The following is a 59573-nucleotide window of genomic DNA, read 5'->3' on the forward strand; positions in this document are numbered from 1 at the left end:
TCATTCATTGTGTTTGTGACAGAAAAATACAGATTTCTGTTTAATTGAGATTAGGTTTAGATTTTCTCTTTATTGAATGCACGGGAATTCTTTCTTCAAGAAAATCTAACCAATTTCGGCCTAAACATGAATTTCTTTTTCCCATCAGTCTGGTAGTTCCATTTAAAGTACCATGATCCTTCACTCAACAAAATAATTTTCTTCCTATATCATTCCACCATAACCTTCCTTCACAAATTTCAAACAAACACCACAAATTTCCAATTAGCCATAGTAGATTTTCTGATCTGCATATTCACATAAATCTGATTCTTTCATCTTCAACCAGCCTCAACTCCGAGAAACCTTTCTTCGCTCATTATATACCCTCACCCACAGCATTAAAATTCACCAATTTCTTCTCCATACTTCAACTTACAACAATGTTCTTGATCAGTTTCCTACTGCAGAATCTACCAATACAATTTCTGCAGAATCTATCAAGTAGAAAATTTCGGCCATCGCTAGAAAACTTAGACATAAATATAAACACATCCAACCTTGTCTCAAACATCAAGACTTTATTTCAATCTGTCATATGCTTTCCACTCTTGAAAAAGAAGAAAATGCATGGTTGTTGCTCTATTGGTTTTTTTTTTTTTTTTTTTGGGTTGACTATGGAGAACATTTTTAGTTGACGTGTTTTCCACCGTACCAAACACTCTCAATATGCGGAAAACGTTTTTCCTTCAAAACAAATGGAGTATAAAATTTGATTTATTACCTCACTCCCTCATCTATATTTTGGAGAAAAAAGTTTTGCTTAACCTATTTCCTTTTTTAGGTAGTACGTAGTGGCTAGTAATTAGTTCTATATATAGGCTCTCAAATTTTTGCTTTCATAGTGACTTAGTTGGGAGAGACACAAATCTCTTAGATTATCGTAGTACCCATTGCATAATAATTTATGTCAGTTCAAATTTCTGAGTGTTGTTACTAACATGTCGGATTTCCTTACGTCATTCTTTTTAGATAATGCTTCAATTAGTTGATAAACAATCGATTGATAAGATGGATTCCTTTGAATAAAACATGAGCAAATCTATATCATTTAGATTTGTTTTATATTACTTTTGCACAAATATACATAATTTCTTCAATATGGTTGATTCATGTTGTCATTAATATATGTGGTTTTTCTTTTTCTTAGAAAAGTCCACGTCTAGTTAACTATAGTGAAATAAGCAGCCAATTCTTGTGAAAATATTGGACCATTACCTCTGAAACACGATCTTTGGGAAAACATCAGACCATGGCCAAGAGGCAAGATTTAAAAACATTAAAATAAAATAAATAATTAAAACATTAAAAAAATTTGAGAGAAAAATTATTATTATAGTTGATGATGTTTGAAAAATCAGTAGGTTGAATACTCTGGGTTTCAACGGTGGTTGGATGGCCTGGCAAGGAAGTAATGAACTATTGAAGGTGATCGGGGTGAACCATCTAAGGACCCTCTGATGGTTAAGTCAGATATCTCTCTCTATCTTAGGTATTCTAAGTGTTGGAATATTGAAAATGTACCTTGGGCTGATGGAGTTAAGTTCCTTTTATAGAGAGCTTTTAGTAAGTCTACTTGTTTGGATCCACTATCATCATGGGAGATATGTGGGGTTAGTGGAGAAAATGAAGCGGATTTTGGGAAAACATTCCCATGTATCAAAATGGTAGAACGTGATCCGATTATTGGGCATTTGTAGAAAATCTTTCTGAAATTTACTAAGTGTGGAGTGGTCATTCATGCTCTCTTTTGACATGGACGACCAAGCTAGTTTGGATGTTCACTAAAACCTCTGGATGAAGCTTATTCACTTCCAGTGATACTTTTTACTTGATTTCTTTACTCGTGAATTGACTTAGGCGTGGTCTAGACATGGACGACCACATGGACAAAATGAGTTTGATTCAACTCACCATCAATAATAATATAAATAAACAATTAGTATATGTCAGTATATTTGTCATACATGTAACAAGCTAACAAATGTAAATTTTACTAATCTATTTTTTCATAATCTCAATTAACTACAAATATATATATATATATATATATATATATAGAGAGAGAGAGAGAGAGAGAGAGAGAGAGAGAGAGAGAGAGAGAGAGAGAGAGAGAGAGAGAGAGAGAGAGAGAGAGAGATTAAATTCTATAAGGATGAGGTGTAAAACCCATGTTTTACACCATCCAATAAGTAATTGCCAAATCAGCATTTTACTTAAAATTCAATACATCCTACCACATATAATAACATCTTAATAAATTCTTAATTTGGTTGGATTTATATATGGGTATTAGAATTGATTGAGTATAATTGTGTTTATTCTTAAATATGTGATAAGATAATGTGGCATGTTGGGATTGGAGGGGTAAAATATGAGTTTTACACCATTTCCTTATAGAATTTAATCTCATATATATATTATCATTAAAATAAAGAAAACAAAATAATCATTGTATAGTTAATAACAATCAATATTTTTTTAGTATCATAATTTTTCATTCATTCATCTTTTTCATGCATTAAAAATTTATGATGAATTTAAGTTTATAAAAATTTATGATTAAAATAAAGAAAACAAAATAATCATTGTATAGTTAATATCAGTCTTTTTTTTTTTTTTTTTTGCTTTTAGTATTATAATTTTTAATTCATTCATCTTTTTCCGTGCACTAAAAATTTATAATGAATTTGAGTTTACTAAATACCTAGAGATTTTTCCGTTTAAAATAAGAGAGAACATAGAAGAAGCAAGAAAGAAAAAAAAAACTATGTCTGTTTAAATTTAAAAATGATAAGAGATAAGGACGGAAATATGGCCTTTCTGTTTAAATTTCAAAAATAATAAGAGATAAGGAGATTACAAGAAAAGGAAAATAGAGTGTGTTTAGTGATGAGTAGAAAAATTATAAGAGATGAGTAGAAAAATATGATACATCTATTTAAATTTCAAAAAAGATAAGAAATAAGGAGATGATAAACTGCTGAGAATGTAGGTTTAGTGAAAGATTTTATCTAAATTGTGAACTCTTATTTTACAATATCTCATACAACCATCCATAGTTCTTTGAGAAGTGCTCTGTCCACAACACTTTTATAACAAACTAGTCTCTGAGCACACGCACTCAAAAGCTCTTCTACTTTTTAGACAAAATTTAATAATTTGCATCAATTATAATTTAGGATCATTACACATTTCAATCACAAAAAGCCTAAGTGTGTGATGAGAAAATTATTTCACCCACAAATGCATTATAATGAAAAATGTAAAAAGTGTCTATAAATGTATTCTTATATTGATGGCTAAGAATAAAAAATTAACCAATGTTTCATTTTCCTTCTATCATGCAATCAAAACACAAAGTAGTATATGTCAAGGCTAAAAAAAAATATCAACCCAACTTAACCCACAAAAATATTGAGTTAAGTAAACCCATTATTAATCCACAAAAATATTGAGTTAAGTAAATTTTGTCAAGTTGATTTCATTTTTCTTTTCTCATGCAGTCAAAACACATATCATATGCAGAAGTAGTATATGTCAAGGCTAAAAACAAAACAAACAAACAAAAAATTCAACCTAACCTTACTCATCAATCCACAAAAAATTATTTTAGTAAATTTTGTCAAGTTGATTTCATTGTTATTTTTTCATACAATCAAAACACATATCATTTGCAGTAGTAGTATATGTCAAGGCTAAAAACAAAACAAAAATCAACCTAACATAAAAAATAAAAAAATAATAAAAAATGATTTAAGTAAGTTTTGTCAAGTTGATGAGTTGGATGCAATGGAAAAAGTTAAAACAACATGAATTCTCAATAAATTAGTTAGGGTCAATAATACATAGCCTTTTATATTTGAAGTCATATTTTGAATTTGCTTCTTTAATTCATCCATATGTATGTTACTTCTATTTCAATAAAATAAAATAAAAAACAAGATAAAATGTATGGAGAAGTAGAGTACCAAAAATGGAGTTGGTAGAACTCCTAGCAACTTGGTTCTTGGCAGCATCACCTATCAAGCGCTCATTGTCAGTGAAGGCAACATGGGAAGGCATCATTCTCTTGCCCTGCTGATTGGTTATTATCTCCACACGATCACATTGCCACACTGCCACGCATTAGTACGTCGTCCCGAGATCTATACCGATTGCATGACCCTCTTTTTCACCAGCCATTCTTATTTCTAATACGAACATCACACACACTTTGTCTCAATTGTCACTAAAAGAGATATAGATGCAGAAGAACAGTTATGTCTTTTTTTTTCTTTTTTTGATAAGAATGGTTTGTGTTTTTGGTAAGTAGTAGAATTAACATGGTCTTATATGTAGGGTCCGTTTGGATAGAACTTATTGCTGAAAATTGAAAACTGAAAACACTGTAGCAAAATAATTTTTAAATGGGTAAAAAACACTGTTCATGCCAAAAGTTACTGTTCATTGGCCTAAAATCACTGTTCATGGCCAATGAACAGTAACAAACATGCGTAAAAAAAAAAAAGAAAAAAAAAAAGAAAACTGGACGTGGACGCAGAAAAGTGCTATCCAAACGCCCTCGTAGTGTTTTTAGGAACTATCCCCACTTCCTAAAAAAGAGTAAAAAAAAAACTATCTTCCACTAACCCTGCAGTTACTTAATTACCTATTTTTTGAAAAAAATCTTCCTATAGTTACTAAAACACAACCCCACTACCTTAAAATTAAGCAATGATTTAAAGTTTTAACCCACCTCTTTGGTCCAACAAAGAAAGCTAAGGCCTTGTTTGGATTTAGCCAAACTCAGTTAACAAAACTGAGTTTTGTTAACTCATTACCCAAAAAGCGTGAGCCCCACATCGCTGAAGTCTGTTTGAATGATTTATGAAACACTTAATTCAGTTAAACTATCTCAATTTTTTGGAACATGAGTTAAGAAATCCGGAAACAAGAAAAGCTTGTTTTCAAGTGAATGAAATATGAGTTTTGTGGCAATATTGTAATTTCATTCACTATATAGGACCCATTGCTCAGTGTCTTGTCTAATCACCAGCTCCCTTTCTTTCTTTTTTTTGTTCTTTTTCTTTCTTTTTTCCTTCTTCTCTTCACGTCTGCTCCTCTGTTTCTTCTTTTCTTTCTTTCTTCTTCTCTTCAAGCCTGATTCGCTCTTTCTTTCTTCCAAACCCACAACAACACCACATGGTGAAACAAGCTCCAACCTCCGTTCTTGCACACCCTTCCCGACCCTTGAAGCTCCAGCTCCGGCCTCTAAGCATCTTCAACTCCGCCGCTTCATCAGCTCTGCCGCTCCAATCCTCTACAAGGCACAGCCGCTCCTAGTAAACACAACCTCATTCCTCTTCATCTTCACTGGATCTGCCCTCCACGCCTAGCTCTAATTCCTTCGATCACTCCCAGCTCTGCCAATCAGCTCCACGCCCAGCTCCAACAAAGCTCCATTCACCGATTCCATTTTCCAGTGAGACCCAAACGCTCCCCCTCCATTACAATCTAACAAACCCACATTACATCTCTTTACTAAACAGCCCCAAAATTCAAAACACATACTAAAATCAAAACCCAATGAAAAAAATAATGAAAACCCAGCAGCGCCGTCCACACAGCACCGATCAGCACCTTCAGCCCGAGACCCACACAGCTCCATTCACCGATTTTTGTTTTCAGTGAGACCTAAAGCGCCAGCCGCACAGCGCCGATCAGCACCTTCAGCCCGAGAGAGTTCTCAGTGTGTGATGGTGGCTGTTTGGGCTCAGTTTCAGGGGCAGAGGCGTTGCGGCGAACGAAGCTCAGGTTGATGGAGATCTTCGAGGTGTAGCAGCGCTTGGATGATGCGTTTTGGTTTTGGGGTTTGACTGTTGAGAGGTGCAGACAACAGAGGAGTTGGGGAGAACAGAGAGAAAAGCTTATGAGATTTTTTGTGGGAGGGGTGTGAAGTGGAGAAAGGTATTACACGTGGCTATTTACTTGGCCGTTGTAGAGGAGAGCAGTGCTATGTGGGACTTAGATAGTTACATAAAGTTGAGTTAAATTTGAGATTTAAATTGAGTTAATTGCTGCCAAACAAGTATAGTGGTGAGTTTTGGGTTTTTTGAGTGACGAATGATGAGTGATGAGTGATGTGTGACGAAAATTGAGTGAAAAGTAATAGATGATAAAAAAAAAAAAAAAAAAACCAAACAGGGCCTAATACTCTAAATTTAGACTCTTTATAATTATTTTCTAATAAGTTATTGCAAGTTTATCCATTTTCAATTGGTAAAATTTATCTATCAAATTCTAATCCGATTAAAAATAAAAAAAAAACCATATACACCATGCCCATCAAAATTTTCATACGTAAAAGTTCCAAATTTATTACGTACGCCATTTGTGGGTAACATTGAGTTTTTATTTTTTGAGAGAGGTAAAGGTGGTAAGATTGAATAAATGGTTGGCTGAATGTTCCGAATTATATGTGGGTTTTTTTTTTTCCCTCTTCAGAAGATGGGGTAGTCCAAATTGGGATTGTGGAAAGGTTTTTTTTTTTTTTTTTATTACTTGTGGAATTATTTTTTGATGGAAATAGTGGGTTGTTGGGGGTGTTACAATCCTATTTTATAAGTAATGTTTTTGCAAGAGTTAAAAGACGTAGTTTTACCGAATTATTTTTTAGTTGTGTCTACTTAAATCTAGGAAAATATGGGTATTTTAGAAACTTAGAGTCCGTTTGGATAGAACTTATTGCTGAAAATTGAAAACTGAAAACACTGTAGCAAAATAATTTTTTAATGTGTAAACAAATATTGTTCACTCTTTTTTTTACTGTTTATATGCCTTGGTGCACTGTTCATGGGACATGAACAGTGCACCAAGCGCTGGTCTTCAAAAAAAAAAAAAAAAAATGCAAACGTAGCCCAGAAAACGGGGATCCAAACGGGCAATTAGAATCCGTTTGGATAGAATTTATTTTGCTGAAATTGAAAACACTGTAGCAAAATAATTTTTAAATGTGTGAATAGTACTGTGGGACCCATTTTTAATGAAAAAGTTGCTGAAAAGTGAAATTTGTGGGACCTATGAACAGTGCATTTGTGCACTGTTCATGACTGAATAGTCAAATCTTGCGGCTGGGTTTTTTAAAAAAAAAAAAAAAAAAAAAGGAAGCAAAACGCGGACATGGGACGCAGACGTGGGATCCAAACGCCCTCTTAAAAAAAAAATTTAGTCCAAACAAAGAAAGTCTTTTAAATAGTAGTATAAATTATAAGTGGTAAGTGGTTCTAATTAAAAATCAACAATTTAAATTATTTTTTTACTAACTAATAACCAACTGCCACTTAAAATTTATTACAAAAGAGTATTGTGAAAATATTGTAACATAGCATTTCTCTGTATCTTCACCCAACACAAACTAGAAAACACAAAACTGAAGTGAAAAACACTAACCAAACAGGCCCGCAGTTGAATACTGTTTTATGTTTTTGAATTTTGAAAAAATAAAATGGAACCCATCACTTGCTTGGCTGCCAAACAAGTGCACCTGTTTTCTGTTTTCTGTTTTCTGTTTTACTCCTTATAAATCACCCAAATCAAAGCAAAAAGGTTTTTAGCCTCTCTTTCTCTCTTTATCTCAAACACGCCATAAAATTTGATAAAATTATTGGTGGTTTGATTTTTTTTTTCTTTTTTCTTTTGTCTTTCTTTGTAAGATATAGCAGGGTCATTGGTGGATCTGCAGTGATTTCTGAACTTCAAGCCGTACAAGGTGATAATGGGTATTGGGTTTCCGGGTTTTCTGTCTTAAATCTGACATTATATTTATAGGTTTCATTTCCTCATATCCATAGAAACAGGGTAAACAGACATGAATCCCCGTCTGGGTTTAACATTGTTGTAGTTAATTTGTTTGTTCTGTCGTGAAACCTGAAATTATGATGATCTTAGATCACATTGTGAAACCTTAAATGTATGTCAATGCATGCACCAAACTGAAATAAGAGATTCACAAATATTTAGTTGTGGGTTTCAAGAGAACAAACTCAATTGTAACAGCCACATTAAATTAACGTTACCTTGGTGGAGACATAGAAGTGAGCTTTTTTAAAGCAGATGGGTAGTTATGTCAGATTGAGACGTGTATTATGGTGGATGGGATAAAGCTTGACTTGCAATTGAAGCTGTAGATTGGGTAGTGTGATTGAATCTCATATTCAATGGGAATTTTTACATTTTAGTAATGCTATTGATGCTTGGATGAACGAAGAAATAGATTTATAATGGCAAGTAAAGGACGATGTTGTATTAGCTATAACTTATAAGTAACATTTTCTTGTGCAAGTGGATTGGATAACTTGTATTATGGTCGATGAAGTGTGTGTATGCTTGGAATAAATGCTGAATATAATTGGTTCATTATTATGTATGGTTTCAGGTCATATGCATGCAACAATGTGATCACCATCTTATTATTTTGCCATTCTATGTATCTTGGGTTCTATATTGCATATTGTTCTGTTGAGGCTAATGTGAATGATCTTCGATAGATGGCACATGAATTGAATGAGGCGGAAGACCTCAAACTATGGCCTCCTGCGATTGAAAAGTTGTTTATAGATATTATGGTCGAAGAACAAGCGAAAGGGAACATGAAAACTGGTGTTTTTAAGAAGAGAACCTGGACAAAAATTCGAAATGAACTCAATGCACAAGCTAATCGGTGCTTTGGCATGCAACAACTTGAGACAATATTTAATAGGCTCTGAACAAAACACGAGACCATTTATCAAGATTTACGGAATACTGGAATGGGTTGGGATTTTAAGACAAACACAGTAACTCGAATTGTAGATTGGGTAGAATTGTCTTCATTGCAATGGCAGATAAAAGGAAGAAAGCATGGATGGAGTATATTGCAAAAGGAATCTGATTGACCAATGGTTGTCCTTTCATTTATGTGTCATAGCTAACTATTATGATTTGGCTACACTATCTGACGAAAGTGAGGAAGTATTTGATAGTTGAAACCTTTTGAGATATTTGTATGCTTCACTTTGTTATGTATAGAGAGGGCGTTTGGATAGCACTTTTCTGCGTCCACGACCAGTTGTTTTTTTTTTTTTTTCAACGCGTGTTTGTTACTGTTCATTGGTCATGAACAGTGATTTTAGGCCAATGAACAGTAACTTCTGGAATGAACAGTGTTTTTTACCCATTTAAAAATTATTTTGCTACAGTGTTTTCAGTTTTCAGTTTTCAACAATAAGTTCTATCCAAACGGACTCAGAGTCACTATGACAAAAGGTTAATGCGTACTAGTATTTTGTCTATGAGTGATTATATGAACGAAGTACTATTTGGAAATCTAGCGTGGTGTTATGACATGTTTCGAATGGACGTATATGTTTTTCGTCACTTATGTGTTGAATTGAAAAGGTATCAATTGATGCCCTTTCTGCCTCTTGTGGACCTTCACAATCGCCTCCAACTCCATTGTCGACCCCGTGTTTTTAAGGCCTGTCTGAGGTTTTCCGACTCTTGAACTTGGGTTTTGCAAACTTCCACCTCTTGCATCTAAATTCACATAATATTATCAACGTCATCATTACCACCACCTTCTTCAAAGTAGAAGTCATTCTCGACAACACATTCTTTATATAGATATTATTTGACAATTGAGGGAGTGGGCCCAGTGGGGATTTTAACACTAAATGTTTTTGTTAAAAATACCAGGATTTTGGCAACAAGATAATTCTTATGGGAAATCCTCACCAACCCTATGCCAATAAATCTATAATTCCCTTTCTCACTTCATTCAATTGGCTATAAATAAATTTCGTTAAAAAAATATGGCTTTAAATGATATTTCCCTTTCTTATGGGAAACTCTGTCTAATATATATTTTGCTTATAACAGAAATAGGGATTTAAGTGCAGGTTCTCTTTTACGAGAGAATCAGTATTTTGAGTCACAAAACTCTTGACTTGTTAGCTTTTGGCATGTAAATCTAATATATTCCTCCAACTGTTTTTATAATCAAACAAAAATTATCAAATGCCACAATTAACATATATTTTACTACACTGTTTGCTCATAATCTACTTCAATGCAGAAATATGAGCCCATATGCATGAATAAGAAGAGTGTATACTCATCCTCTAAGAGCTACTACACGGCAATGCAATGATGTAATCAAAATTAAGGGTCTGTTTGGTTGGTTAGTTTGAGTAATGTTGTTTGAGTGTTTTTCATATATGTGTAGAAAAAAATGTGTTGAAATGTGTGTAATGTTATTTAAAATATGTGAAAATGTATTAGAACTTATCTACCAAACACCCCATAAGTATCACTAGAGAAGAAAGGAAATTATGTATAATTTCTGTTGTAGTGATGTGATTTCAATGATTTGCTGGTTCAATTTTTCTCTGTAGTACTTTACGTTTGAGTAAGGAAACTCTTTTATGATTAGTTATAAATGTTTGGCTTTTCAAGTGGAAAATCAAAAATATGTTGAGCATAAGCAAAGCAATTTCTGCGTTTCATGCCTCTGCCATTGTGCCTAGCTATATTTTTTTACATTTAAAAGAGGAGAATCGTTACCTGAGCATGCGGAACAAGGTACAGGTGAAATAAAACAAGCCATCAAATTATTTAAAGCAGCATCTATTTATAAGACTCAATTTCCTATGCCTATACTATTTTCTCTGTTAGAAGTAGTGGTTAAATGATTAAATTTACTATATCCTAACAGCTTAAACTTTTGGGACAATCGGTAATTTAACATGGTATTAGAGCATGAGATCCTAAGTTCGATCATTGTCTCCTCCACTCTACCTCCCATTTAAATTCCCATGTGTTGGATTTCACCTATTAAAAGGTAGTTTTAGCCCACACGTGCTGCTTTTGGAACAATCGATAATTTAACATTCTCACTTCTCCTTTCTCTCTATTAGGACACGAGCAGGAGAGTTACACAAGTTATAATTTTGTACAGAGAAGCTGAACACGGTTGAACCACACTAATCTGATTCGTGTTATCTAACAGCATCCATAAAAGATTTGCTATGACTTCCAAAAACAACATTGCTTAGTCCCAGGTCTTTAGCAAACTGAGTCGAGCAAGACTAGAAAGTTGTTGAAGAAATAGAAAATTCCTGTTAAAATCGTAGTGTTTTTGGGAACAAAACCATGGTAACTTTTACATAAGAAGACTTTGATGTTTGACACGAGCTTTGAACCCCATAAAGATTAAAGCAGACCGATAATTGAAATTTAGTTTGGACCCCGAAGTCACCCCCTCCACCTATTGCCTTTTGTTTGTATTAGGATTCTCTGCATTTGAAACTGATTTCATGGTTCAGATGTAAAAAGTAAAGGGACTCTCTAAATAAAACTCTGGTTTTATTGAAGCGTACTGAGCAATACAACCGAGTCTTTTGGCTAAAAATTATAAAAAACGGAGTTTATTATTGTTATAGGTACTGTTCAAAGTTATTTAGCAAAATAAGGAGAGAGATTGAATTTCGGCAACGATATTGCCGAAATTGCAAGAAAAAGTAGAATGTGTCAGGGGAGAGAGGAAAATTGAATTTCGGTAATGACATTACCGAAATTCTTGTCCTGCCCTTACTTGCGAGCCTGCCCGTGAAGTGCCCAAAATGCTGAAATGAAAAACCAATTGTGGCAATGGCATTGCCGAAAATGGGAGGAAAAAAAAAAATTTTGTGGCAACCAAGTTGCCGAAAATGGAGAGGGGAAAAAAATTCTACATCCACAACATTTTTCACAACAAATTACATGTAGTTAGTTGTTATTGGTTCAAATTTGAACCTAACACTAAGATAAATTTTTTGCTCCAATAATAACAATAAGTAACAACTTGTTGTTTATGATTTGTTGTAAAAATATTGTGAAAATGTTGTGAACGTATCATTTCTAAAAAAAATTGTGGTGCCGAAATAGAATGAAAAGAAAAAAAAAAAAAAAAAAAGTGGCAATGTGGCAATGGCATTGCCGAAATAGAGGGAAAATTTTTTTTCCCTCTATTTCGGCAATGGCATTGCCACATTGCCACTTTTTTTTTTTTTTTTTTCTTTTCCTTCTATTTCGGCTCCACGATTTTTTTTGAAATGATACATCTACAATATTTTTACAACAAATCATAAATGGCAAGTTATTACTTATTGTTATTATTGGGGCAAAAAATTTATCTTAGTGTTAGGTTCAAATTTGAACCAATAGCAACTAACCACCTGTAATTTATTGAGGACGTAGCATCTTTTTTTTTTTTTTTTCCCTCCATTTTCGGCAACTTGGTTGCCACAATTCTTTTTTTTTTTTTTTTTCTCCCATTTTCAACAATGCCATTGCCACAATTGGTTTTCCATTTCAGTATTTTGGGCACTTCACGGGCAGGCAGGGCAGGACAAGAATTTCGGTAATGTCATTACCGAAATTCAATTTTCTCTCTCCCCTGACACATTCTACTTTTTCTTGCAATTTCGGCAATACAGTTGCCGAAATTCAGTCTCTCTCCTCATTTTGCCAAATAACTTTGAACAGTACCTATAACAATAATAAACTTCGTTTTTTGCAATTTTTAGCCAAAAGACTCCAATACAACCACACAACACAACAAAATACAATTGTCTAACTATTTATATACAGTAGCTATCTGAAATAAGACTAATTCCCACTTTTGAAGGGAAAGTGGTTACAAAGCTTATACTACATCTACCTAGGATTACAAACATTTATATCACAGCCCTATCTTTCCAATCCACGTGGTAGCAACTCATCATAACTATGTATAAACAAGTCATGATAAGGTATAGCTCTATTGTCTCCATCAAGTAGCCCAAGTCCACTATCTCATGCTTTGTCCTTGGTGCCGTGGTCTTGCTTCTCACCGTGCTGCTGTCAAGTCTGCACTTATCTTCCACAGCACTAGCATCAGTCCTACCATCGGCAGCATTGAAACTGATATTATCAAGTTTAACAAGATTAAATATAACAAATTTAAAGGTGTATTCAATGTCATCTCATTTAAATGTGTCCCTTTATAAATGGTTGAATTCAAAAAATTAAAAATTTTATAATTGGTATCTGTTTTCCACAGTCCACTGGGAAATCAATTAATTCCTTCACATAAGCAAATCTATTCAACAAGTGCCAACAACATTGCTTCGCCAGCGAGGCTTAATTGAACAGCTTGAAGTCTTGGAAACCTTAACCATCATTTCTTTGCCTTGGAAAACAGGTAACAGGAAATATTTCCAAATTAACTCACCAAAGAAATAATTGTGTCATGAACAATAAACCTAACACACTCAGAAAAATTAAATTTAAGGCAGTATCCCACACGCAAAAATGCATGTTTTGTCAAGATTATAGGTTAATTTTCCACAACACAGGAACTTTTTATGAGGTTGACAAGAGTTGCTAAGAAGCATAAGCTATAACCAATGGCAAAAGAAAGTATAGCAATCATGAATTTTTTTTGCCATGGCTAGTACTTTTATTATAGTCATTGTTTGTTCTCATTAATTTGCTCCCAGAGGACTTAGCAAAATGTCGACGATGACCACCACCGCCACCAAATCCCCTCGAAGAGCCTTTCATTCAGCCACCATATACTCCTATAGGTATGCCCAAACACCACCATACACGCACACCCAAACACCCACACGGCCACACCCACCAACCATAACACTGATATCTTTTTCCACCCCACGTCCTTGTAATTAAGTACAAGTCGGCATTACCACTAGCTCCTCTAACATGAGGAATCCACGCCACCACCACCGGGCCAATAAACTTTCACTACAATTTTTTCTTTTTTGCTTCATTCAATTGGCCTTGAATTAGTCTAATATATTTTTGTTTACATTAATGAGGGAAGGGGATTCAAACTCAAATCTTCCTACGAGGAAAATTGGGTGGTACCACCAAACCACAAAGTTCTTTGTGTTAAATCTTGACCTTTAAATCTAATATATATATATATATATGTGACTTCAACCATTTATGTAATCAAACACAATAATAGAATGCCACAATGAACATATATTTTACTACACAATTTGCCCAACAATGTTGTGTAGAGCGTACCCGTGGAAGGAGGAGCACGAGGAGGGGAATGATGAATTGCATACCTATAATACACTCAGAAAATGGACAAGGCAGTATCCCTCTGCCACACACGAAAATGCATATTTTGTCAAGATTGAGATTGACTAGGTTTCCAAGCACAAGGTTAATTTTCCACACGACAGAGAATATTCTTAGGGTTGACCTGAGTTGCTTAGGAGGATGAGCAATAACGAATGGCAAAATGAAATTTATAATGGCTGTTGTTAGCATTGAAATTTCCTTAATGACATCATTATTTATTTATAACTAGCCGTAGACTCACGCATTGAGCATGATAATTTTTTTTTAGTGAGATTTCATCAAAGTTATTTTTTGCAATTTGAACTAATTTAATGAAGAGTAATGTATTTCATAATCATATTTTTATTTATTATAGGAACAATCACAAATATAATATATATATATATATATATATAATTTTTGTCATATCAAAATAAAAGCAATACAATTTTTCTTAAGAATTCAAAAGGCAAGTTAGTAAAAATATTCATTTTTTAATAAATTTTATTATAAAATTTGTGAATTATTAAAAAGAATATAAAATTTGGAAATTATTCTTTTAGTTTAAAACAATTTCTCTCAACCCCTATTTTTTCTTCCCTACAATCCAAAACACTGAAAAATGTAAACTAAAAAAATAATAAAACTTAACAATGATTAATTTGACCAATTAGGAAAACAATTTGTCTACCCAAAAAGATTATCAAATAAATAATTATTAGAAAAATCTTAGAATTAAGTTTCTGTACATGCATTTTTATAAAATAATAATGATGAAAATACAATTGCAAAAGATAAAATATGTCACTCATCCAATTATTTTCTTTTGTCTGAATAAGTGTCACCCATCCAATTATTAAGGGTACTTTGTCCACTCAAAAGGATTAAAAAAAGACCTAGTAAAGTTTCATAGTTTAACATCTAAATTGATCACTATAAAAAAATCAAATTTTAACTTGCAAAACAACTAATTACTAACCCAAATCAAATCAAACTAATAGATTAAAAAAAAGAACATTGTGATCGAGCTTGAAATACCAAAATACCTAAATAAGCATAAAAGTCTATACAAATTTACCAAAAAGAGAATCTAATGTGACAATTAAATTAACAATAACAAAAGAACCATTAGTAGAAAAAAAGGTGGTTGAAATAATTTTTTAAAAAAATTCACCAATAAATGAAAAACGAAATTGGAGAAAGAGAATGAGTATGGACCTTTTTTGTCGTGGACAACTTGTAAGTGATAGGGGAGAGATGTAAAAATGAAATAAGAAGAAATTTATATGAATATTAAGATGGAGGAGGAAGGGTGGAAGTAGATGAAAGGTTGAATATAATGAAACTATAGAATTTAAGAAGATATGAAGGAAAAAATTTAGAAATTTATAAAGGGAATCAAATGAAAAATTTTAAAGACAATGATTGGAAGGGATGAAAGATTGAACTAAAAAGACAATTGTTGAAGAAGAAAAATAATTTATGTGTAAAGTCAATAATTTATTTATATATTTTTTTCTAAAAAAATTAGGAATAAAAATAAATAAGAAAAATAATGATTATGTTGCTAATTTGGCTATGAGGTGACGCAACATAAATTTAGCAACAATAAATGTTATGCGCTAACTTTTATATATATATTATTTAGTTATAAACATCTAAATTATAGATAAATACATAAAGACAAAGTTATATGTAATATTAATACCACTTAAGATGAATGTGTAAAATTAATAATCTATTTATATATTTTTTTCTAAAAAATTAGGAATAAAAATAAATAAGAAAAAAATGATTATGTTGCTAATGACATGGCAATGAGGTGACGCAACTGGAGTTTAGTAACTATAATTGTTATATTTCAGTTTTTAAATATATATATATATATATATATATATATATATATATATATATATATATAAATGGATGTTTTAATTAGTGGATGAACAATCAATTCATATGATGAGTTCTTATGAATAAAATATGAGCAATATTATTTGAGTTATATATATCTCTATAAAAAATGCTAAAACCACATACTGTTTTATAAACAGCTAATGTGCAATGAGTGGTTATTGGTAAGTAAAAATATAATGTTAGTGTTGGGTCTAAATAAGAACTAGTAATCCTATCAAAATAATAATAATAATAATAATAATAATAATAATAATAATAAAAAGAACTAGTAATAATTTGTCACATTAACAGTTTATAAAAATGTTATAAAATAATTTGTATCTATAACATAGTTTTGAAACCCAGACCGGACAGTACGGTCCGACCGGGAAAATCTCGAACCGCTCACTTTTGCGGTTCTTTTAGCATCAAGAATCGTTCATGGGAAAAAAGCAGGGACTCGTGCGAACCGTGATCAGACCACGCGGTTCTAAGAGTCGTGAACGATTCTCGTAGTTCTCATAGGTCCCTTTAAAAAAAAATCAAAACCTTAAACGGCACCATACCGGGGTATAAACTATTTTTGGTCGGAAAAAAAAATATCCAAACAGAAAACGTAAAAAGAAATCAGAAAACGGAGGATCTGACCCAGAAAACGTCTGATCTATGTTTCAGTCTCTTTGCTTCACTCTCAAAAAACATCTCACATAATCCAAACACAAAACAAAATCCAATTCTTACAATAAAGTTGAATCAGAACAAGCAAATAAGGAAAAAAAAAAAAAAACAAAGAAGAAGAAAAAGAAGAAGAAGCCGATCTGACCCAAACTGTGGTAGGGAGGAGGCCGAGCGGCGGTGGGGCGGCGGACAAGGTAGTGCGCATGGGAAACACCGATCTCCATCGGCTTCAGCAACCTCGATTTCCACCAGATTCGGCGACCTCAATCTCCACCGGCTTCGGCGACCTCGATCTCCTCCGATCTCCACCGGTGCTTCAGATTCTCTCTCTCTCTCTCTCTCTGATATGAATAGTGAATACTGAGAGTAATGAGTAAGTATATCAGCATATGATAAATGTGAAGGTTGAGTAATAAATTGGGAATGAAAAATGTGAGGTGGAGGTTATCCTTATCTATTAGTTTTTTTTTTTTTTTTTTACGTGTGTTTTTTTATTATTATTCAAATGTGTGGTATTTAATATTAAGAAATGGAAATAATGAAATACTACTACAATATTTTCATAATAAATTTTAAATAATAGATTGTTATTAGCTAATATTGGTGAGTAAAAAATAATTTTAGTAGTGAGTTCAAATTAGAACTAGTAACAACTTTCCACATAAGATTTTGATGTGATTCTTGTGAAAATATTATGAAAAATATTGTGTATATAACATAACAATTTTTTCTTCATCTGCTTTTGTTTGTATTGCTTTTTTATCTCTTCCTTTAATTTCATTCACTTTTGTTTCTAGTGCTTTTTTAAGTTTGTGAATGTGAGCTAGACAGCTGGTCACGTGGACATTAGAAAGTGGAAATTAGAAAGACAATCTGATGCTTTTTATTTTATTTTATTTTTTATAAAAAATGGTTATTATTATTATTGGATAGATATTTCATATTTGGGTTTGAAATGGATATATTAGACATAGCTAAAATATGGATTTATAGTTTTAAGTAGACTATTTTAGTTAATTTTTCTATTTTTTACTAATTTAATATTTTTATATATATTTAAAATAATTATTAAATTAATTATGATGTCATTACGGTTTGACCGGGTTCGATCTCAGTTCGACCTCAAAAACCTTAAACCTTTTTCTTTTACGGTTCAATGAACGGTCCGGGTCTGAAAACCATAGTCTATAACGCATTACTCTATTTTGTCATTAATTTGGTTAATTTCATTTGCCCTGCTGACCACTTGCACTGAAATGCGACGTTAGTGAAGAAAACATACCACTTGCTCTGAAGTGCGATGAAAGACTTTTGTCTTACAGGACAGTAAAATACCACTTACTGGCAAGGAAGCATTTCCATGAAACTCTTAAAAAAAATAATTGTCATACTGTCATGAACAATATAAACCTAACACGCTCAGGAAAATGAATAGACAATAGACGCAAAAATGCATATATGTTTTTTCCAAATTGATCAAAGTTTCCACACGCGAAAGGAAAATTTTCCACACCACACGAAATATATTTATGGGGTGACAAAAGTTAGAAGGATAAGCTATTACCAATGGCGAAAGACAGTGTAGCTTTCATGACTTTCATTGTCATTGCCATTTCTTTTATAGTGATTGTTAGTCTCAGTAGTTCGCTCCCAGACTCCTTAACAAAAAAAGTAGTAAGACCACCACCATATTTCCGTGTAATTCCAGAACCGGTGGATCCACAAGGTAGGAAAATCGTATCACCACCACCATCGCCGTACACTGCTCCTCGTCAACATCAAAGTGACACTACTACGGCAAGTAAAAACGTCCACAAAGATTTACAAACTCCTCAAATTTTTCCACCACCGCCTCCTTCTGAGTACTATTCGGCCTCGCCAATGCCTTCTTATGAGAAGTCGATATCACCACCACCAAGCGAATAAATTTATACTACATTTTTGCTTCATTGAATTGGCCATCAACAGAATTATAATAAGTGAGCAGAAGAGATTCAAATCAAAATTTCCTTTATGGAAGAACTACACAATGTAACCAAGGATGGAACAAGGATTGAAACTTAAGCGGGGCAAAGTGATTTTCAGAAATTAGCTAGGACATCAATATTAGAGGTTTTCAAATAGTGTAGTTGACTTTCTCGTAATCTACCTATCAAATAAAAGTCATTAATAATAAAGATTTATATCTTTGTAGCTCAATTTGTATTTTTTAATGTTTTAAATGAAGAAGTCCTTGATTCAAATCTCTCATCCCTTATTGTAATTACTAAATTATCAAACGATATTATAAAAAATTTATATTGATTTATCTAGGTTTTAGAAATATGACCATGCAAAGAATTGAAAAAACAAGTGGTTCTAGGTTCTTTGATCTCACTAGGTTAAATTGATTATTTATTTTTTCCACATTATAATTTTCATATAAAAAAGTCAATTCTTGACTTTTTCACATTATTCTATACCTAACAGGCTAATACCTCTATAATGCTATACTTCAAAATTAAAACTCATGTTAACCACTAAATTCTTTCTAAAAAAATGTTGACCACTAAATTATTAAGAGCAATTACCAATTAACAAGAGATATTAACATTCTAGTTAAAATAAAGACATTAAGGGGGGTGTTTGGCAACTTTGTTTAAACACATTTTTACACATTTTAAACAACATTACACACTTTTTTACCCGTACGTTTATCAAAAACACCCTAACAACATAATTTAAACTACTCTCCCAAATACCCCTAATATTTTCTTTTCTCAGAGAAGATAAAAATTCACTAATATTTATTGTGAGATAGAAAAAAGAGGTGAAAATAGATAACATATGGCTTGGGTTCTCCACGTTGTACTTTCTTGGTTTAAGAGATTGTACAAATATTGCAAATCAATAAATTCTATCATTATTTATTTATTTATTTAAATAGAAAGCAAGAAACACAGCTTGAGTTTAAACGTAGGTCTGTCTCTGAGTGTAACTAAGTTACAAAGCTCTTAAATTTATGACTCTTTTTTGTTAACATAATGTATTTCTCAAACCATTTATATCAAACAAAATTATCAAATGCTATAAAACATATATAATGTAGTACTAACTCATAATTTATTCAAGAGTAGTGTTTATACTGCACTTGGAAATCGTGACTTCATCGATTTCAGTTGTTTTTTTGGGCTTGTAAATTTTGTGCAATTATCAACCTTCTACTTAGTCATGGTAAAACTGGTCAAAAATTTTTTGACCCAACCTGACCCGAAAAATATCCGACTCGAATTCGATTTTTTTTACCTGAAGCAAAAATGAGTTGACTCATGACCTGACATGTGTTTTTTGCGAGTTAATCCTATCTAACCTACCACCCGACCTGTGACCCAAACCTTTTTTTTAAAACTTTTTTTGGGTAAAAAATAATAAAAATTAAGACAATATTGGTTTAATTATTTATTGTGAGTTTTAAGGAAACAATTGAAATATTTACATAACTGCATGCAAATGAATTGAAAGATGAACAGTTGAGCATTTTGTAATGAGTAAAGATTTTTAGATATTAAATAGCAAAGAACATGCCAAGATAATCTAGTTAGAGTAGAGTTCAAAACATAGATTTAAAATTGTAGATGTGTGAGAAACATTCATAAATGTGAAAATAGTAAAACCAAAGTATCAAATTAACATAAATTATGAATGCTTAAACCTATTTTTCAAAAATTTATGTCCAAAATAAACGGATTTTCAAAATAAATTATAATATTTCTTGAAGTGTGTGTTGCTTAACAATGATATGATATTCATAAAAGAGACCATGTATAAATAAGTGAAAAATCAAACTTTAATGTATATTCTCAAATTGAAATAGAGTATCAAACACAATTGATAATAGATTATAAAATTAATTTTCAAGATTGCAAATTTCTTATATGTTTTTATTCTTTGTCAAATGAGTTATTCAATAAGTCATTTGTAATTTTGTTTTATATTTTGGGATGTTGATATTATGTAGAAATAAAACTTGTGTATTTTTTTTACTTATCTTTGTGTTATTTTGTTTTAGTTAGCAATGTTGGAATTTATATAATTTTAAAATTATTGAATAAGTATTAATAAGTTTAATTGAGTTCATTCTTGATATAAAGATAAATTTAAAGTAATGCACTTTACATCAGGTAATTTGTTGCATGACTTTCCAAATGTCAAATGCATGCTATTTTCTTTATAAATAAAATAAAATAAAAAAATAAATGTGAAAAATACGAGTTAACTAAACCCGCAACTCGATTAACCTGAACCCGTTTTTAACCCTCTTAAAATGATTCGTTTTTTACCCGCAACCCAATTGACCCGACCCACTCATTTTGCCATGTCTGCTTTTGCTCTTGGCCTCAATTCAACGTCACTACAACTTCATGATCACTCTACAACCTCCTAACTTCAAGTTACCTAGCAACAAAAAAAAAAGAAAAGAAGTCAGCCTCGCTAGCACCTTATAAGAAATATACACTACCACCAGCAGGCCAATTCCCTTCATTAAAAATTGGCCTGGTGGTGGTGGTGGTGGTGTAGATTTAAGTTTAATATATCTTGCATGGCTCATTGTTATTATAGACACATTTTTGCACACATATTATTTTTTAAATTCAAGACACATTTTCTGATCAAAATCTGAATTGTGTGTGTGATAGACATTGCTCATACATCTTTGCTTATATCAAGTAATGAATTACTGGATGCACAAAGTGACATGGCAGCATTATGTGATGTGGCACGCATGTGTTTGAAGTCTCATAGGGTGCCCGAGAAGCATAGTGATTAGTGAAGCCAAGAGTGGCCGAGTAGTATGTGCAACCGTCAAATTTTGCTGGGAAAAATTTTATAGGTGTGCTAAATTTAGGAAGTTCATTGTTGTAAGCCATTTGCTTAAATTTTGGCACGTGTTAATGTGTAACTGTAGTCTTAATATTTTTGAGTCTTAGAGAGATGGTGCTTGTAATTCATTCATTCATTGTGACAGAAAAATTCAGATTTCTCCGTGAGATTCAAATAGAGGTTTATATTTACTTCTTATTTAATGCATGGGAATTCTTTCTCTTGCATCGACCATTTGGTATCAAAGCATAAAATTTTGATAAAAGATCCATTGGGTTGAAGGGATTTTTTCACCAAGAAAATCTAACCAAATTCGGCACAACATGAATTTCTTTTTTGCATCATTTAGATACCTTCAATCATCCACATAATACTCCTTTATCATTAGGCCAATCAAGAAACCATAAGTTCATAGCCTTCCTTCACAAATCCCAAACAAGCACCATGAATTTCCACTCGGCCATATACAGTAGATTCTCCGATCTGTATATCCACATAAATCTGATTCTTTCATCTTTAACCAGCTTTAACTCCAACTCCAAGAAAACCTTATCCTTCTCTCATTACCCTAACCTATAGCGTTAAGATTCACCTACTATCTGTTGGGTGCGAAGCACCGTGTGGGTCCAGCCCACATTCCTTGTCAGGAGCTCATTTAATGAGCATGTCACTCTTGTCTTCCATGACTTGTGAGAAATCTGACATCTCTAAATGAGAAGTGATCTAAAGCCCGTTAGACACGCTGAAGAGAAAAGAAAAGAAAGAAGCAAAGGCCATTCGACCAAAGGGAGAGCCGAAGAAAAAAAGAAACTAGCTGAAGTAAAGTCGAGGGAAGTGAGTTGTATTTATTGTGATTTTGTTAGGTTCTAAGTACTTAAGAACTAATGTATTAGAACTCTAATATGTATTGTTGGTAAACCATAATCAAAACAGGTGTCTACTTATGTTTTAGACTTGCTCAAAGTATATGATTTATGTAAAGTTGGAATCGAGTTAACTGCAGAAGTTACTGTGCATTTCTGCCTGACTCGATCGATCGAGAATTATACTCGACCGATCGAAAGTCGTGCAGATTGTTTTTTCTGCAGATTTTCCAACTTATCCCTAAGCCCATATGACGTGTAAGATTTTATGTTTTGCCCTAGGTATAAAAGGCAAACCCTAGTCACGTTTTTTATGTTGCTCATATTGCTGTTTGTGTGAATCTCTTGTGAGATTAGAGACGTGCTTGTCTTCACACAAGCTTGGGATTATCAAGAAGGAGATTTCTTCGAGAACTTGATGATTGTTCAATTGCTGCCATAAGAGCTTAAAGATACACAGGCGAGGGTGCTTGTACTTGTTGAAGAATCCAAGAAAGAAGGAGTTCGTGGTCTCGGAGTTTGCACGTGGTCGTGTCAGTAAGTTCTACTGGTGGGTAGCAATAGGATGTTAGTGGTCTAAGTCGCTATTGTACAATTTCGATTATTTCATAATGGATTCAGGTTTACCTTGAGGATAGCCAGATTAAATCTTCCCTAAGTTTTTTTTACCGGTTTGGTTTTCCTAGGTCATTATATCTTTGTGTTTTTATATTCCGCACTTTACATTGATATGATTATATGATTGTGTTAACCTAGATCTGGAATTTGGACTAAGTAATAACTTGGCTTGTTAACTAGGTTAATCCAATTGTATGTTAAAGGGGTCTAAATAAACTCTACAAGTGGTATCAGAGCGGGTAGCTCTTTTGTTTTAGATTTTTTGATCTAAGAGCTGATCCTTGATCCCTGTTATCATGGATAATTTGAAGTGTCTTTCTGCTCATGTTTTTTATGATTTGAATAAAAATGACACTGTTGTTTCTGTTGATTTTATTGATGCCTGTGAAACTTTCCGTAAGAAATTATTGAAATCTTTGAAAATTGCTAAGAAATTCAAGGAAGAGTTAAAATTGGCTAATCTTGAAAAAGAGGAATTGATTGTTAGATTAGATGAATCTAATAAAAAGAATGAATTTTTGAGAAATCGAATTTCCTCTCAAGATGAGAAGATGAAAAACTTGGAACAAGAGTTAGTTGAATCTAAATCTAAAATTGAAAATTTGACTAGTACCAAGCTTGCTGTTGATAACAGAAGTGTTTCTGTTTCTCTTAAGTATAAAACTGAGAAAGTTTATATCCCTCCTTTCAAGAGGAATAATAAAGAAAATGTTTATTTTGCTAGGTTAGACAAAGGTAAAAGTTCTGATGTAGACGCTGAAGTTTCTAAGCTTATGACTAAACCTACTGTTAGAGAGCATAATAAATCTGTTTTTGTACCTACTTGTCACCATTGTGGTGTTATTGGTCATATTAGACCAAATTGTTATTTGTTGAGGCAAAAACCAAAATCTGAGACTAGATTTGCTGTTAGGAATACTAATGTTCCTAAATTTATTTCTGTTTGTCACTTTTGTGGTGTTCCGGTCACATTCGTCCTAATTGTCATAAATTAAAATTTAAACATTCAGTGTTTCAATCTAGGATATGTGATGATATTTCTACTGCCATAAGTCCATATAAATTGTTTCATATGCTTTTGAAAAATTTAAGCTTGTTGGCTTGTGAAAGGAAATTGCAGGATTTTAGTCTTTCTCAGAAGATTGGTGTAATCCCTCAAATACACTCTGCTTCTCATGGATTTTTACCTACAAAGCTGAAGACTCATGCTATATGGGTGAGAAAAGATTCTCTAAGGTGAGTGTTGCTGACTTGTCCTTGAGTTAATTCTTTCAAATTAATTATGGACATGTTTTCTTTTAGTTTTTGGTTGTTTTATTTTCTTAGGTTGTTTTAATTATTCAAAAATCCAAAAATATTGAAAAATTTCAAAAAGACAAAAATATTTATTTTGAGTCTTGTTTTTATTTTTCTTGAGGATTACATGATTTATGATATCTCTCTCTTGATTTAAAACATGCTTGACATTGTGGAGAAACTTGAATAGTATGTTTTATATAAGCGCTAACTATTTTTGATTTTATGTGAGTATGTACTAATTAGTACATGTACTCAAGGGTTAATTAAGAAATTGATATTTCTTGCTTGTGTACCCTCTATGATTAGTTAAGCACTGTCATGCATTGCACTTGCATTGTTCATTTAGTATAATGTATGTTTTTAGTTTTGGTCATAAATTTTTTAAACCAAAAAGATTTTTATTTCTTTTGTATTATACATCATGGATGTGTAATTGAGGTTGGCTATAGTATTTTTACATAATTTGTTTATGTACCTTGTTTAGCTTGGATGAGCTTTTTTATTGCACTTTACTAGTTTGAGCTTTGTAGTGCATGTTGTGTGGGAAGATGTTTATAATTCTTGATCACTTTGTCTTGATCTTGAAGTCACTCATGCATCGCGCCTTGTACTACTAGCTTTCTTGGGGTGTTATGGTGAAGTCTGTGGCACCCCAATCACAGTAATTATGGCTCAATCCAACATTTCCTAGTGGGGGCGCCCCTATGGTCACGCCCCTATGGTCACACCCAAGGGGGTGAGTCACACATGGTCCCCCCCCCCCCTTTTGATTATAAAAAAAATGCTCTCATTTCTAAGTGGAGTTAAGATGTATGGTATTTAAATATCAAATAAATATCACTTGTTTCCCGTCTAATTAAAAATGTGAGAGAATTGGAAGATTCAATTAAAAAAGATTCTGATATCATCATGAAAGGTGAAAAAAAGTGCTATATGAGTGATTTTTCACCACTCTTTTATTTTTTTGGTAAAAGGTATTGCAAATCCTAGAGAGATAACCGACTCCATACACATACAAGCACATTTTCTTTCCTTTTGAATAAACAAGACAATTTTAAAATAAAAATCATTCAACAATTGTCCTCCACTCTTCAATTTTAATCAAATTATGGCAAATGGTGTAGTTCTAAAAGAATTGCAAATGACCTTGGAAATCTGTTAATAGATAACAATGCATCTTGATTAATGAACAATTCAACTAACACATTGTCGATGATGTTTTTGCGACAAGGGCAAAAAATGCAAGATTAGCACAAATCTTCCCTTGGGTTCTTTAGAAATTTTTATTTGTGGAGAATTAGGCCCAAAATTCCAAATTTATAATGAAAAAAACGTTAATCGTTCTTTAACAGGAGAGAAATCAAAATGTCATAACTAAAATACAAGAAAATGCAAATAAAGTACACAAGTCTGAAACTTTGACTTACAGTCAACGAGAAGAGAAAATTGAGAGAGGTTGTGAGGAATAGAGGGAGGTTTCCCTGCACCCATATTTCCACCCCTAAGTTTTAGAATTGTAAGAATGTTGGCTGGCTAAATGAGTTTTTGCTTTAAAGTTTCAGCTATGTGGGTAAAACGTGGTTGGTCCCTTTCGAATTTGATTGGGGCCTTTTGTATTGAGTTTTGGGTGCTCTAAGTGACTGATTTTTTGTCAATAAAAGAAGTTTTGAACCCCAAGGTCTCAATCAAAGAGGCTATTGAGATTAGCTTTAATTGGGTAAAAAGGTTGGCTTTCCTTTTGCATAATTTGGTAAATGAAGTGGCCTAAATTCATGGGCTGATGTTTCCTAGACATGGCAAATCCTTGGAGTCTACATTCGATTGTTGTAGTAGACAAGGCTAGCCATTTAGGTTCAACTATGTCTTTTAGGCAAAAAAAGTGTAGAGCATAAAAGTTATGCCACAGTCAGCCAAATCATAAAAACTCTTTTGGGGTGAAAATTTCGGGTAAAAGACCTCCTCCATGAGCTTAGGGTGCTACTAGTGTCCCTTGCCCACTTTGTAGCACTCATGCTAAGCTCATACAAAGGGCCAAAAAAAACCGATCCATGCCCTCCAAAACCACACTGCCTCAATTTCCTCAATATATAACATGGACTTGGGTCATGTTTAAAAGAATAAAATATAATATACACATGAATTAAGCCCACAATGAGATTAGGTTCAATTGAATCAGAATGTGTCATGAAAGTGGGTATCATCACACATTGGAAGTGTTTCACATGCAAAAATCTTTGGCCATTGTAAAACTTCTTAAAAGGATTTTTTTTTTATAAATATTTTGCAATTGCCAAAAATAACTAAAATCATGACTTTAATCACAATTTCAAACTTAATAACGTGACCACGGTCACAATTTAACACTGTCCATTGTCATTTTTTTTTTTTTTTGGCTAAAATGAAAATTTCACTCTCCAAATTTGACTAATATTTATTTTAGTCTTCTAATTTTACTTTTGTACAATTAAATCTTTTAAATTTTAAATTTATTCAATTCAAGCTTTTTGTCCAATTCCGTTAAAAATTTGTAGTGAAGTATGCAATTAACTATAAAAATAAAATTCTCACTTAAAAATTCTAAAAAATATTTTTCTTAATTTTATACTCCTTCATCCCACTTTGTTTGTCCTGTTTGAAAAGTCAAATTTTTTAAGGAAACATCATTTATTGTCTTGTTTGCCTTATAAAAATGTATAAATTTACAAAATTACCCTTAAATATATTTATCAACTTTTTTTAAAAAAAAAGTTATTCTTAATGAGGCAACTAAAAAGGTGCCCTAATTAGATTGATTTTTTATAAATATTAGTTAGTTTTCTTTTCAAATATTTTTGAAAATAAAGTAGGGGTATAATAGGAACATTAGTAAACTAATTTATTTTTAGAAACATGATAATATTTTAGGACATCCCATAATGGAATAGAGGACAAACAAAGTGGGACGAAGTGAATAATTTTTTTTCATGTGAGAAAACTATTTTTTATGTGAAAATTTTAAGGAAATTGGAAAAAAGACTTAAATTGAATAAATTTGAAAATTGGAGGACTTAATTGGACTTAGAATGTGCAATTTGCATTCTAGCTTCTTCTTTTTTCCAACTCCACCCATTGTAATTTTTATCTATCTTATCTTTTTAAATCTAATAAACCCTTTTTTTAAGAAGAAAAACCACATACTTTTATAAAAAAGAAATCAGCCAAAGTCGGCTAAAAATACACCAATAAAGCATGGAGAAACATCCTCCATCCACACAGGAAAATCACTAATAGGCCTCACATGTTTAACTAGATTATAAGTTACAAAATTACCTAATTTGTGAGTATGAGAGACGGGGATAAAACAAAAGGCATCCAAAAAAAAAACTATCCAAAATTTTTTTTTTTAAGAAACAAAAAAAAATGCTATGTCCACAACATTTTAACAAAAAATCTCATGTGGTAGATTGTAATTGGTTGTTATGAGTGAGGGAAAAAATAATTTAAGTTGTAGATTCAAATTAGAAGTAATAACACTTTAGCACCTATAATTTGTTCTGAAACTGTTGTAAAAATGTAAAAAAAAAAAAAAAAAAGTAAAAGTAAAAGTAAAAGGAAAAAATCCAATATAAGAAATAAGAATTAGCTCTTCCGAAACTCTTAGGCGGTTCTGTAACACAATTTTCGACCCTAATAAGCCGCTTATATATTCGGGCAGAACAGAAGGTTAGGGTTTCGACTCTCGAAACTTGTATCTGGATCCAACATCCATCTTCGCCACGAATTTGTTTTCCGATAATTCCTGCAAAACTTTTATCTGGTAATTCCATTTTTCCACTTTTGAAAGATTTTTAGCTTTCAATTTTCGTCTATTCATTGTTTGCGTGTGCTTATTTTTCTCTTTCATTCAAGTCTCTTTTAAACTCGATCGCTTATATTTGTAATGCATAAGGTTTTTTAAGAACTTGTAGTCACTCATAGTACCTTTTGATCACGCACGTAGTTTGTGAATGAATTCTTATATGCTAGGGTTTTGAAGCTCTTTTTTTTATTATTGATTTATTATATATTGTTTGTTTGTTTTGTGAATTCACAGGAGAAAAGCAATGGATGAGAGCAAGCATAAGGAAAGAAATAGGGAAAACAAGAAGAGGGAACGTGAGAGAGAAGAGAAGCAGCACAATGATGAAAAGAACCCCAGAATGATTCCGAAAAGAAAGGAGAATAACCTGACCCGTGAAGACGCCGAGTTAAAGGATGAGGAGGAGCAGCGGAGATTGGGTGAGGAGATACAAAGCGGAGGAGGAGAGCGCAGGAGTTGCTGGAGTACTTCATGAGAAAAAATGAAGAAGCTAACCTGGTCATGAACTATGGTGTTGAGGAGCTGGAGATAAATGATTTCCCCCAGAATGCTCGATGGAGGCTTACCCGGAAGGAAACTTTGGTCCTGATTTCGGAGTGGACTGGAGCTGCTATTGGTACCAGGGGCCAGTATTTCGCACCAGGTCGGATCCCAGGACCTGGAGAACGCAAGCTTTACTTGTTCATTGAAGGCCCTAATGAACAATCTGTCAAGAGAGCTAAATCAGAATTAAAACGAGTTTTGGAAGACATCATGAAGCAGGCATTATAAAGTGCATCCCATCCAGGTAGATACCAAGTCTTATAAGTGGAAGAATTTGATTTCAATTCATACCTGCAGCCATTATTGGCATAACATTATTACCTGCTAATTCTGTTGGATTTAAGTTGAGACCCCAACTTTGGTTATTATATGCTTCTTGGTTAATTTATGTGTTGGATAAATTTCTGTTAACTATAGTTTTTTACTTACACAAGGGGAAGAGTTGCCATTTTGAGCTAGCTCTTTTTTTCTTTATAGGTAAAATTAATTTTACTGAAACGAGACTACCTACTGAAAATGGTCACGAAGTAGCCTAGAGAATTACAAATGGAAAACTATCTACACATGGATTGAATCTATGAAAGAATGAATAGAGTTACTATCTCTGAGATCTGACACAAAGAACCTCTCATAAAGAGAACTAACAAAGGATTCTTGCAATTGTGTTGATCTGCACTCCATGTCTTCAAAGGTACGTTGATTTCTTTCCCTTACTCTGCCACTCACACACTAAGTCAAGAACCTTCTCTGGTAGTACCTAGTAAACCCCAAACATCATGAATATCAAACTCCACAACTCAGAGGCCACACTACAATGAATCAAGAGGTTATTTATGCTCTCTCCACTACAACAGCACATACAACACCAACTCACCATTGTGTAACCCCTCTTGGTGAGGTTCTCGCAGATAAGAATTCCCCCCTAGCTGCTGTCCACACACACACACACAAAAAAAAACAAAAAAAGAAAAACCCTTCCTAGGAGCCTTGGTTCTCCCAATGGCTTTCCAATGGAAGGAAATAGACTGTGAGCCCCCATAAAAACTCATTAAATGATCGAACAGTGAAATCTTCACTATTTAATTTCCATCTCATCCTATCACTCCCCTCTCTAGTGAGCTATGAGAACCTAGTAGATGGAAAAACGAAGCCACTCTCAATCTCCCAATCATGAAAATTTCTTATTGGCTTGGAAGTTATGGCATTTAAAATAAATAAATAAATAAAAATCATTACTAGTGGCTTGGGACTTTTGTTTTGTGAGTAGTGCAAGAATAAGCTCTTACAAATTATCACTTCCCATGCAAAACAAAGTAAATAAAAAGCACAAAAGTTCGAAGTAGAGTAGTTTGCTCTAGCCATGAGCTGAACGAGCACACCCACAAGGTAACAGATTCTCAACATAAAACAACGTTGTGTGTATCTGTTCCCCATTTTCTATATCAATTGACTTTTTTTAGGTGCGCTTGGATTAACGTTTTGTTAATCCCCTAAAAGGGGCAAAAGTATGGCTGTATGTAGAAAAAAAGTAAGGCTTAAGGCTTTAAAAAATTGTGTACAAACAAATAAGGTAATATTCTAAAAGAAAAAAAGCCAATCCAAACAATTGTTAATATGATTCCAACCCAAAACTGACGCCACATGAGTAATTGACAATTTTATCTGCAACTGATCGAGTGCTATTTCCATGGAAGACTTCTATGTTATTAAACAAAAAACATGGTCCTTTAGGTTCTTCAGGTTTCTTGTATTAAAAAGAAGAAGGCTTTGGTTTCAGAGATCATATTCATGTTCTTTCCTTCTGCTATCTAACTATCAAGAAATTTGAAATTTATACTATAGTTGTTTTCTGCTTGGGAACTCATTCATCTATTATCGACCATATATGGGATTGGTCCATGCATGTCCACATAATACTTTACTGTTAGTTATGTGATTGCAGTTGTTTTCAGGCTTGACTTACATGCATCAATTTGCAACAAGATAATTATAAAATTATGGATGTTGTCATGTTATCTTCACTTTTATTATCCTTATAATATATGTATCTAGTCACATAGAATGAAATATAGCTGCATATTTTCATAGAGGATGATTACATCCATCTAATATTGTTTATTTACTCATTCATTTGTTGCCCATTAGATTAGATCATGAATCTAAAGAAGGAAAATTGGAAATCAGAGGAGGAATAAAATATTCAAATTTCAATCAGATGTAGTCTTCAAAATGTAGTATATAGAGGATAATGAAGAGTCCTTAATTACTTTAGGTGGCAAAGTATTTTATTTCTATTGCTATGGCATTGTATTGCTGTCTATAATGTCAATGCACAAGCAATTATGGTATACTTTTGGATGGTTTATGTATGAGAAACTGGAACCAATTTATAGATGGATAACCAAGCAACTCAGACTGAGAATGTACAAGTAGTAATTTGGCAATAGTAAAATGTTGATGTTTCAGTAATTTAAGTACTAAAGCAAGAAAACAAATTCTTCACCAGGATTCATTGGTATATTTTGTTTTTCACGTGTTACTTTTCTCCTCTGCAAAAATCACTTAGTCTTACATCTTCCTTTGCCTGTCATGCACTTAAGGCTCCCTTCTGCAGCAAAAGGTCAATTTTAATTTTTTGCTACAAAATTGTAATTTGAAGATCTTATTGCTAGAATAGTTCGCCTTTTGGTGGTAATACAGAAATAATACAATGTCTTTCTTGATTTTTATTTCTTGGCATTGACATCTTGGGTAAGTTTGTAAGATCCGACTCCTATAGAGTTGAGAGGACTAGAAATTACGTGGAGTATTACTTACAACCCAAAATGGAGGATAATCGTGGGGTGAAACTAAGGAACCACAGTAAGCGTTCCGATCGAGTATTAATATTAGTGGATTGAGCTCTTTGAATCCAATTTCGCAAGATTAAAATGACATACTTCCTAGGATTCTGATCAACTAGGAGGGTTGATCAAAGGCATTCCAAAGATTAAATTAATTTTTGTGTTTCTAAGCTTGGAATAATAATATAGGAAGAATTTGCTGCTTATATGAGGATACATCTCTCTTTTTGAATTGTGGTGATCAGTCCTATGGCATTTGTCCAAGACTCCAAGGCTATAGTTGGGGATCTGCCACTTTGCTTTAAAATTAAAAGGAGTAGAATTTGGTCAAGGTATTAAATGCCCATTTGACGGGTTAGAAATGTTTTTCCATGCTTATATTGAATTCTGAAGGAGCTCAGTAACCAAGCTATATATGGGAGCTTTTTGGTCCGAGGATGGGTACTCCACTACTCCCCCAAGTCTAGAGACTGGTTACTCTTGTTTGAAGAACGCCTCTGAGTATGTGGCAGCTTTAGGCTTTAAAAGGTCCTAGGCTTACCCCTTTAATAATTTACATTGATTAAGTTAAATATTACTATAAGTCTAAAGCTATTTCTAATGTCACAACATTTAAAATTTAAATGATACAAAACTATATACATTGTTAAATAGTAATTAAATACAAGAAATAAAATCATATTCCTGAAATTTAAAAGCTTCACCCTCATAAATTACTTACACCATATGCATGATACCTAGCTAAAAGGGGTTTGCTCTGTGCTCTCCCATTTGGGAGAGGGCAGGAGATCCTCGGGGGCTTAGTCCCTTTATAGGGGTAATCATACAGACCAACCCAAAGGGTTGTAAACGGTTTCAATTGGTTGGGTCGATCAAAATCAAGTGCAGAGGATATGGTTTATTCAAATGGTCAGTCAGGTTTATGTGTATAATAAAATTTTGCTCGAAAACCTGATCATCCAACCGATATTATACCCACATATCTCCCTATATTTTAGAGGTGTTGCATTTTGATTTGGTGCTTGGAATTTTATCTTGATCCATCCATATGTAGCTTTCCCATCTTCCCTTATCAAATAAAGCTTATCTTTTCTTTTTTCTTTTTTCTTTTTCTTTTTTTTGACTTGTCTCTTAATCCTTTAATTCCCTAGACTATCAAATAAATAAATGGGTATCATGAATAATCTGGGAAACATGAACATGCCAAATTGGGTAATAGGGCGGTTTGGTTAGGCATTCTAGGAGTTTAAGAATGTGTTTTTAAAATCCAAAACTCTGTTTCGCAACAACTCTTCATAATTTTATTATTATTATTATAAATGGGGTCAAGTTTAAATCCAGTGTTTAGTGTTACTGAACTCATTAAAATGATAACATGTGTCCACTTTTGAACACGTGTCACCATCTGACCGGGTCTAGTGCACTGAATACATTGAACCTAAACCAAGTCCTTATAAATGTGTCCATGTTGAATGAAGATACTACGCCAACACGCTTGCATGCTTGTTCCGTACGTGTGTGGAAAAAAAAATTAATGGGGACACAACCCCTGAGCACGGTTACAACACAACTATATGTCCCAAAAATTAACATAAAAATGCTTGAACCTGGTGCGATCTCCCTCTCTTGTGTTCTCTTCAGCACTGAGATAGTCTCACTCTCACTCTCTCATTGTTTCCCTTCTTTCTTTCTTTTTTCTTTTTTTTTTTTCTTTTTTCTTGGCTAGGGAATGATTATTGACTTTTGCTTCTATATTTGTTTGTTTGTTGTTTTATTTGTTGTAATATACAAATATAACCATATTGTGCAGATCATTTACTTGCATTATTTCAATTTATTAAATTGAATTATTTGAACTCTTTTTATTTTTTTTACTTTTAACATCATTTAATGGGTATAAATATTAAATATACTATTTTTGCAATCTATTATTTGCTTGTTGATGCTTATCTTTAAATTTTAAGATGAAGTCCCCCCCCCCCCCACCCTCTATTTGTTTTTTTTTTGAGACGAGCAGTTCTTTCTAATTGAATCCTCTAATTTGGTAATCCTTTCTAATTTACTCCCCTAATTGTCTCACATTTTTAAGCCGATGTAAGACATGTAACATTTAAATGCCACACGCCTTATATGTGGTAAAATTTTGGAGATAATTAGAAAATTTAATGGGAGGGGTTTGTGTGGTTTAAGGTCTATGAGTGTATTATATATTCATGACACCCATTTACTTCTTTATAGAGTAAGATGGAAGTTAATGTCTCTCATTACCAGTTTACCAGGTATATGACATGGTTTGGTGTTGTCAAACAAAATAGGATAGAGCCGCATTTGGATAATTAGGGCCTGGGTCGATTGGGACTGAGCTAACAGCTTTTGATTCAATCTAATTGTATCACCCCCCATATCTGATACAATGATTTATCTTTATGTTTTCACTGTCTCTAATCTGGATATGAAAGAACGTACCCTTTTTTAAAAATCACATCCCTCATGAAACACTGTGCAAATCAATGGTTGAGCTTGCCTTGTTACGGTCCGCCTGGAAATACTTTCATTACAAATTGGCGCGTGACTCCTTGAATATTTTAGTCACTGTTAAGCATGTTAATATGCGGAGATTTGCTTAAATGAATTTTGTGTCTGATAACATATTTCTATGGCAAAGTTTTATTTCACCTGCACCTTGTTTCACATGCTGATCAGGTAACGATTTTCCTCTTTCAATGTCAAAAAACAAGTGAGGGTAAAGAAAAAAAAAAAAGAAAGGAGAGCACTTTGATATGCGATTCTTTTTATTTTTGAAAGGGAAAATGGCAGAGGCATGAAACGGCTTTGTTAAATATAAACCGATCATTAAAAAATCTTCCTAACTCTATTTAAAAAGAAGCGCAAAGAAATAGAGAGAAAAATTGAACCATGGCACCCCAATCCCATAAGATAATTGAAAATCACACGACTACATCAGAAAGCATACATAATTTACAACACAAAGCGTACTTTTGATTACATTATTGGATTTCCACATAACTCTTGATAGATTTAGAGGATGATGATGAACAGTTGAACACTCTTCTTTATTTATGCATATGGGCTTTTAATCCTTCATCAAGTAAAGAAAATGTGCAAATTTTGTAGAAATGAAGCCAAAAAAGTGTAGTATAAATTTAGTAACTCGGTGGTGGTGATGACGAAGTAGGAGTTGATGGTGTAAACACAAATTTCTCAATTGAAGAAAAATCAAACAAATTGAAAAAAAATGAGTTCTACAAATATATTTTTTGTATTAATCAAGTAATCAAGTAATGAGTTCAATCTCAATTTTGACAAATGCTCCTCTGATTCTATCTTCTTTATGGTCTTGACTCAAACGCGAAACTTTCTTCAATTTGGTTGAAAGATGGATCAAATGGTCTTCACAACGAATCTCTGGCTTTAAGCTTGTTAGAGATTTGTTGTCCTTCAAGTTCTTCAAGCCCTTCGAATGTTCTTCAAGTTCTTCAAATGTTCTTCAAGTTCTTCAAAGATGCTTCAAGTTCTTCAAGGATTCTTGAGACAGAATTTCTCCAAAGCTTGGGCCTCTTCAAAACTTCCTTTAAAATGAGAGGGGATGTCCTCTATTTATAGTGATTTTAGAGGATAAGCTCCACTTTAAGTTGATATGCTTGAAAGTATGTAATAGACTTTTGATTGGCCCAAATTCTTCTTAGAGATAATTATCTCTATTTATCTATATCATATTTTGATAAAGATAATAATCAACAAAGATAAATCATTATCTCTATTTAGTTTATTTTAATAAAGATAATTATCCATAAATTTTGAATAGGAAGTTTATCTTTATCTTGTGGGCCAAATGACATGTGGCAAATTTTGATATGCCAGTGTGATGTCAATTTGGATGACACATGTCATTATCTAATTTAATTAATTTAATGACATTAATTTGGAATTTGCCACTAAATTTTAATGTGGCATTTTATAATTGGCTTAAAATTTTGCCTCTTACAAATGCCCCCTCGAGACTTGGTCATTTTCACAATTTTGAACGTGGGAAGTGATCAAGTCTCGACAAATTTCACGCTTTGATGCAACTAATTTCAGCGCCTTTCATATATACATATTTTTTTTCTTTGCCCCATATCACAATGATCCTACTGTTGGTCCACTGCCCAAGTAGAGATTGTCTAATGTGATAGTAGCCACGTTCAAATCCAATGGCCAAAGTATACCAAGACTCAAAAGAGTTCGAATGTTACTCATTTATAGAGTTCCAATAGAACTAAATTTCAGATAAGTATATGACTTAAAAGAGTCCTAATGCATGCAAAACTCCACCATGCAAGAATCCACGTTTTTTTTTTTTTTTCTAGTCCAAGTTGAAGAAGAATTCCCTTATATCATGACTTAAAAGAGTCCTAATGCATGCAAAACTCCACCATGCAAGAATCCACATTTCTTTTTTTTCTAGTCCAAGTTGAAGAAGAATTCCCTTATATCATGACTTAAAAGAGTCCTAATGCATGCAAAACTCCACCATGCAAGAATCCACGTTTTTTTTTTTTTTTTTCTAGTCCAAGTTGAAGAAGAATTCTCTTATATCATGACTTAAAAGAGTCCTAACGCATGCAAAACTCCACCATGCAAGAATCCACGTTTCTTTTTTCCTAGTCCGAGTTGAAGAAGAATTCCCTTCCTATGAAAAGATAATCTCAAGAAGGAATTGGTTTCCTAGCTAAAGTGGTCTTAGATTAGATAGGTTGGAATTAAACAAATAACCTGAGACTTCTTGATATCAGTGTCCCAACTATATAAGGACTGAAATTCCATCATTTGGATAAGCCCAAACTTGCTTATTTAATTGCAATGATGATTTTTTTTTTTTTTTTTTGCACTTTCTTAAGCGTAACAGACAGGAGTTAGTGTCTGTTGCAACTTAAAATTGTTTTTTTTTTTTAGAATTTAATTCCCAACAGATTAACGGGATTCACACTGCTTTATCCATTCCATCAGGTACAAGAATTCTTCTTTATTTTGACTTCTTTTCCTGGCCAATTCAGTCTTGACTGGATGAGTTTTAATTGCAGTTAAACTCTATCTGACCAGCACTATAAAAGGCCAGCTCCAGCCGCACATAATTCACAATTTTTTTTTTCATAGTGTGTAAGCTCAGAAATCTCAAAAACAATTCTTGGAGAAGGCATAAGATTTTTTTTTTTTTTTTTCTTCTTTCTCAGTCAAGTAACTAGGTATACTCTCCTCTTCTTATAATTTTTTCTAAACTAATATCACATATGTATGATATTTAGTTCGATAAATTCAATGTACACTAGTTTCTTCATATAATCTTCACTACTTGACGATTTTCTTTGCATGCAGCGGATCCATCTTTAAGGATTTGGCGTTAAGTTTTGCAAGAGTTCAATCACACAAACCTTAGGAGGTACATTCTTGATCAAAGCTTTTCACTTGTGCATGTCCCTTTTTTTTTTGTGTTGTTTCACCTCCGTTTAGGATAGGCAATATGATGACTTAGTGGCACTACAAAGAACTTGCAAGAGTTTATTTTGTTCCTCAAGCCAAGTAGCTACCAAGACAACAACCTCGACGAAAATCTTGACAACGAAGTCTATCTGTGATGCGAAGACTTCCTTGCAGACAATCTTGACAACGAAGTCTATCTGTGATATGAAGACTTCCTTGCAGACGAAGACAACAACGAAGTCTATCTGTGATACGAAGACTTCCTTGCGGACGAAGACAACAACGAAGTCTATCTGTGATACGAAGACTTCCTTGCGGACGAAGACAACAACGAAGTCTATCTGTGATACGAAGACTTCCTTGCAGACGAAGACAATCTTGACAACGAAGTCTATCTGTGATACGAAGACTTCCTTGAAGATGAAGATTGCATTGAAGAAGAAGGCTACTTTGAGGATGAAAATTGTCTGTGCCAGGATGTGTGTCCATTGATATCTTGCAGTGGAGCAATACTTGCATATGAAGATATAATAACTTTGCTTCTTTTTTTCTTTTTCTTTTTTTTTCTTTTTTTTTTTTATTGCATGTCCATGCCCCCTTTTCTTTAACCTTCTTTGCACAGTAGTTTATATTCTTTTGTACACATTTTTTTTTTTTTTAGGTTCGCCCTTTCATCATGGTGCTCTTCAAGGACTTCTCTTCATCCGGAAAGAAGTATCTCGTTGTTACTAAAGAATCGAATGACACTAAGGAAGTAGACATATCAATGCTCGTTGAAAGGCCGATTATTGGTCGATTTGCGGAAAGGTGGCCTGAACTTAAAGACTCAAGAGACATTGTGGAGTGGACCTATGATGTCTCTCGGAATTCTGATTCCCCCTCTAAAGCGTGGTCTTTACATAGCTCTCTTCACAAGAACACTGCAGAGTCTCGTTATCTAGTGACTCTTGGCCGTCGTATAATTTCAGGCGGAACACGTTGGGGCACTCTTTTCAAGATCAATGGAGAGTGGAATTACATACCTCTATATTGGGAATGGCTCGAAGATGTTCTTTTTAGAAGCAAGAAGACTCTTGACAAGGCCCATATTTATGACGCAGTTTCAGCATCTTTGTACACATATGATCGAAATGCTGATGTAATGCGAGCATTTTGCGAAGGATGGTGTCCACAAACCAACACCCTCCACACATCACTTGGTGAGATGTCTATCTCACATTGGGATTTGTATCGACTTGGCGAGCTTCCTATCTTTGGTCGTCTTTACGATGAAGCCATCCCTTGCCGCGAGGAATTGACAGGAAGTGACGAGGTAGAGAGGTTCATCCCAAAGAGTTGTGAGCACCTATTCGCGGCCTTTCATCTTCTTAATTCTAAAAAGGAAGGAGAAGACCCGCGTGTTTCGGCGAGCGATTGGGTTAACTTTTGGTGTAGATATGGAATGAAATATTCAAAACCACCAAGTCGAAGGACAAAGAGGTTAAGTCGTGCAATCAAGACTCATAATCCTAATGGTTCGCTTAATAAAATTCAAGGTTGGTCCAAATGTGGGAAAAAACCTTTTATTGAACTCAAGATTGAGGATGGGCTATGGGAAGAGACCTACTTAGCTGCATTACTTTCTTGTTGGCTTTGCACCTTTGTTTTTCCAAGTGAAGATCCCAATACAATTCGCCCTGGAACCTTCAAGATTGCAAGCTTCATGGCAACAGGTCGCCCTTTTTGTCTAGCAATACCAGTTATAGTTAGTCTCTACCGAGGACTAAACAAGATTGCTCATTCTTCTCCAATGATTAGTCGTTCAGGTGCCTGCTTCCCTATTCATTATATTTATGGCTGGCTAGGTCTTTATTTTAGGACTCATTATGAGATTGATGTCCCAGGACCCAAGATGGTTGTATATTCTGGGGAAGGAGGGGCCAAACACTTTGATGAACACGAAGCAAGGAAGTTGATACAAGGTACTTCTATGCAATGGGACGCAAATTTGTATGTCAGGAATAGGGAGGAGACTTTTCTTGATGATGGAGGACTTTCTTGTAATTCATCGTCATATTTTATAAGTATTCGTTCTTCTTACTTGTCTATGCGTCAAGAGGGTCATCTCATAGTGGAACCTAATAGTCCTTTTCGGTTTAGCCGTCAATTTGGACTTTGCCAAGACATTCCAGGTACCATTAAAGAGGACATTCGTCAAGGAACTTTGGATAAAATTGTGGAGTTTTGGAGATTATGTACTCTCTACAAGACTGGTTGCAAAGCATTCTTTCCAGTGCCTCCTACCCCAACTAATTTCAAACTTCATAATACAAGTGGCTACAAAAAGTGGTGGAATCATATTCATGGGAAGTATCTTGATGATGGTGTAAATATTTTGATTGCAAGTGCACATCCTCCTCCTTCCAAGAGTAAGGTAGTTCAACCTATCAATGTCAAGAGCAACAATAATAAGGATATTCGATTACCCAAAGTTCATGTGGCAAACACCATCTCAAAACCTGTGAACCACCATATTCAGCCCAAGGAGTCTCAAGGTGTCACAACTAAATTGAAGAAGCCTCCTCCAAGGGCCCCATCTGTTGAAAGATCCTTAGAAGTGCATGATGCATTTGAGGGAGGAGCAAATCCAGTCCTTGAAGAAATGAATGATGATAATGATAGTGATCATCATTGGAATCGGACTAAAAAGCCCAAATTGACAATACCTATCAACCCAAATTCCCTTAGAGGCATCACAAGTGCTCCTGAAAACCTTGAGGGTGCAAAGGATCAGGTCTTTTTTTTTTTTTTAGAAGAAACTTTCCTTTTGTTTATGCAAAGTATATCTTACATGAACAATGTGTATTTGATTGCAGTCTGGTCAACAAGTTTTGAACATGGAGGTTGACAATGAGGCGGCTTTTGAGAATAACTCCAATCCACAATCTCTTGCTATATCACCAAGAAACAAAGTTCAGGTATTCATGATTAGTCTTTGACTCTTCTTCTTGCTTCTCTTCTTTTTTTTTTTTTTTTTAAGTTACTCCTTATGAACTATGTATTATTATTATTATTTTTTTTTTTTTAGTCCGATCAACGAACCTTGCCATTGGACATTGATAATGATGTGGCCTCAAATGATAGTGAAAGTTCAATTTTCGGTCCACGGTCATCTACTGCATTGCCAAGGAGCATAGAAGAGGTGGCTAATACCGATTCTAGGAAGAATGTTACAAGATCTCCTCAAAGAACTAAGTCTTGTGCCCTTGAAGTTTCTGAATATAATCCTAATGATGAAATTTTGAAGCGCCGCATTGATCTTGCATTGAATCTTTGGAAAAGTCTTCAACAAAAGATTGTTAGAACTCCATTTAACAAGACATATTTACTCCTTGATGGGGCTAACAAGATTTTTGAGGCCATAACAACCAATCAAGCTATTGATCCTTCACCATTAGAAACATTGGTTGCAGAATATTTCGATAAGGCCAATACTTTTACATCTCTACAGTCTTCCTTTTCCTCATGTATGACGCCCGAGCAGCGTGACAAAAAGTTGACAGAATATAAAGTTCAACTTGATGATCAGCTAAAGGTAGAGGGTGAATTATTAGCACATGGTGAGGCACTTAAGGATGGATTAGTGAACACTGATTCTATAATAGCCGAGCTTCAAGAAGAACTGAAATTCACCCATAAGCAAGAACTTGAAGCTTTCGCCCTTGAAAATGATGAAAAGCTGTCAAGCCAAAAAGTAATTGTTTCAAACATTCGAGAAGAGATTTCTTCCGTAGAGACTTCTCATACTTTAAGCAATGCAGACACTGAATCCTTGGAGTTGTTAGAACACGAATTAAGGACCGCCCGTGATGAATTAGAGAATTACAATTGGAAATATTGACTTGTAATAGATAATCATTATAACCATCTTCTTCTTTTCTTTTTTCCTTCTTCTTTTTTTTTTTTTTGTGAACAATAAAGGAATTCCATCATGTCAATTTTTTTAATGGATTGTTTATTTCTCTAGCTCTTGCTTCAATGATTGTTAAAAGTTTTTTTTTTTTGGACATGTGACTGAACTTAGCATAGAATACCAAGTTGCCTACGTACCCCTTGAGGGGGATCAAGTCATTACGTAGTTCAAGGAGGGTTTTTTTTTTTTTTTTGGACATGTGACTGAACTTAGCATAGAATGCCAAGCTGCCTACGTACCCCTTGAGGGGGATCAAGTCATTACGTAGTTCAAGGAGGTTTTTTTTTTTTTTGTTGGGTGAACACCTTCAAGAGTAATGGAAAAACATCATGTACCCTTTGAGTGTTGAGGTAGGCAGTTTAGGCTCCTACCAAGGAGTGCTTCAATCTTTAGGCATAATAACGTTTCAAGAATTTGCCGTTGATAGGACCAATTCTTAAACCATCTTCAGCAACCAACTTGTATGCTCCATTTGTATAGGCTTCTTGAACAACATATGGTCCATCTCATTTTGAAACAAACTTGTTCTTAGTGCGATGGGTGATAATGATGGGTCTTCGTACAGCAAGAACCAAATCTCCAACTTGAAAAGATCGAGGACGAACCTTTTTGTTGAAAGTCCTAGAAATGCGAGCTTGATAACACTCAAGGCATTGTTGTGCCTCCAATCTTTTTTCATCCAATGCTTCTAATTCTTCAAGTCGTAGACAAACATTGTCTTCATTAGAAAGACCTTCTTGAATGGCAATCCTTAATGAAGGAATTTGGCGTTCAAGTGGTAGAATAGCTTCTACCCCATAAACAAGAGAATAGGGCGTGGCTAGGGTAGGTGTTCGATATGTTGTACGATACGCCCATAAGGCTTCCTCAACTCTTTCATGCCAATCTCTTTTTGACTTCCCTACAACTTTCTTGAGCAAATTGCATAGAGTCTTGTTAAAGGCTTCTGCAAGACCATTGGCTGGAGCATTATACATGGAGGAATTATGCTGCTTAAAACCAAAGTCATTGCAAAGTTTGCCCATCAACTTGTTGTAGAATTCCTTCCCATTATCAGTGATGATGTAACGGGGTACACCATACCTAAAGATGATATTTCTTTTGATGAAGTTCACGACAGTTTCCTTCTTCACTTCACGAAATACAATAGCCTCAGCCCACTTTGAGAAATAATCTGTTGCAGCTAGGATATATGAATGTCCATCAGAAGATTTTGGCGTCAATGGCCCAACCACATCTAATCCCCAAGCATCAAATGGCCATGAAGCTACAGTAGGATGTAGGGGTTCTGGAGGTTGATGAATGAAGTTTGCATGGAATTGACATGCTGAGCATCTTTTTGCATATTCCATACAATCCTTGACCATAGTGGGCCAGTAATAACCCATCCGCTTAATTTGAAAATGAAGTTTAGGACCTGACTGGTGAGCACCACAAATCCTTGAATGAGCTTCTTCAAGTGCCTTGGCAGCTTCCTCATCATCCAAGCAACGAAGGAGAAGACCATCAAAAGAACGGCGATATAAAGTATTCTTGTAATAAACAAAACGTGGAGCTCGTCGCCGAATTTCAGTTCTATGTCGAGGGTCATTGGGCAATTTTCCATGTTCTATATAATCAATGATAGGTTGCCGCCAATCTTCTCTTTCTATGTCAAAAACTGAAATTGCGTTTACTTCTTCTTCTATCTCATCCTCATCAAAGTTTGGAGGTATTACCCATGTTTGGCATATTGGAATCTTTATTTCGGGATCTTGTAAGGTAAGAGCCGTTGCTAATTTTGCCAAGGCATCAGCTTGTTTATTCTCATTTCTTGGGACATGTGTAATACTAACGTGATCAAACCATCCCAAAAGCCTCTTGACGTATTTGCAATATGGAATCAATTCTGTCTTTTTCACGTCATAGTGCAGAAGCACTTGATTTATGATTAACTTTGAATCACCAAAGACTTCCAAACGAATTGTTTTTGCATCCATTGCCATTTCAAGACCTAGGATTAGTGCTTGATATTCAGCAACATTGTTTGAACAACATTCTGTAAGAGTAAATGCATATGGGAGTATATCCCCTTCTGGAGTTACAAACACTACTCCAGCACCGGCACCACAACGTTGAGCAGCTCCATCAAAGAACATCCTCCAAGGTTGTGAAATTTCAACGAGCATTACTTCTTCATCAGGAAGGTCATCAGACATCTCCCAATCATCAGGAATAGGATGGTCAGCAAGGAAATCGGCCAAAGCTTGTCCTTTCACTGCTTTTTGTTGGACATATATTATCTCGAACTCTTGGAGTAAGAGAGCCCATTTTGCTAGCCTTCCCAAAAGAACTGGCTTAGTCATAATGTATTTAATGGGATCTGCCCGTGAGATGAGTCGTATTGAATGGGCATGCAAGTAATGTCTTAGCTTTTGAATGGCAAACATCAAAGCTAAACATGTCTTTTCAATTGGTGAATAATTGAATTCAGCACCATGCAAGGTTCTACTCAAGTAATAGAGAGCGTTCTCCTTTCCTTCTTCGTTTTCTTGAGCCAGAAGCACTCCTAATGATCGTTCTTATGCTGTTATGTAAAGAATAAGTGGCCACCCCTGTATGGGTGCTCGTAGAACAGGGGGATTTAGCAAGTATGTTTTGATGCTCTCGAAAGCATTTCTACATGCTTGATCCCACTTGAATGGGACATCTTTCTTCATAAGGCGACTGAAAGGTTGACAGCGTCCTGCCAAGTTGGATATAAACCTTTTGATGTAAGCAAGCTTTCCTTGAAGACTTTTGAGCTCGTGAATATTTCGAGGTTCTGGCATTTTTTGAATAGCATCAATCTTCGATCTATCAATTTCAATTCCTCGGTGTCGAACTATGAATCCTAGGAATTTTCCTGATGTAACTCCAAATGCACACTTCATGGGGTTCATTTTAAGTTGGTACCTACGAAGTCGCTCAAAGACTTGACGAAGGTCTTGCAGATGCTCCATTCTTTTCTTCGACTTCACAACCAGATCATCAACATAGCACTCTACATTCATGTGAAGTAGGTCATCAAATATTCTTTGCATCGCCCTTTGATAAGTGGCGCCTGCATTCTTTAATCCGAAAGGCATAACTTTATAGCAGTATATTCCTTTTGGAGTACGAAAAGCAGTGAGCTCTTCATCTTTTGGAGCCATGCGAATTTGGTTGTAACCAAAGAACCCATCCATAAATGAAAGAGCTTCATGGCCTACTGTAGCATCAACCATAATTTCTGTTAAAGGAAGAGGAAATTCATCTTTTGGACATGCCCTGTTAAGGTCACGAAAGTCGACACAAACACGATTTTGCCCATTCTTCTTTCTTACAGGGACAATGTTTGATACCCATATGGGATACTTGACTTCACGAATAAAGCTAGCTTCAATAAGCTTGTTGACCTCTCCTTCAATCTGGGAGATTAACTCAGGCCGGAACCTACGTTGTGCTTGCTTCGTTGGTCGCACCCCATGCCTTACTGATAAATGGTGAACAGCGACCTTTGGATCTAGGCCTGGCATTTCTTTGTATGTCCAAGCAAAAACATCCCTATATTCTTTGAGGAGTGCAACATAAGCATCTTCTTCCTCTAGGGACAAATTTGCATTTAAAAAGACTGGCCTATGGTCTTCAGTAGCGCCAATGTTAACTTCCTTCAATTCATCAACTGTAGCCTGCACGCCTTCTTCAAACGTGGGTGGAGCATCTTCAGCATCGTCTTCAATAGGGGACTCCACCTTTGTGACTTCTGTGATTGTTATATGATTTACTGAAACGGCAACCTCGTCTTCCACCTTTTGTTTTGTGGACACCATTGTACGTTTTTTTGCAGTCAAGGTTTCTCCAGTATTTACTTCCCAAATACTTCTACGCTTCATGCGAGATGGAATGGAGCTGCGAACCTCATTTGAATCTTGATCCATAAGGAGTATCTCGTCAACATCTCTGTGAAGGAAATTTGACATCTTACTTTTCTTTTGTCTTAACTTCTCATCATTTGAGAGTTGAGAAGAAGTAGCATAACTAAGTCTTGTAAGAGCGGAACTTCGAGTGCCATTTTGGGAAGAAGTTGAACGACTGAGTCTTATAAGAACAGAGCTTCGAGTGCCGTTAACAAAGTTATCATCTTCTTGTGTCCCCAACCTGTTGAAGACTGAGATAGGGGGAGTGGGTTGGCCAATGCGATCAAAAACAGATGGTTTCTTTGATGGCTTTGAAAAGTGTTCTTTTTCTTTATCATCTGCCGAAATCACCAAAACACTAACTTTCCGAATGGGGATATGGATGGGGGTTGGTGGAGTATATCCAATTCTGGCCTTAGAACTTGTTGCCCCAACACCTTGGGCTTTCGATGTCTTTTGTCCTTTTCCAGTGGCTTCAGGGATGGGCTTACCCAAACCAGTTGGCTTCTCATGGTTATAACCAGCCTTAGCCATGAGTCTATATGCGTTAGGGTCAAAACCCTCTTCTGTTCTTTTAGTGGGCAAAGTCCCATGCTCAACAATTGGCCCTTGGGATGGTCTTGTAAACCCTTTCAATGGTTGACTTGAGGATTTCGGTTTTATGATTTTAGTAACTGGCAGGTTTAATCCTTGCAAATCCTTTGATATTGACTCCTCATCTCCTGAAAATAGGGATTGGCCTTCTTTTCTTTTGGCGACTGGAACATAGTGTAGCACAGGGGCTACTCTAGTTACTTCTGGAGTATGATGCTTCCTATCTTCTATAAAAGTCTCGGTTTGCTTGGTTTCCTTCTCCTCCATTGGAGAATTAATCCTTGAAGCTTTGGAGTGGGGCTTTTCTTCTTTGCTAGATAGTGAAGCCACAACTTGGGTTTCTTCCATCTTATCATCTTCCAAGTAAAATTTTGCATCAGCAAAGTGTGACTCAACTACAGTAAAAGGCTTGTCATCAGCCACTATCTTCTTGACTTGTCCATCTTGGAAATATTTAAGGCATTGGTGATATGTAGATGGCACAACACCATACTCATGCAACCATGGTCTTCCAATAAGCATCTTATAAGTGGTCTTGGCATCGATGATGTGAAAGAGTGCGCTTGATTCTATTTCACCAATGAGCATTTGAAGTCTAATCTTCCCAATAGCTCTTTGTCCACTCTGATTAAAGCCTTGAATCATTAACTTACTGGGAAGTAGTTCATCTAAGGAGATTCCTAATTCTTTTAATATTTTGAGTGGGAGAATATTGACTACAGACCCACCATCGATAAGGATACGATTAACTCGTTGTTCTCGAATGTACCCAGTTACAAACAAGGGGCGATTGTGAATCTTGGGGCCCAATAAACGATCATCATCAATGAAAATGATTGAAAACCAGCATGCCTTGTACACGATAGCTCGTTCTGTCTCCTCCTCGCAATCTGATTCTTCCTCATCACTTATCTGATAGCATGTGAGAGGTGAAAAGACATAATCTTGAAAATGTCGGGGGATGAATTCTTGTAAAGTAACTGGTTGTCGTGGGCTTTGCACGGATTTACCTTCAAGAGATAGTATTGCTACTTCAGTTCTAGGCTTCATCACCTTCGTTGGCCTTTTTACTGCACAAGGTGTCGTTGGACTCTCCTTTGCATGTACATTGTATTTTGCTTTATGATTCTTTCGTCGAGTCACAAGGTTCCATCCTTCTTCATCGGTAACTGAAGGTTCATCTTTATAAGCATGTTCATCCTTATGAGGGTCGTCATCAGATATCTCAAGAATTGGTATTGGGGGGAAAGGTACCTTTACCTTAATGGGCTCAAATGAACCAAATTGAATGGTAAGAAAAGTAGAAGTGGTTGTTGAGACCACCATGGCAAGATTAGAAGTCACAACTTCATCATCAAATGTGATCTTTCCTTGGTAGGCTAGCTCCATAATTTTATCTTTCAACACAAAACATCGTTCTATAGGGTGGCCTATGAGGCGATGATACTTACAATACTTAGGGTCCTTTGTTTGGTCAGCTTCTTCAGGACGCTTCATCTCTGGTAGCTCAATCAACTTCAACTCAAGTAAATGATCCAACATATTGGAGATATCGGAATCAGGGAATGGATATTGTTTTTCTTGCATCTCTTGTAATGTTGGTCTTCTTCTTCCTTTATCTTGAGTGAAAGTAGGCATTTGTTCTTTCATCTTGGGCTTAATCAGAACTTTGAGAGGAGCAGTAGTTACAATCAAAGACTGCTTGTTTTCCGGTTTAGGAGGGAATTTGCCCCCTTTACGAGTATCTTGTCTTTCTTTCCCCTTACGGGGCTCTTGAACAGGGGGACCTTGGTGGCCATTGGAGGCAATACTAAGCTCCATGTCATGAGCACGTGTTGCTAATTCTTCAAATGTTTTAGGCTTTATTCCTTGAAGAATATAGCTTATAGCCCAATTCATTCCTTGAATGCACATCTCAATTGCAGACGCCTCTGATAATTGATCCTTGCAGTTGAGACTAAGATTCCTCCATCGCCGAATGTAATCAATGACAGGCTCTTCTTTCCATTGCTTTGAATTGGTGAGTTCTATCATGCTAACAGTACGTCGAGTACTATAGAAACGGTTTAGGAATTCTCGCTCCATTTGATTCCAACTATCAATGGAGCCAGGTGCTAGATCGGTATACCAATCAAATGCATTTCCCTTCAAAGAGCGAACAAATTGCTTGACCATGAGGTCCCCATAAGTTCCAGCATTATTACAAGTTTCCACAAAATGGGCTACATGTTGCCTTGGATTGCCTTTACCCTCAAATTGTTGAAACTTCGGTGGCTGATAGTTTTGAGGCATCCTCAAGAGATCTATCCTTTGAGTGTATGGTTTAGCATAGGCAATGGATGCTTGACTTCCGCCCCCAACTTGATCTTTGATAGCTTCCTTGATTAACTCCTTGAGCTGGTCAGGAGAGATAGACCCATCTGTAGAGAAATTGAGAACCTTTGTTGAACTCTCGGGTTTGTCATTATGGGTTTGGTTTGGCCTAGAGCTTTCATCTTCGCAATTCAGTCCAGATGTATTCCCCATCTTATCCATTAGGAGAGTTATTTGCGCGTCTCTCAATGCTTCCCTTTCTTTCATAGACTTCATTAATTCTTCTAAAGTCTGAGCTATAGTCGAGACTTGTTCCTCCAAAGATGTTGTGTTAGTCATCATGACTGGCATGGCAAATGAACTAACAGAGCGAGGAGAATCCATAAGCTTGGAAGTAGGGATATCTTCTGAAAAGGAGAACTCAGAGCCGTCAGGTGATTTGTTCTCTTCTTCAGCTATTGGAACTTCTTGGATTGATTTTGAAGTTCGAGACAAAGCTGGTTGAGACAACATTTCTTTGACAAGACCAGCTACATCTTTGCTTGCCCTTTGCGTAGACGAAGCTGTTCACGACTTTTGAGCTTTAGGAGCGTTGGAAACAAGTGAGGGCCGAGATATGGGTGTTGTTTGAGCATAAACCTCTGCAAGAGCCTTTGTTCTTCCCCTTGTCATAGGTCCAGCATAGGAAGTGTCAAAATTTGATGAAGAGTTTGAATCCATTATAGGATCAAGTTCACTTGTTCCAAAAAGAGGGTTGTTGATTTGAATATTCTTTGAAGCCATAGGACTTCAAATGATATGACAAATTGATGAAGAAGAGATGAGAGGCAGAGATTGTCCCACCGGGCGTGCCAAAAATTTGTAAACACAAATTTCTCAATTGAAGAAAAATCAAACAAATTGAAAAAAAATGAGTTCTACAAATATATTTTTTGTATTAATCAAGTAATGAGTTCAATCTCAGTTTTGACAAATGCTCCTCTGATTCTATCTTCTTTATGGTCTTGACTCAAACGCGAAACTTTCTTCAATTTGGTTGAAAGATGGATCAAATGGTCTTCACAACGAATCTTTGGCTTTAAGCTTGTTAGAGATTTGTTGTCCTTCAAGTTCTTCAAGCCCTTCGAATGTTCTTCAAGTTCTTCAAAGATGCTTCAAGTTCTTCAAGGATTCTTGAGACAGAATTTCTCCAAAGCTTGGGCCTCTTCAAAACTTCCTTTAAAATGAGAGGGGATGTCCTCTATTTATAGTGATTTTAGAGGATAAGCTCCACTTTGAGTTGATATGCTTGAAAGTATGTAGTAGACTTTTGATTGGCCCAAATTCTTCTTAGAGATAATTATCTCTATTTATCTATATCATATTTTGATAAAGATAATAATCAACAAAGATAAATCATTATCTCTATTTAGTTTATTTTAATAAAGATAATTATCCATAAATTTTGAATAGGAAGTTTATCTTTATCTTGTGAGCCAAATGACATGTGGCAAATTTTGATATGCCAGTGTGATGTCAATTTGGATGACACATGTCATTATCTAATTTAATTAATTTAATGACATTAATTTGGAATTTGCCACTAAATTTTAATGTGGCATTTTATAATTGGCTTAAAATTTTGCCTCTTACAGATGGTATGGAAGGATTTTGTAAAAATTGGAGGAAATGAACGGAAATGGCCATGACGAGTGGCAAGAATGGGCACCGGCGGTCACGATGATAGTAAGTGATGATCTCTTATTGCTAAGGCCTCTGGGAGAGAACAAATGAGAGTAAGAAAGAATATAAAAGAAGTGACAGTGACAATGAAAGTCATGGAAGCCATACTTTCGTTTGCTATTGGTTATTGCTTATCCTTTCTATGCAACTCTTGCTACCTTCATGTATTTATAGGAAAATACTATCATACACATAATACATACATTCACCAAAAATAAGAAAAAACGTGATTTGAAGTCAAAATTTTAAAGTTAATATGTGTGAAATAAACAGTGCTATATATTTATTTTGTGTGATGTGGAAAATTATCCTTGCTTGGAAATTTTAAATTAATCAATCTTGACCAAACATTTATTTTTTAGTCTATTACTTTTCCTGAGTGTGTTAGGCGTGTATTGTTCATGACTATATGACACAATTTTTTTTTTAAAGTTACATGGAAATGTTTCCTGTTTGCAGTTTACTAAGGTACGTAGTAAATGGTTTTGTACTATCCTATAAGATAGGAGGCTTTCATCTCATTTTAGAGCAAGTGATCTGATATTTTCACACTGGTTACTACTATTTTTACAGGAATTGGCGGCTTTTAATTGTTAATTAGAAGTTAACCATGTGATGCCCTTAAAATTATTGTTGAAAGTATAACAAGAAATTAACCAAATTAAAGATTGATGTATATTTGTGAAATCTGAAATATATATACCTTGAGCTTTGCTCATATTTTATTCATAGTTAGGAATTAAAATAGGAACTCATCATATCAATTGATGGTTAATCAACTAATTCAAATTCCACGTCAAGAAGTAGAATTATTAAACATGTTAAAATAACAGAAAAAAAGTTTTCTGTTGTCATTTTTACTGCCTATATATCGATCCTTCTAAGCAACTCTGGTCAACCCCATTAATATTTCTTATCGTGTGGAAAATTAAACTAATACATCTTGACGAAATATGCATTTTTTTTGCGAGTGGGATATATACTGCCATTTCCTTTTTCTGAGTATGTTAGGTGTATTGTCCATTAGGATATGAAGATGCGATATTTCTTATTAAAAAAAAAAAACTATGATATAATGATTAATTAATTAATATTTATTTTTAGACATATATTATATTTTTCTGGCCTAACTTATGTTTATTATAGATTTCAAAAAATAAGCATCAACAATCAATTTTTTTTTAAATATATCTAAAATTAATTTAAAAGCAATAATAAATTGCAAAAAGTACATTGATACTCATTAGTAACTAAATGATGCTTAAAGTACAAGGCAAGAATTCAAATATTTCAATTCAATTAATAAATAAATTGAAATAAAACAAGTAAATGACTAGCACAATAAGGTTATATTTGTACATTTCAACAAATAAAACAATAAACAAACAAATACCGTAAATAAATTGAGTCAATTTAGTTCCTTTATTTTCAACTTGTAGTCACAATTGACATTTTCTGTTAGTCAATTGATAGTATTAAGGATCAAATTAACTGCAAGTTGAAAATATCAGGGATTAAATTGACCGTTACCAAAATGTAGGGATCAAAATGATATTTTTGATATATATATATATATATATATATATATATATATATATATATATATATATATAATATCATATAGTTATTTGCACTTTTTAAAAAAAATATTTATAATACTTAAGGTTGGATTATATACGATTGTAACCAAGTGTATAAGATATCGAGTTGTAATTATTGATAATATATATTATCCATTTTATAGTAAAATTTTAAATAATTTTTAACAATAAAGTTTGTGATTGTAATTTTTATAAGTTCATAAATGAAATCATTACATATAATTAACAAAAATTAAGTATTAATTATTAACATATATTTGTAAAGGTATAAATAACTTTAGACGTAATTACTGAATATAGGAGTGAGAATAAGTAAATTAAGTTGTCTTTGAATAGGCTTGAGTATGTTTGGCTAAGGAAAAAAATGAACAAAGCTTTAATATGTAATTTTGTTTGGTATTGAGCTCAAGCTCGACTTGTGTTCGGAATAAAATTTAATGAGTAATTTTAAACTTTTCATTATTTTCTTTTATGGTCACCCTTGGCTTCACTATGCTCCTTAGCCACCCTATATGACTTCATCCACCCATAGGCCACAGAACATGCTGTCATGTTACTTTGCAATTGCAACACCATCCATTTATGAGTTATTAGTTATAAGCAAAATAGCAATGCTAAAGATATTACAATTTTAGTAGATAAATATTCAAATTGATGTCACAAGTCACGAATACTCATTTCAAACTTTAATTTATTTGGTGGTTAAAGTCCACTAATTGTATACATTACCATATCAATTTGTAAGTTTTATGTATTAAAATTTGTAGTACATATTACATTTTCCTAAGAAAAATAGTGATGATATAGATATTATAAATTTTACTACATAATTTTTACAAACTAATATGACATCAATCACAAAAAGTAATCCAGTCTTTCATTTTTTAGTTTTTAAAAATTTAGAATTACATTCATTGTTCAACTAGTTAGCATTGGTATTTCCAATGGAAATATCTAAGATACATACTCCCCTCTCCTAAGTATCGAATTATCCAAAAACACAAAAAATTGTTGTAAATATATTAGACTTACAGTTTCATTTAAGGACAATTAAATGAAACAAAAAAAAAAGGTGTTGTAGTAAAAATTTATTGTGCCGGTGGTGGTGCCATAGATTTCTCATAAGAAGTTGTTGGCAAGGCTGATCTGTACTACGAAGGAGGAGGTGGTGGTGGTGGTGGTTGTGGTGATTTTGAAGTGATTTCAGAATAGGGCCTAGAATAACCAGGCCGTCCTGAATATCTATGGTGGACTATGCAGGCTAGTTGGGGAGATTTTAGTGATGGTAGAAATCTTGTCTTCCCATAAATCTGGATTGGGAGCGAACTAATGAGAGTAACAATGAATAATGAATATAACAAAACTGACAGTGGCCAGGGCCGGCCCTAGACATTTTGAGGCCTAAGGCAAGAACTAAAAATAGGGCATTTTTTATACCTATATATTAATTAAATTAATGTTTATTTAAAAATTTTATGTTATAATATATTTCGTTTAAAATCTATTTTTCTTGCCTTTTGATATGCAAATTGACTAATTAAATTTTTGTATTCAAGTTCTCCAGATACATATTTTCCAATAGACATTTCTAATCAAACAATATATTTATAAAGACTAAAATAAAAAATAACTTTCAACTATAGAGCAAAAGAGAAATAGAACTTGATTTATATAAAAAGTATTGTTGTAGTTTCACAGAATAATAACAAGTTTTTAGCAATCTAAACTTGTATAAATAAAGACTTATTCAATATATTACCACTAACTAAAAAAAAAAAATATATATATATATATATATATATATATATATAAACACAAGATTAAAATTTAAAAAAAAAATTAAGCATAATCATAAAAAAAAAATTTAAGGACAACAATAACACAAGGCTTATTAATAAGACCCATCCACACAAAAAAAAAAAATCCAATCTATAACCCAAAAAGAAAAAGGAAAAAAAAAAACAAACCAGGCTGAATCTTGTTACAAAAAGTCAAAACGGCTGAATCTTATTTCGAAAGCAGGTTTTATTAAAAAAATAAAAATAAAAATAAAAAATAAAAAATTGAAGGCCCAAAAGGCCGAAACTGAAAAACAAAACCAGGGCCCAAAGCTGATAAACAAGTCAAGGTACCCACTGCCCAAATCCCAAATATTTATACTTGAAGCGAACGGCTGATACCGATTTTTAGTGAGCAGTTGAGGACTTGAGGGAGGCGGAGAGCAGTCTGAGCAATGAGCAGCAGAGAATCAGATTTCGAGGCAGTCCAGGCCATAAATATGTTTCTAGGTAATTGCTATTCTGTTTTTTGCCATTTGGTAATTGCTTATGTTTCTAGGTAACTCTTGTCACCCCCATAAATATATTTCGTGTGGTGTGAAAAATTGATTTTTGCGTGTGGAAACTTTAATCAATCTTGACAAAAACATGCATTTGTTCTTGACGGTATGATACTATTATTTTTTGAAGAGTCGTTATATGGTTTTGTACTGTCCTATATAACACCATAAGATGGGAGAGACTTTCATCGCATTTTAGAGCAACGGATCTGATATTTTCACACCGTTTGCATTTCAGAGCAAGTGGTCAAATATATATTAATATTTTTACAAGAATTGGCTGCTTTTAATAGTGAATTGGACGTTAACCATGTCATGCACGAAAAATTATTAAGTGTTACATGAATTTATCCAAATTGAATAGTGATGTATATTTGGGCAATCCGAGACTGAAATAGTATAAAAATATATATATATTTAACTGATATAGCTTTGCTCAGTTTTTTTTTTTTTCATAGGAACTCATCATTTCAATTGATGGTTAATCAACGTATTCAAACATGATTCTCAAAACAAAAACAAAAAACTAATTCAAACATTATCAAGGAATAGAGTTATTCAACATTTTAATAACAGCTATGGAAAATTTCTTTTCCATTTGTTCTTGCTTATCCTTCTAATCATGTCTGGTCAACCCCATAAATATTTCTTACGCTTTGGAAAATTAACCTTGTGCTTGGTAGCCTAATCAATCTTGACAAAACATGCATTTTCTTATGCCTTTTCCTTTTTCCGAGTATGTTGGGTGTATTATTAACTATGCCTATGAAGCACTGATATCAACGGAACACGGCGATACAACAATTAATATATCAATCAATATTTATTTTTAAGCATATATTACAAATTTGTTGGCCTACTTTTTTTTTTTTTTTTAAGAAACCAATAAGTCAATATTATTAAGGTAAATCATATTAGAATAAATTTATTGGCCTATTTTATGTAATGCCAACAATATATGAATGGTGGAGAAAAAATTGTATTTAGCTCATATGAAATTAATTGTACTTTGTACCCACTACTTTTTTATTTATTTTTGGAAAAAGGTACGACAATATCCAAAGAGATAATTATACACATGCAAGCATATTTTCATCAGTTTTTGGATAAACAAGAATACAATTTTTTTATTAAAAAAAAAAAATCATCCAACAATATGTCCACCACTCATCACTTCACCAAATTGCGGTAAATGTTGTGGTTGTATAACTACAATATAAAACCATATGATTTTAGAAAGCATTTCCATCTAAGTTGTCAAAGAGATAACTTTTTTTATTTAGATAGTTATAATATGCTGTTAACTTCACAAGTTGAACGTCATTTTAAAAAAAAAAAAAAAGTGATATGTTTTAGGCCTAGAATTTGATAATTCTGTCATTTTGAAAAAAAAAAAAAAAAAACCCACGCAGGTTGAACCCTTTCTCCTCTAAACCTTCAAGTACTTTGCGCATGGAAAGGTGTCAATTAAACTACAAGATTTTTATTGTGTATCGTGATTCATGAACAATGCATCCCAAATCCTACACATTTGGAAAAGGAAAAAATAGTGTCTTAAACGCAAAATTATTTGGCTTGTTTACAATAATAAATTTTTTTTTTAGTATAATTGTAATTTTATTCAACTTTTTTTTTTTTTTAAGTCTAAAAAACCAATAAAAACAAGCTCTAAGGCCTAAGCTCGACCAAACTATCACAACCAACGGCAAAAACAAAGTAGCTTCCATACATGACTCATTATTACAGCCAGTAAACGAAAAAGACAGTATCCTACACGCAAAAAAGCATGTTTTGTCAAGAATAAACCACACGCAACGTTAAGATTTTCCACATCACACAGATACATATTTATGGGTTCCACAGCAGCTGTTAGAAGGATAAGCAATTACACCAATATGGCAAAAGAAAGCGTAGCATCCATGACTTTCTTTGCCACTGCCTCTTCGTTTATAGTGATTGTTAGTCTCATTAGTTTGCTCCCAGAGGCCTTAGCAAGAAAACCACTATCACCGCCACCACCTCCCAAAGATTTCTCTGGTATCCACAACATTTATGCTATATCACCATCACCACAACCAACACTGCCTTCTTCTAAATTGACATTAACACCAACATCATCATCACCACCACCTACTAAGTTGGCCTCACCACCACCTTACGATGAATCCACATCACCACCACGAGGACAATAAATTAAGGTAAATTTTAAATACAATTTCTTAGATGCAATACATTTTATTCTCTAATTATGTTCAAATACATGTATGTATAGACCAATACAAACTATACCATACAAATAATATAATCTTTTCTAAGTAAAAATTAAGTATTTGAATTTAATTAAGAGACTAATACACTACATCTAAGAAATTTTACCTAAATTTATTAATAAATTTATACTACACCGTTTTGACTTTTATAAATTGGCCCCTTTAAGAGCACTCACACCGAACATTGCATAATAGAAAAAATTGTCAATTTTACACAACTTTTTATTCAAAAACTACACACATCAGTCCGTTTATAGCACTATACATATATATTATTGCTACAATAACGTTGACTGTGTATTACACGGTTAATATAACTTTCTATTTTATTATTTTAATATTTTTTTTCTCTCTCTTCTCTAACTCTTGTCAGAAGTCTCTCTTCTCTTTACTCTCTTTAATGTTAAAAAAAAATAAAATAAAAAAAAGAAGCAAGAGAGAGTGTGTGCTGGTAGGTGAAATGATAATAAATAAATAAATATTTAAATAAAATATAGTGTATAATAGATAATTTGATGTTGATATTTTTGTAAAATGTTTATATAAAATAAAAAAAGTAAGTTTTTAAGTTAAAATAGACGAAAGATTTTAAAAAGACTTACGTGAATGTTCTAAAGAAACCATTAGTCTAATATATTTTTGTATACAATAATTATCATTTATGAAACAAGAAACAATGTTATTGAACCACAAAACTCTTTGACTTGTTAGCTCTTTCCATGTAAATCCAATATACTCCTCCAATGATTTACTAAAACACAAATTACCGAATGCCACAATTAACATATATGTTACTACAGTATTTGCTCTTAATTTACTCTATGCAGGAATAAAAGCCGATCTGCATGTGTAAAGAAGAGTCTTCATCCTCTAGAAGATAAAGTCTCTCAAGAGTTACATGGCAATGCGATATAATGTAATAAAAAAATATGTATCAAGTGAGAAGAATGGAAATTGAATATGCTTTCTGTTGTAGTGATAAAAAAGTTCAATGATTTGCTCTGTATTTCTTAATTTTTCTTTTTATATAGAGTGAGGAACATATTTTTTGATCGGTTATATATGTTAGTGGTTTGGTTTGTCAAATTCTAAAAACCAAGTTATGTTAAAATCGTCAAAGGTTCCTTGTAATTCAATTGTATTTTCTAGTCACATTTATAAGAAGAGCTAATATTTCACATTTGAATTCTCCTCTGTCACTTGTTATATCAATTGAATGATAAAATATTTTAATAAAAACATATGTATACAATTTATGATTTGCACAGTGCTTCATGGGTACGGAAGGGGAAAACAAAATTCTCAATCTCAAGAACTACTTTCCTTCATATGGTATGGGTATAGTAGAAGAATTATCTGATAAAGCTGTAGAGATCCTTGTGAAGGCCCATAAGAAATTACATCGAGCAAAGAGCCAAGACTTGTCAGCTCAGTCCTAGCCATCAGGCCTAATATCCCATATTCCCAACCCAGGCCCTAAATTGTTAGTGCTTATGTGGGCTGTAATATTGGGCCCACTGGACTACATTTTTTTTTTTGATAAGTACATTTTTGTTTCTTATGATTTATACAAATGAGAAATCAGGAGCGAGTGACCGTTTGATACAATCATATTATACGTGCTTCTTTTTTTTCACTATTTTTTTTTTTTTTTTTTTTGCGCATAAGCACTGAGTTTCAAGTTAGTTGATTTTTATGAAAATATAGGTTTTTAAGATTTTGTTTTTCCTAGTACTATGAGCGAGGACACTAATTAGACTCAGGAAGTTGATTTTCAGGGCAAAGAAACCCAACTGAGAGGATAATTTACCACTTTTACGAAGGACTATATAGCAAACTATCAATGCAAGTGGAGAAAATCTTTACTATGGTTGAGACCATGTACAGGTGTGCTTATGGTGTTGAGGGCATCCTCTCTAGCAGCGAGTTTTTTTTTTTTTGGTTTGTGTGCGAAACAACAACAGCAGCGAGCTTCTTCTTCTTGATGCATGTCTTTTTTTAACAAGGAATTGGATAGTCATGCAATGTATATGTTTTTGACAAGATTATGATCGTGTGTAATTGTAATACTTCTTAGTCTTGTATTTGAAAAATCATGAACATGTTAATAATGCTTTATTAGATTCTGTAAATAATACAGTGTTTTATCAGATCCTTAAAGGGTTTTTTTTTTTTTTTTAATAGGATCCTTGTAGAGTCTAATTTATTACAAATTTCTTAAAATATCCTTAATTAATGCAACATTAAAAAGGAAATTGAATAATAAATTTAAAATAACAAAGTTCAGATATTTAAGAATGTAAAATCAACAAACTTATCCCTTACATTTTAAGCACATGTTTTGTAACAAATAACTTCTTTCTCTCTTATTTCCCACTAATAACTCCTCTTTGTTGCTACTAACATTCTTCTTGCTCCTCTTCTCAACATCCTATATTGACAATAAATAAAAACCTCTTACATACTTATATAATTATATATTTTTAAGAAAAAAATTTATATTGATTTGTGATTGAAGCTTTTTTTTTTCCAAATGAATGGGAAAATATTATTAAAAATTCCAGAGGGCAAAATACAAAAAGAAGGAGTAATGCCTAGCTAAACGGCAGAGCCTCCCCACTTATTACATTTACAAGAGAAGTGGTCATGCCCAAAATCAAAAGATCCTTAATAAGAATTTGCTAGAGATTAACAAGCCAATGAATGAGCTACTCTATTCGCATCATGTTGACCCAAGCAACATCTAAATCAACAAAACTAGCGATTAAGGCTTTTCATCGACAACAAAATTAACTAATTGTCATGAGATTGAAGAACTTTGGGCTCTTAACGCGTCCATGCAAGACTTTGAGTCTTCTTCTATGATCACTTTTTCGAAGTTTGCTTGGAAACTAGTTGTAATGACCATAGGATGGCCTTGGCTTTAGCTTGGACAGAAGTGATAGTATTCACTCTATTGGATACAACTAAGAACAACAACCCTTTTTAATCTCTGGCCACCAGTACTGCAATGGTAGAACTCACTTTACCAATGGCTACATCACACTTGAGCTTGATTTAATTCTGATGTGGTTTAGTCGTTCAGACCATCTTCCTTCTCTCCTTCTTGGGGGCTTGAGGGACATGATGTTTTAATAGACAAGTGGTCAAGGAAAATCTTATATAGACTTTTACAAACTTGCTCATAAGATAAGACTCTAGCTTCAAATAAGGTTTGATTTCCAATTATAATTAGCAAATCCTTTGAACATTTCAATGTATTTTTTTTCTTCTACGTCATCTTCTTCTTATTAATATATTTTTTAATTTTTAACTTAGAAGTTACAACGGATCCTATTTTAATCTTAATTACATAAACTTTTGCTCAAATGTGCTATAAATGAACCAAGCTATTTATGAACAGTTCTAACTTGATTTGGGAAAAAACTTGTTTATATTTATTTGTTTACAAAATGAGCCAAGTTCAAGCTTTAATTTTAGACTTGATTATCAAACGAGTCAAACTCAAACATAATAATATGTTCGTGAACATGAGATCTCAATTTAACTATATATAATATTATATTTTTATATATATACTTGTCCAAAATCATATTTATACATACTTGAAATTGGATTGTATAAGCTTTTCAATAGGTTCATATGATATTAAATTATTATTTATAGTATATTAATTATATAAACAGTCTATTTGTAGTAAAAATTTATAGAATTGTGAATAAATAAAACATTTTAATCATAGTTTCACAATATATAAGAAAAGAATAAGTTAATC

General features: G+C 33.6%; 1 long non-coding RNA gene across 3 annotated transcripts; it reads left to right on the forward strand.

Annotated features, from left to right (window-relative positions):
- The first annotated feature begins 28031 nt into the window (after positions 1-28031).
- On the forward strand, positions 28032-39971 carry LOC142631112 (uncharacterized). 3 transcript variants are annotated; one of them, XR_012843515.1, is made up of 5 exons: positions 28032-28182; positions 28459-29011; positions 29245-29458; positions 36987-37050; positions 39947-39971. It is a non-coding gene; the product is annotated as an uncharacterized LOC142631112 (long non-coding RNA). The 3 variants fall into 3 exon arrangements; XR_012843516.1 differs by lacking the exons at positions 36987-37050; positions 39947-39971 and adding an exon at positions 34746-34799; XR_012843514.1 differs by lacking the exons at positions 36987-37050; positions 39947-39971 and having other exon boundaries at positions 29245-31676.
- The last annotated feature ends 19602 nt before the right edge of the window (positions 39972-59573 follow it).

The sequence above is a fragment of the Castanea sativa genome, chromosome 4 (genome assembly GCF_040712315.1).
Source record: "Castanea sativa cultivar Marrone di Chiusa Pesio chromosome 4, ASM4071231v1".
NCBI classification, from domain to species: domain Eukaryota; kingdom Viridiplantae; phylum Streptophyta; class Magnoliopsida; order Fagales; family Fagaceae; genus Castanea; species Castanea sativa.